General features: G+C 45.0%; 3 protein-coding genes, 1 long non-coding RNA gene and 1 pseudogene across 7 annotated transcripts in view; 2 read left to right on the forward strand and 3 right to left on the reverse strand.

Annotated features, from left to right (window-relative positions):
- Window positions 1–22,938: 22,938 nt before the first annotated feature.
- LOC133927037 (zinc finger CCCH domain-containing protein 44-like) lies at window positions 22,939–25,596 on the reverse strand. Its single transcript, XM_062373287.1, has 3 exons — window positions 25,350–25,596; window positions 24,781–24,841; window positions 22,939–24,069 (listed from the first exon to the last, which is right to left on the reverse strand). The coding sequence occupies exons 1-3, from the start codon at window positions 25,417–25,419 to the stop codon at window positions 23,298–23,300; spliced, it is 903 nt and encodes a 300-aa protein (XP_062229271.1). The 5' UTR covers window positions 25,420–25,596; the 3' UTR covers window positions 22,939–23,297.
- Window positions 25,597–27,723: 2,127 nt separating this feature from the next.
- Window positions 27,724–38,222, reverse strand: LOC133927733 (protein N-terminal asparagine amidohydrolase-like; annotated as a pseudogene).
- Window positions 38,223–48,195: 9,973 nt separating this feature from the next.
- LOC133927038 (uncharacterized) lies at window positions 48,196–51,296 on the forward strand. Its single transcript, XR_009911238.1, has 2 exons — window positions 48,196–49,259; window positions 50,277–51,296. It is a non-coding gene; the product is annotated as an uncharacterized LOC133927038 (long non-coding RNA).
- Window positions 51,297–54,079: 2,783 nt separating this feature from the next.
- Window positions 54,080–55,127, reverse strand: LOC133927039 (uncharacterized). Its single transcript, XM_062373288.1, has one exon. The coding sequence runs from the start codon at window positions 55,068–55,070 to the stop codon at window positions 54,285–54,287; it is 786 nt and encodes a 261-aa protein (XP_062229272.1). The 5' UTR covers window positions 55,071–55,127; the 3' UTR covers window positions 54,080–54,284.
- Window positions 55,128–71,273: 16,146 nt separating this feature from the next.
- LOC133927040 (disease resistance protein RGA2-like) overlaps window positions 71,274–72,089 on the forward strand; it is a 4,619-nt gene continuing 3,803 nt past the window's right edge. For 2 of the 4 annotated variants that reach the window (XR_009911239.1, XM_062373289.1), the window contains exons 1-2: window positions 71,274–71,389; window positions 71,473–72,089. The exon at window positions 71,473–72,089 is cut by the window's right edge and continues 2,876 nt beyond it. Coding sequence is in view for 3 of the 4 variants with exons in the window: in XM_062373289.1 (XP_062229273.1) it covers window positions 71,304–71,389; window positions 71,473–72,089 (703 nt within the window). In the remaining variant the exon portion in view is untranslated. Of the gene's footprint in view, window positions 71,390–71,472 lie in introns of those variants that run through there. The other 2 variants (XM_062373290.1, XM_062373291.1) reach the window with 2 other exon arrangements.

Below are 72,089 nucleotides of genomic sequence, written 5' to 3' on the forward strand. Positions count from 1 at the left end.
GGGCCTTTCCGGGTCGTCGGGGCACCGAGCGCTCGGGGGTACTGTTCACCTCCCCGAGCACTCTCTCCCGAGAATGCTTATCCTTGTCCTCGGGGCACCGGGTGCTCGGGGGTACTGTTTACCTCCCTGAGCACTTTCTCCCGAGCACTCTTGTACGAACCTTCGGGGAATCGAGAGCCCGGGGGCTGCCACGCGCAACCCCGAGCACTCTCTCCCGAGCACTTTTGCACAGATCTTTCGGGGAACCGAGAGCCCGGGGGCTGCCACATGCAGCCCCGAGCACTCTCTCCCGAGCACTTTCACACTGATCCTCGGGGAACCGTGCGCTCGGGGACTACTGCGCGCAGCCCCCGAGCACTCTCTCCTGGAACTTAGGACCTGTTTGGTTGCCCGCATGCGCTCAGCTTGACTCGTATGAGTCATACAGGCTGAGTTGAGACAGGCTGGAGAGATGCAGTAGGGTCTGTTTGGTTGGTTGTATGTGGTCAGTCTGGCTGAGAAGAGATTGTGTTTGGTTGCCCGCATGAGTATATGTTGCGTTACAAAGGAACTCACTTTTTAACCAAATAACATAGGGTTGAAAATATTTTTATAAATTAGTACATCACAGCATAAGAATATTAGTGAATTTTTTATAATTTTTGGAGAATTTTAATTAAATATTAACTTAGGATTTTTAATCAAACTAATTAAAATGGGTTGCTAGTGAGCTCTAGTTTGCTCACGAAAATATTTAGAATTTTTGGATCACTCTTGTACCCCTAAATAAAATCTAAAGTTAAATAAAAAAATAGTGTTTTTGCACGGGCGAGCAGGGCCCGGCGCGTACGCCCGATTCCGACGTACGCGCGGAGCCAGGTTGAGCGGATGCGCGTGCATGGACGGATGCAATCTCGAGCGGCAGTACCGGCAACCAAACACGGAGCGAACGGACGGCGCCTGCACGCGCGGAGCCAGACCAACGGGCGTGCAGGCATCCAAACACGCCCTTAGCTCTTCTGATCGTCGGGGGACTAGGGTGCTCAGGGGTGACCGGGCACCTCCCCGAGCACTTTCTTCCCGGTACTTAGACTCTGCGGGTCATCGGGGAACTGGGGTGCTCGGGGACCAGGGACTGTGGCCCCGAGCACCTTCTCCCGGAACTTAAACTTTCCTCACCTCGCAGGAGGGACCTCGCGGGATGGTGACACGTGGCGGACGGCTGGCCTGGCCTCGGGACTCAGGGACCCTCGGTTCCTGATACACCGACACGATCCGTGCAAAAAATGCACTTTTTGAGGTTACCGAACAAACGTGTATCTCTCAAATAATTAAAAACAGCACGTAGATGATCAAAATGTGACTCATGTGACTTGCTATAAATCAAGATATCATCAAAGTATACCACCACAAATCTTCTAATGAAAGTACTATGTGCATTAGTTAACCGAAAACTAATTACTAACCACTCATACAAGCTAAACTTAGTTTTAAACGCAGTTTCCTGTGAGTTCTGTTCGGGAAGTATTAGGCAAACCCCAGAGCAGCAAGGTAAGCATCTAAGCATACTGCACCCTTTGTTCAAATTAAATGGAGTCTAAAATTAATAAATTATGCTTTATACATGTTTGCATGTGTTGAGTCCAGTGTCGGGTTGATATGGGTAGAACCTATATTGATGCATTGTCTCTACCTTGACTTATTGATGAATCCTTATCCTTGTAGCCTTGATGATATAGTTGGTGTCTAGCTTCAAGGATTATTGGAAGTGCTTAGCAATGCTTAGGTCCTCGGTAGAAGTTGAGCGACAGTGCTGCCGTTGTTCGCGAACCTAGGACTTAATCACTGATCACAAATACAAATATGAGGTTGAGATGGATGGTTGAGATATGAGATTGAGGTGATATGTGGGCGCTGTTAGGGGTATCTTCTTCCCAGGAGGAGTCCTCTTGGCAGTTTGGGAGAGGAGCCCAAGTGCCATAGACCGCTTGCATCGTTTCAGGCCATCTGTCGGTACGGTTGGCTCTAGCACTTTTCGTACTCACCACATGCTGATCTAATGGTAAGGTAAGCCGATTATCATATACCGTGCCGACACTTGCCTTGCAGATCTATGACGCGTAAGAGAAAAAGAAAAGGAGAAGCAAGGTGACGGGCAGTCAGAGGTGTCCAAGACACGCTCGCGGTAACCCCAGTGCCATAAGGGCATTGCAAGTGGGTGGTTCCGGGTATGAGAAAGGTTGACACGAGTACCCCTTGTGTGTACTTTCGCGAGTAGCACAAGCCGAATGGTCTTCGAGTCGTGTGGGTAAAGTTGTACCCCCTGTAGGGTGTAAAAACATTTCGAAATGTTGCGCTCTCGGTCATGAGTATGCTATTGTTTCATTTGTATCGGTCATAAAGTTTACGAATGTGGGATAAGGTTATGGTATAATGGAATTGGTTGGTAGATTGTTGATAAGATACTATGGTTCCTATACATACATGTTCAAGTTGTGGTTTACAGGGTAGAAAGGTAGTTATTTTTGAGTTAAGTATAGATGCTCACACATATGTGTCTAGGTTGCTTACCATATATGTTTTACTTTAACCTTGTGGCCTACTCTTGCTAACAGCTCAATGCATAATCCTTGGAGTCGAGCTATGTATATGTTCTCTATATGGTTTAAGTCTTGTGAGTATCTTTGTACTCATGCCTGGGCTTGCAGGTTCTGCTGGTGAGGGTGATGCGGTGTTTGGCTATTTCGTGCCCGCCGATGCAGGTGGTGAGCAAAAGTAGTGCATTCTACTATGGTGAGGCATAGCTTTTGGGGTGGAGCCTAAGGGCATATGACTCCACTCTCCTTTTGTTGTTGTTAAGGTTTTAATCTTCCGCTATGTAGTTTCACTTTGTGTAAACTGTTGTAAATGGTTGCATGCTTAAAAACTTGCAATATAACTTTAATTACTCACTCTTTCTTAAGCTATGTTGTGATGTACATGCTGGAAAGGCATGTGTTCCGATCTTGAGCACAAAACACGTACCGGGACTACTAGGATGGTATTCTGGTTAATCATTGAGGTTGTATTTATGAATAATGATCCTTCTAATGATTAATTAGAATATTATTTGGATGGTTCCTCACAGTGTAGTATCAGAGCTTGGTTTAATGAAGTAGGCTAAAAACACTTAAGACGTTGTTTAGTAAGTATGTCAACCTCACTAAGCAACTCACTAAAGTTTACTTGTGCCTCTTCCTACAAATATGTATGAACCTGCTATATTATGCCCCTAAGTATAAACCGTGGACACAAGCGACGCTTGAGTTGTTTGTTTTTGCATTATGATGCATTTATGATTTATGTTGCATCGGCGAAAAGAGAAGGAACGCATCCTGGTGTCGGTAAATATCGGGGGCTCAACCAGTGCAAGACGATAGTACGGGAAGTGCATACGTTGGCAGCAACGTATGAATTGTCGCTTGTGCAGGCAAGATGCACCAGCACCGTTCATGCTACTTGTTCTTTCTAGCACAAAGGGTGCTGATTGGTTATATAAATGCATGTGATCTTGATGTTTGTTGCGGAGAGATGCGCTCGAGAAAGAAACGGTAGATAGGAATCGAGCTTGCATTCATGTTTCCCTATTGGTCATATGCATACGTGTTTCCATATATACGGTAGTAAGGGTCCAAGCAAACGATATCTGGCAAATGCTTTTAGGCTGTGTCGCAGTTTGACTTTCCCCTCTTCATCTTATCATTGCAACAGGATGAGAACCCGCCATAGTCTCAGAGATCTTCCTGAGGGTTCTAGTGAGAACAACCCTCCATCGCCGAGCATGGCGGAGATGCTTATGTAAATTGAACAAAACCGTCAAGCTCAGATGGCGCTCCTCGAAGCTCTTGTGCGTAACACAGCCCCTCAAGGAGGAGGTGGAGCCGGACGCTGGGACGACTTCTCGGATTTTCTTAGGACTCCGCCACCCACCTTCACATGTGCTGAGGATCCTTTCGATGTAGACCATTAGCTTAGGACTATCGAGCAGAAGCTCACTCTCCTCAGACGTGAAGACCACGAGAAGGCGCTTTTCGCCGCCCATCAACTTCAGGGTGTGATGGGCGCGTGGTGGTCCAACTATTTGGCCATGCACCCGGCCAACTGGCGGCCCGTACTACAACTGTGGGCATGTCGTACACTATGCACGTAATTGCCCTTACCCCAAGCCGGGAGCCATGGCGACTGCTCCAAGGCCACCACCCGCTCAATCTACTCCACAAGCCTCCCAGGCTACGCACGTCCCCAAGTGTGGCCAGGTACGCCACATCACCAACAAGGGGGCTCAGGAGGACGACAGCATGCTCGTTGGTACGCTACTTGTGAATTCTCATCCCGTAGTTGTTCTTTTCGATTCTGGTGCATCTCATTCATTCATCAAGGAGGGTTATGCTTTGAGATGCAATATAGTTATCGAGACCCTGCCTTCTGCCTACCATATCGATACACCCGAGACTAAGTTAATAACCAATCGGGTTGTTCCTAAGGCCAAGATTCTCATTAAGAGAGTTCAGTTTTCTGCAAATTTGATCTTGTTGGATACTAGAGGAATGGACGTAATTTTAGGAATGAATTGGTTAGCCCAATATAGTGCTCAACTCGATTGTGCCAAGAGAGTCATTTCTCTCAAAAGTCCAAGGGGTGAACGGGTTTCTCTTCACCTTGGAGAAGGAGGTCTCCAGTTATATGTTCCGAAGGTTGCCACAACCACAGATCTTCTGAATATTCATGTGGTTTGTGAATTTCCTGATGTCTTCCCAGAAGAACTGCCAGGAATGCCACCTGACAAGGCAGTAGAATTCTATATTAATCTTGTGTTACACCCAGTTTTAACGGACAAAACCAAATACGGTTTATGTGTGCTCAGGAAGTTTAACACACATAAGGACGTTATAGGTGAAGTAACAAAAGCAATACTTTAACTTATAATTGTTCACTTCTTACAATAAAGACTTCACCTAAACAACTTCAACAGCTAAACGACAGCATCTAAACGACGGCAGCGGGACGAACGCATCGGCGAACAAGCACTCCACAGGCACCGATCAGAAGACACGCTCCTAGAACGCCAGGTCGTCGTTTTGGAAATCTCCAAAGTCTTCCACTGAGCAGCATATGTTTTGTAGGAGATAGCAAGGGTGAGCACATAGAGTACTCAGCAAGTATGGAAAAGTAATGATATGCAGGCTTATATCAAGAATATGCTAATACATGGTATATTTGCGAAAATAAGAGTAATGAAAACATATTTGAACTCAAAAAACATTAAACAATTATTAAGTAAATGTAACTCAAATAGTCCATCACCGAGCATACAAGGCTCCCCACCTTGCATACCACAACCGTCTAGTACTCCCTATACTAACTAAAACTATGACCAAATTCGTAACCACAACCCACTAATCATGTGAGGATCCAAGTCTCTCATAACCGTGAGCACAGCTGTTACAACAGTTTTACACTCTGCAGAGGTTGTTCAGCTTTCCCCACGAGTCAGTGAATTCCATGTTGCCGTGTTCCCGAAACACTTAACACACGCCAGTGGTGTGCCACCAAGATATCACTGAATGACATTTTTCACTAACCAGAGACTAATCCAATATGCGTCTGCCCACTAGGTTTCACCGCTAGGATTTACGCGAGTTAAACTCCTACCCAGAAGCCCTCTTTTGTGCTAACACAACACACACTAGATAGACTCTAACTAGTATGTCACGTCTTACCCATATCAGCCTCGTGGTGGGTACGTTACTTCTTGGGTTGTCGCTCCACGAATAGGTCCTTACTTAGGTTACTTGAGCAAACACTAAACCAACATCATAACCATGACCACTATCACCAGCATCTCTATGCTCAAGGCCTAAGGTTCTATGTTGCTAGATCATTAACAAATTAACCACTAATGTTGCATATGTTCATTAGTTAAGATTATGACACTTCCCAGTATCTAAAAAGTATGGCTAAGCAATCTACACACAAAGATACCTAACCATAAACCATCTATGTTCCAAAGGATGATAAGGGAAGAATCTAGGGAAAACCCTAACATAGGTTACTACTCATCATATTGATAGATACTGCATGCAATTTGTAAAACAAAACATTTAAAAATATAGGTTCAAGATAATCAAGGACACTTGCCTTCTTCTTGCTGCTGCTCAGTGTATTCTTGCTCCTGTTCTTAATGTTCCTCAAATTGATCCGAGGTGTTGTCGACTAATCGCATAATAACCAGCAAAGCACACAAACAAAATACACTAAGAACAGAGCACAAAACAAAAGAACAATAAGATAAAACCTATCTAGAAAGAAAGAGCACTGAAAAATGAATCTAACGGCGCAAGAATCGCTTAAAACGGAGCTACGACGAAAAAGATATGCTAAAAACAAGATTAGGGCTTATTTTAATTAAGAAAAGGACTTAATTGTAATTAACAGAAAGTCTAAGGACTTTTTTATAAAATAAAAGGACCTATATGTAATTTTAGTAAAGTTCAGGGACCTAAGTGTAAAAAGATAGGGCTCTTTTTGTAATTATAGAAAAGTTCAGGGGCTAGACTACAAAGTTATCAATTTTTAGGAATTCTGGAATTATATTTATACTGAAAAACCTTGAGTTAATGCGTAGGCGCTGACTGGGCTTGACTAGGCATGACACATCAGCAATGAGGGCTAGGTGGCAGCTGAGGTGGCTAGGTGAGGTGGCATGGCTGCTGAGTGGTTTAAGGCAGACACGTGGCAACTCGCTATTAGCTGTTGAAGGGGTATCCTCTAATCTAATCTGGGCCACTGGTTTCGGATTCGACGACTCAGAGGAGATCGGGCGGCCGGAGGGGAACAAGTCAGCGGCGCCTGGGGGAAACACGACGGCGCACGACCGGAGAACACGCCGGACGGCGTTCCAGCTAGTCGGCGGCGACGGTGAGCGGCGGATCTCGAAGAGGGGAGCACGGCGAATCCGATTTGGGGCTTACCGTGAACAGGGCGGCACTAGAAGGGGCTCGATGATGGAAGGGGCGGCGGTGGACTCGGGATTTCATCAGGAAAGGGTCTCCGGCGGCCGGGGAACCAAGGCGATGACGGGAGGAGCTTCGGCGGGTGGTGGCGGTTCTATTAGGCAGCTCGGGCGAAGCTCGGCAGCTCTAGAGCGGCGGAACGACGAGCACGACCGAGGCGGCGAGCTTGAATCCGGCGAATTGGGCTCGATCTCGGTGACTTCTTGGATTGGATCTGCTCGGGGAGAGGCGGCCTATATTTATAGGGGCTCAGGAGGACACGGGATGACCTGGGACTCGAGATTGGCGGCGGACTTGGACTCGGACGCTGCGGCGGTGACTTTTTTGACTCGGAGACAAAGGTACTGACAAGCATGCCCCACTGGTCAGTGGCAGACGGCGAAGGCGGAGACCAGGCGGGCGTCTTCGGCGGAGCGCAGGGAAGCGGGGGCGAGCGGGCTGGCGTTGGAGGTGGGCCGGAAAGAGGAGGAGGTGGCCCGAGGTGAGGTTCAATCTTTTTCCTTTTTGATTTGATTTTCTAAATTCATTTGAAGTTTAAAATTTGAAGAAAATTCAAGTCAAACAAAGACTACACCACACAAAGAAAAACCCTACATGCCTAAGGACAACATGGATGCACATTATTCGAATATTTCCTATGTCAAATTAGAGTTTCTTTTTAGAAAATAGGTTTAACCTTTATAAAAAAATTGGTTTAGCTCAAAGTAAAATCTAGCAAATTTTTATGAATTGCCAAAAATGAAAATTAGGGTGTTACATCTTGTTCCCGGTACGGCCCCAATTTTGAAGAGGTCAGATAAGATGTTGCCAAATGAGTTAGCGGAATTGAAGAAGCAAATTCAGGAGTTGCTTGCGAAGGGCTTCATTCGTCCGAGCTCCTCACCCTGGGGATTCCCGGTGCTCTTTGTTAAGAAGAAGGATGGCAATCAGCGGATGTGTGTTGATTACCGTCCTCTGAATGAGGTCAGTATCAAGAATAAGTATCCGCTTCCCAGGATCGATATTCTATTTGATCAGTTGACCGATGTCCGGGTCTTCTCTAAGATTGACTTGAGATTGGGCTACCATCAAATCAAGGTCCAACTAGAGGATATTCCAAAGACAGCTTTCTCTACCCGTTACGGTCTTTATGAGTTCACCGTCATGTCTTTCGGCTTGACTAACGCATCGACGTTCTTCATATACTTGATGAACACAGTCTTCATGAAGGAACTCGACAAGTTTGCCGTAGTTTTCATCGATGACATTCTTATCTACTCCAAGACTGAAGAGGAAGATTTTGAGCACCTCTGTGTTGTCCTTGGCCGACTTCGAGATCACCAACTCTATACCAAGTTCAGTAAATGTGAGTTCTGGCTCAAACAGGTCACCTTTTTAGGGCATGTTCTATCCGAGAATGATGTTGTCGTTGACCCGAGCAAGGTGCAAGATGTACTCAATTGGGTTCAGCCTAAGAATGTCACCGACATCCGGAGTTTTCTCTGACTCGCGGGCTATTACCGTCGGTTCATCGAGAATTTCTCCAAGATTACCAAGCCTATGACTGAGCTGTTGAAGCAAGGCAGCGTGTTCGAGTGATCCAGTGAATGTGAGTCAGTTTTCCAAACCTTGAAGAAACTGCTCACGATTGCTCCCATTCTCGCTCAGCCAGAAGTGGATAAGGGTTTCGACATCTATTGTGATGCTTGTGTCCTCATGCAAGAGGGCTGACTTGTTGCTTATGCCTCACGTCAGTTGAAGCTCCATGAGGAGAACTACCCGACCCATGATTTAGAGCTCACTGTAGTTATCCATGCCTTGAAGATCTGGCGCCATTATCTATTGGGAAATCTCTGTCGTATCTATACGGATCACAAAAGTCTCAAGTACATTTTTACTCAGGCCGATCTGAATATGAGGTAGAGAAGATAGCTCGAGCTGATCAAGGATTATGAGCTGGAAGTACATTATCATCCCGGCAAAGTGAATGTGGTCGCCGATGTCGTAAGCCAAAAGGCTCATTGTCATTGTCTTAGCGTCTCGCCCAAGGATTCCACCCTCTGTGATGATTTTCGAAGACTTGGTCTCGAGATGGTTTCGAACGTTACCTTTCCAACTCGGAGGTGAAATCCATTCTCATCGACCAAATTAAGAAAGCTCAGAAGAAGGACAAGGGCATGGAAAGGATTCGTAACAAGATCAAGGAGGGGCAAGCCAAGTGCTTTACCCTGGACGACGAGGGTGTCTTGTGGTTTAAGAAGAGGTTAGTGGTCCCTAAAGTTCTGTAGTCGAGAAAGAAGATCCTAGATGAAGCTCATGATTCCCTGCTATCCATTCATCTAGGGAGTACCAAGATGTACCAGGATCTCAAGCCCAGATTTTGGTGGACTCGCATGAAGCGAGAGATCGCTCGATATGTAGTTGAGTGTGACGTATGCCGAAGAGTGAAGGCCGAGCATCTTAAGCCAGCTGGTACACTTAAGCCCTTGCCCATTCCATCCTGGAAGTGGGAGGAGATCGGTATGAATTTCATTACCGGATTGCCGAAGACCTCTCATGGGTATGACTCAATTTGGGTCATTGTGGACCGGTTGATGAAGTTCGCTCATTTCTTGCCCGTCAAGACCACTTTTTCGGTCAAGCAGTACGCAGAGATGTACCTCACTTGGATTGTTTGCCTACATGGGATTCTGAAGAAAATCATTTCTGATCGAGACACTCAATTCACTTCCCATTTTTGGAAGGGCCTTCATAAAGCTATGGGGACCGAGCTCTTCCATAGTACTGCATATCATCCTTAGACTGACGGTCAAATTGAGAGGGTGAATCAAATCTTAAAAGACATGTTGAGGGCTTGTGTCCTCACATATGGGAAGAAGTGAGAAATCTACTTGCCATTTGCGGAATTCTCCTACAACAATAGTTACCAAGCGAGCATTGAGATGTCGCCATTTGAAACTTTGTGTGGCCGACGTTGCCGAACGCTGTTGAATTGGTCCGAATCCGGCGAAAGGGCTTTCTCGGCCCATATTTGGTCAAGGAGGCAGAAGAACATGTTCTGATGATTCACAAGAGTCTCCTCACGGCTCAGTCCCGACAAAAGAGCTATGTGAATTGCCGCAGACGAGATGTTGTGTTTGAGATTGGGGATTTTGTCTATCTTAAGGTGTCGTCTCTCAAAGGGGTTCGACACTTTCAAGTCAGAGGTAAGCTAGCAGCCCACTATGTTGGTCCATTTCAAATCGTTGCTTAGCGTGGTGAGGTGGCCTATCAGTTGGACTTGCCTCCGTCCCTCTCCACCGTGCACAACATCTTCCATGTCTCTCAATTGAAGAAATATGCTCGAGTTCCAACCGAAGTCATTGAAGTTGCAAACCAAGAATTGCAGCCGCATCTCTCCTATTGCGAACACCCGATTCGTATTCTTGAGGAAACCGAACGGAATACACAGCGTAAGTCAATTAGGTTTCTCAAGATTCAGTGGAGTAATCACTCCGAAGGCGAAGCAACGTGGGAACGTGAGGATCAGCTTCGTGCCGATTATCCCAAGTTTTTCTCCAAATTGTGAGTGTTGCATTAGTTTCTATTCCCCACAGCGTGTAAATGGTGCTATAGTAATGTAGACGTCATGAAACACCATGTATGATGTTGAGATGCATTCACTTTTGAGTAGATGAAAGTTCCGTTGTTCCGCCCACACCACCCGTCGGTTAGTAGGAATCTTGTATTCATGTTTTTCTTATATATGTACACAATCACCATCAAGTCACCAAGGAGACCACCCTCACATTTGTTCTCTCATGAATAATAGAAGTTGTAACTTTGTCATGTTAGTGAACTGAGATGGGAAAAGATGATGGCACCACCGTCACTCACCTAACACCTACCTTGTTATCTTGTGATATCCATGCAACACTGCCGTATCATCTAGTGATGCCATTATCATTCCAGTCCTAGAAAGTCCTTTTCCTCGCTCGCTTCCCCGCACTTCACCCGAATCTCGGGACGAGATTCTTTTAAGGTGGGAGTTTTGTGACAGCCCAAAGTTGTTAGTCAGGTCATTAAGAATCATAAACATTATTATCATCATGTTTAATTGTTTTGAGCAATTATTAACATGCAATTTCAATTAAATATAAATTGTGAAAATTAATGTTAAGTGGTGCCTTGTGAAGCAACTCACAATATTGCTATGCAACATAAGGTTGAAAATAATTTTAGAAATTAGTCCATGTTAAATTAGGAATATTAGTGATTTTTCACAAATTTTTGGGAATGATTTTGAAGGCATAAAAATTACCAAAAGTTAGAAAAGCTTGCATTTTTGGAGAATTTTAATTGGAAATTGGCTTAGCCTATTGGGGTAAAATAAGTTAAAATGGATTGCACGTAAATTATAATTCACATAAAATTTTTCTCATAATTTTTGTGTCACGGGAAGGTATTCTTTTGGATAGAAGAAGTGGTGGGAGTATTTTTACTCGTCTGTTTACTGTTTACGAAGCCCCACTCATCATCCCCTCGCCCTCGCTGCCTCTGCCGCCGCTTTCTGTGACTATAGCTAAGAAGTTAGATATTAAAAATCTATTAAGAGAGAATCTTATTATAAAAACTCTCTATATGAGGTTTTTAGAGTAACTTTTTAGAAGTCTGTTAGCGTCGCCCTAAGTCGTAGCACTTGCAAAATGAGTCTTGTAACCAGATGCCAAATTTTTAGACAAGAGAATACCTCGAAACTGTTTCTAACAGTCACTCAAGAAAGCCGATAACACAAAAGCAAGATTCATTGGAGCTAATCATTCTGCCATTGCCATCTTGTCGAGACGACATGAACACCCGAATCGCTCATCCCACAATATCCAAATAATTATGTGCGAGCGACATGGGTCATACTACTTTATACTACAAATGAACCTCTGCGTCAAGATGCAGGTCAGGAGATCACCCCGTACATGTATGCTGGGTGTCACCTCGGCAGTATCGCCTTATTTAATCTTGCCGCCAAAATTGACTGCCTACGAAAATGGCACAGGCACCCTTCTCTATACAGCACAAATGTAAAGAACAAGCGATGCGTTGCCGCTATTAGAAGATGCTACTCACGGAGCCATCACGATGAACATGCCAGATTATTTCAGCTACAAGGTTTGCCATTGAAAGCACCGTCAGCTGCGGGAAGAATGTTGAAATATGTGTCGAATATGTGTACATGGTAGGTTACAGATAGACTTGAGTTGTAATTGGGTGGGACTAGGATTAGAGTTGTAGTCGAACTCCTAATTCTGGGCCTTTAAATAAAAGGCACCACCGTTATAACCATGGTAAGACGACACAGTTGGGGAGGAGCGCCCGTAGTCATGCCCCGAGGATGTAGGCAACTTGGCCGAACCTCGTTAAAAAATATCGTGTCTTGTGTGTTGATCTTGTGCTTGGCTTGATAATCCTGGTGATACTTCCGCTAAAATCCTAACAAGTGGTACCAGAGCTATGAAGAAAGATCAAGGGAAGGCACGAGGATATGTTCCACACGGCGCAAGGCTTGCATGGGTCCGGGGAAGGACGGCGCAAGGTGGAGCATGACGGCAATCGACGACTCGATCAGTGGATTCGGACACTTCAAGCGTGGCGGCTTGAACCGTCCGATGGGCTGCATCAATGGGATCCATCCAGACGTGGAGATCGGGTTGATGACGGCTGGGGCTGCTGTTCGATAGTGGTCGGTCAGACGTGATGGCCAGTTTCGACGGTACGGCTGGAAGACGTTGCGGACAAGACAACGGCTTTGACTCACGGTCTGATTGACGGACGGTCAATCTAGATCAGAGTGGCTGTTATTTGCTTAAGGTGGAGTAGCGACAGCGGTGACAAAAATCACGGTGGACTTTGGAGGTTGCGAAGGCGTTCGGGAGGCGCAACGTGATCGGAGGCAGCCGAGCGCACGCACGGGATGTCCAGACGCGTGAACATGCCGCACGTGGTGGCTGTCCGTGCGCATGGAGATTGAGAAGATCAGGGGATGGCTCGGTTTCCTACTGGAGCACGGCTTGATGAGATTGCTCGGTGCAAAGCACGATGAGTCCGACTCCCACACGGCACCATGCGTAGTATATGGACCTGCTAATATGCTTGCATGCATGTGCGGCTGATATACTTGATGCATATGCGACTGGTCAATAAAGAAAGAAAATAAACTTGCATGCATGTGCGGCTGGTCAACAAAGAAAGAAAATAAAGAATCTTGCATGCATGCATACATGTAGGGTGCATGGGAGACATGCACACTACTTGGATTAAAAAAATCCACATGCACGCGTGATTGGCTTTGGAGGGCACACGTGCATGGTTTTGTGTTTTTTTCTTTCTACAGCCGTGACACGTGCTTGATTTGGAGACGGGCAGGAGACTGAGTTGGTTCTTTGCACGTGGACTATTCGGTCGGCGAGTGTGCAGGAGAACAAAACGTGAGTAAGCTAGGCTTATGAGGACATGTTTGGCCGGGAGAGGTGCTCTCGGTTTGGAGTAGGAGTCGGTCAAGGCTCCTGTGACGTGAGGAATCGGTTTTGGAGTACTGCGCCAACGTGTCAGACACGGAGTCGAGTTCAGGACTAGACCGTGCAGCCGGCCGGGAAATAAATAGTAGAGGCGCACGCGCAACAGAACCAAGGGCGCAGAGCTGAGGCAACCGGAAAAAGGAGTTCACGGGATTACGGGAGAACTGTAATCGTGCTGTTCGTGAACCGTTGCTTGTGGCGGTTGACGGTGAACAACGGGCGGCGATCGAGCGGGTCGACTTCGTCGTGTGCAAGCGGCGTGGTTGTCGACAGGGCTTGAGAGCGGCGGATCGTGCACGGGCGGTGTACGAGGCGGGCGAACGCGCGGTTCGGAGTGTGCGTGGCGGTGCGTCCAGGCGGGACGTGGGTACGAGCGTGCGAAGGCGCGTTCAGCACACGTGAGGTACACGTGAGCGGGATTCGGCGGTCTGCGGCAACAGGCAGATGGCGTCGATGGCATCCAAATTCGAGGTGATGAGATTTGACGGGACTGGCAACTTCGGGCTTTGGCAGACAAGAGTCAAGGACTTGCTGGCGCAGCAGGGGATCTTGAAGGCTCTTAGCGACAAGAAGCCAGTCACTGTAGATGATGACAAGTGGGAAGAGATGCAAGCACAAGCGGCGGCGACAATAAGGTTGTGTCTCTCCGATCAGATCATGTACCATATCATGGATGAAACATCACCTAAGAAGATTTGGGATAAATTAGATGATCAATTCATGTCCAAGACATTGACTCGGAAGCTGTATCTGAAGCAAAAACTGTATGGGCTGAAGATACAGGAGGGGTCAGATCTTGCTGAGCACGTAAACGTCTTTAATCAAGTTTGTCGCTGATCTTATGAAGGTGGAGGTGACAATTGATGATGAAGACAAAGTGATTATTCTTCTGTGTTCCTTGCCAAGGTCTTATGAGCACTTGGTCACAACATTGACGTATAGTAAAGAGGCAGTCAAAGTGGATGATATTCTTGCAGCGTTGTTTGCTCATGAACAAAGGAGGAAGAACAATGCTGATGAGAGTTCATCTGGAGATACTTTTTTCGTCAAAGGTGATCGAGGTAAGGAGACTAACAAGAAAAAGAAGAAGAAGGGGCCACAGTGCTATAAATGCAAGGATTGGGGACAAGTAAGGAAAGATTGTCCAGAACTGAAGAAGGACGTGGCAAATATTGTGGTTTCCAAAAAAGATGACTCGGATAGCGATGGTGATTTTCTCGTACTATCAAGTGAAAAGTCTTGTGGTGAAGCATGGCTGTTAGATTCGGCGAGTTCATATCATGCAACATCAAACAAGGAGTGGTTCTCTTCATACTCTGAAGGTGATTTTGGTCTTGTTCGCTTGGGAGATGACACGGGTTACCGTGTTATGGGAGTCGGCAATATCAAATTGAAGATGTATGATGGACAAGAAGTGCGATTTGAGGGTGTGCGGCATGTGCCGGGACTTACGAAAAATCTAATATCGCTTGGATTTCTGCATGGAGAAGGTTGGCTATATCAGGCGATGTCAGATAAGAAGACCTTGAATGTGATGCAGGATGGCAAGACTGTGATGATAGGTGAGAAGATAGGAGGTCATCAGTACAAGCTGAAAGGTGAAGTCATGGAGGTGGGAGCTGCAAATTTTGCGGAATATGTTCCTAGCGGCGAGGCATTCTCGTCGGACTGTTCAGGATGAGCAGCAGAAATAGACAGCTCAAGTCTAGGTACACGGAGGTTCACACATGGCAGACTCAAGTTGACGTGCATATTCGTCAAGGTGGAGTTTGTTGGAATATGTGTCGAATATGTGTACATGGTAGGTTACAGATAGACTTGAGTTGTAATTGGGTGGGACTAGGATTAGAGTTGTAGTCGAACTCTTAATTCTGGGCCTTTAAATAAAAGGCACCACCGTTATAACTATGGTAAGACGACACAGTTGGGGAGGAGCGCCCGTAGTCATGCCCCGAGGATGTAGGCAACTTGGCCGAACCTCGTTAAAAAATATCGTGTCTTGTGTGTTGATCTTGTGCTTAGCTTGATGATCCTGGTGATACTTCCGCTAAAATCCTAACAAAGAATTTGTCGTCCGGCAGCAGAATGGAGTTTGTTACTATAACTTCCTCAAAGATGCCTCCAGAAAGCCTTTCGATTGCAGGAGGACTGCAAGTCAACCATGTTAATACGAAAATTATTTTAAAGCATGAATCATGTGAGAATATAAAGACAGCAATTGTCCGAACTGAGATAACTTGAGGCATCCTGCTACCTTCTGAAATCAGGTTACTGTAGGTTCCCAAGCATAATGAGCATCAGACAAGTAAATTTTACTAATAACAGTCAAATTTAGTCGAGCACCTATACAGACAAAGAATATCAATTTACCTCAGGCACCTCCCTACAGCAAAATACCCAGGACAATGTATAGATGCCTTCATATTCTTGATTGTGTTGTGGCAAATTGACACCGTTTGAGTGTGACCAAGATAAAACCTTGATTTAGGAGTGACCTACGGCAAATGCCACAATTTATAGTTACTGTTCAAGGCACGAAAAGGGGTAGAAGAAAGTACCACCATTCCCTAGGACATTATGTTTCAATCATGTGTACATGAGGTTATTTTGAGTCTTTCACCTCTTTTGCATGTGATGTGGTAATTAAAATACCATGATTGCTACAGTAACATCATAATACATTGTCCAAGTATCTTAAGGCTGGAGCGTGTTTCCCCGATAATAACCCATAATTCGCCAATTCCGAGATAGACCAGGAACAGCTTATGCCGCACCGATCTTTTCAGCCTGCATCTGGCATAGGAGGAAACGATCGTCTTGAGCCTGAGGTGCCCCCCTCCGCACAACGCACATGTTAGCAGCCAATATTAGAGAAGGGGTGGAGAGATCAGAGAGGGCGTAGGACGACGAATTGAATCGGCTTGTTCATAACAACTCGTCGCAGTTCATCTTGGAGAAGGGGGCAGAGCCGAGAAGGGGAAGGAAGGAGTCTATCATTATCTGTTACATCCTGCCTCCAACTCCAGCCGCGCGCCACACATATACGCGCCATTCTCACGGGCCACGCCCACACCTATCGTTAGCCCACTCCGGCCCATTGATCCTGACGTTGGTTCGCTTGGTCCGTTTGCCACGCCCCAGCTGTGCAGCTTCTTCGGAGGTTTGCTCATCAGCGCTTGGAGCAGCTTGACTGGGTGCAAGGACCCTGACATTCCCCCTCGCTTGAGTGCCTGCTTGTCCCCAAACAGGCGCGTACGGAAAGGCTTGGCGAAGAGCTTCAGTATCCTCCCATGACGCATGTGCCGCAGGCCTGGACGACCACTTGATCAAGGACTGAGCAACTGATTTGTCACCACGGCGTATGAGACGGCGTTGAAGAACAACCTCGGGTACCTGCAACTGCACAGCACTGTCAGGTAAGGAACGATGTACCTGATGATCGCCGATGACCTTCTTAAGTTGAGAGACATGGAAAATTGGATGAACTGAGCTGTGAGCAGGCAAGTCCAGCTTATAAGCTACTGTCCCAATCTTTTGTAAGACACGGAATGGGCCAAAGTATTTGTAAGACAGTTTCTGACAGGCTCTGTTAGCAAGTGATGACTGAATATATGGTTGTAGTTTAAGAAAAACCAGATCATCCACTTCAAAAGAGCGCTCGGATCTGTTTTTGTCAGCTTGTTTCTTCATCCTCTCTTGTGCTCTAATCAAATGTTGTTGAATGACATTCTGCATAAGTTTTCTGTCAGCCAACCAGTGGTCAATGTCTGAAACTGGAGTAGCACTAGAAGAATCAATTCCAAAATGTTTAGGACTGTGGCCATAAAGAACTTCAAATGGAGAGTGTTTGTGAGAAGAGTGGCAGCTAGTATTGTACCAATACTCTGTAAGAGGAATTCACCTACTCCATTGCTTGGGACATGTATGAACAAAGCACCTCAAAAATGTTTCAATGCACTGATTGACTCGCTCAGTCTGTCCATCGGACTGAGGATGATATGAAGAACTCATTTGTAACTTCACATCAGCTAACATGAATAAGGCTTGCCAAAACTTACTTGTGAAAATGCGGTCTCTATCTGAAATAATAGCACTAGGCATTCCATGCAATCTATAGACTTCATTGATGAAAACTTGAGCAACAGTAGCAACTGTAAAAGGGTGTAACAAAGTCAAGAAGTGACCATACTTAGAAAACTTATCTACCACAACGAGAATGCAATTTGCCGACCCAGATTTCGGGAGACCTTCAATGAAATCCATTGAAATTGTGTGCCATGAATTAGGAGGTACTGGGAGGGGCTCTAACAACCCAGGGTATTTGGCCCTGTCAGCCTTAGCTTGCTGACAAACAAGGCATGACTGCACAAAGAGATGAGTAGCACTCTTCATACCTTTCCAAGCAAAAAGTTGCTTAAGCTTTCTGTATGTGACAGGAAAACCTGAGTGTCCTCCAATTGCTGAATTGTGCAGTGCTGTTAGTAGCTGGTGTTGCAAAGGAATATTATTGCCAATCCAAATTCTGGACTTATATCTCAGTATTCCATCTTTGTAAGTGAAGTGAGGTACTGCTGAAGCATCAATTGAGAGAGAAGAAATCAATTGTTGTGCTTTGGGATCTTGAGCATAACCAGCACTAACTGCTTCAATCCAGGAAGGATGACTGATGGACATGTGGAGTAACTGATGTGGGGGATTTGGATGCCTAGATAGAGCATCAGCAACCCTATGGTCAGAACCTTTCTTATATACAATTTTGTACTGCAGTCCAATAAGTTTTGTGAAGACTTTGTGCTGCCAATGTGTGTAGAGCCTCTGATCAGATAGGTGAGTTAAGCTCTTTTGGTCTGTATAAATGATGAACTCAGCCAATTGAAGATAAGCTCTCCATTGTTCAATGGCTACTAGAATGGCTAGGTATTCTTTCTCATAAGTTGATAGCCCACCAGTTTTGGGACCTAAGGATTTGCTGATGAAAGCCACAGGGTGATTACTTTGCAATAAAATAGCTCCTACTCCTTTGTCACTGGCATCGGTTTCAATCTGAAATTGTTTAGAAAAGTCTGGTAGCAGCAGCACAGGAGCGTCAATCAACGCATGTTTAAGAGTCAAGAAAGCTGACTGATGACATGAAGTCCATTGAAATACAGAATTCTTCTTGAGAAGGTCAGTGAGTGGCCGGCTGATACTGGCAAAATGTTTCACAAACTTTCGATAATATCCGGCTAATCCTAAAAAGCTTCTTAGCTCTTTGACTGAATGAGGAGTAGGCCATTCCTTGATAGCAGCGATCTTGGCAGGATCTGTAGTAACACCTTGTTCAGAGATTACATGGCCTAAGTAAGCAATACTCCTCTGAGCAAATGTGCATTTGGACAATTTGACTTGCCATTGATCTTTAGCCAGTAACTGAAACACCTCTGAGATGGTGGAGATGATCCTCAAATGTTTTGCTATAAATAAGAATATCATCAAAAAAATACCAAAACACACTTCCTGAGTAAGGGAGCTAAGGTGTTGTTCATAGCTTTTTGAAATGTATTGGGTGCTCCTGAGAGACCAAAAGCCATGACTCTGAATTCAAAGTGGCCTGAGTGTGTTTGGAAAGCAGTTTTGTGCTCCTCACCTGGTGCCAATCTAATTTGGTGATAGCCAGCTCGAAGGTCCAACTTAGAAAACCAACTATACAGAGCTAGTTCATCCAAAAATTCATCAATGATTGGAATTGGGAATTCCCCTTTGACTGTCAGACCATTTAAGTGTCTATAGTCCACACAAAAACGCCATGTCATATCTTTTTTCTTGACCAACAACACAGGTGAGGAAAAAGCACTTGAACTTGGTTGAATTAACCCATTGGTCAGCATTTCAGAAACTTGTTTTTCGATTTCATCCTTTAAAGCAGGAGGGTATCGATATGGCCTAATGGTGACTGGTTGAGCTCCAGCAATCAGAGGAATATGATGATCACAGTTTCTTCTGGGTGGCAAGGTAGTCATGTTTGCAAAGATGGCAAAAAATTCAGTGAGCAGTAATTGTATCTCAGCTGGTATGGAGTCTGTAACTTGAGGGGACTGCTCTGCAATGATATGAAACAACTCAATGATGGTGCATTCAGGTACAGGAGGAACAAAACCTTGCAGAACAATTGAAGATCCTTGGTAAGGTATAGATAACCACTTGTGCTCCCAATGAACTTTCATGGGAGAAAATGCCTCAAGCCAATCCATGCCTAAGATAAGATCATAGGAGTGCAGTGAAATGATCTTGAGGGTGGACTAAAACAAATAGTCTTGAATATACCAATCAGTATGATGGAGTTCAGTTGTGCACTCCATGAGGCCTCCATTGGCGGACTGAACTTTAACAGGCTGAAGAACAGAAGAAACTCCAACTAACTGGGCTGCTATGGAGGCACTTAGAAAGGAGTGAGAGCTGCCAGAGTCCACAAGAATAAGAATATCCAAATGCTAAATGTGACCCTGCAATTTCATTGTGCGGGGAGTTGGTGTGCCCAAAATAGCAGCATCAGAGATGGCCATTACCTGGTAATCCACTTTGTCAACTTGCTGAGAAATAACTGTGACAGCATCATCCGCATCAGGAAAGAGTTCCAGGATATCTTGGAGAGCATGGAGCTGAATTGTAGGGGCACAAGTATGGTCCCTGCTCCACTTTTCCCCACACTTGTGACATAATCCTTTGGCTTTGCGGTAGGCACGAAGATTTGCCATCTTCTCCTCCACTGACTGAGACTTAGGCGGATCAGTATGACGATGGGTGTCCAATTGCCTTGAACTATTGTAGCTGGTTGCACTGGGAGGTGGTGGTAGTGGATGAGGGCCTTTAGAAATTCCTTTGGGAGCAGAATAATCCGGCTTGCGGTACTCCCGTTTGCGTACTGTATCCGCCACCTCCTCCTGCAAAGATGCAAGAACACACACAGTATCGAAGTCTTGTGGACATTGCACTAACACCATGGACTTAATATCATCACGGAGACCATCTATAAACCTCATAGTGTAGTATCTGGGGTCAGTGACAGATTCATAGGCCACTAATTGATCTACTAAGGCAGAGAATTGGTCAATGTACTCATGCACAGAGCCAGATTGCTTGATGTGAAAGAGCTGGCGAATGAGAATGTCATGCTCATCTCTACCAAATCGGTCATGCAACATGATGCAGAACTGTGCCCAGCCCATATGGCGCACACGGTGATCCACTGACTGAAGCCAGCGGGCCGCTGCGCCTGTGAAGTGCATTGAGGCGACTTTGATCCAAATCTCAGGGGAAACCGCATAGAGATCAAAATAATCTTCGCACCGCGACTTCCACAAGCGAGGGCTACTACCATCAAATGGGGGGAAATTGATCTTCGGGATTTTTGTGGTGTGGTATGGGGAACTGGTGTGATGAGTGTGTGGTGATCGAGTTCCTAAGCGACCAGCAGAATGGGACGTGTCCATGAATTGCTTAGAAGAATTGTGATCGAACGTACCCTTGACCGGGAGGTGAGTGTAGGTCATCACGGACCCAAACTCATGCTCCTGGTGTGAAGTGTCGACGCGGTGCCCATCGGGGCCGTCGGCTGGTGATCCGGCAGGTGGGTGCGCGGTAGCCGACAAGGACTGTCTGAGGAGTCCCGCATTCCCCGCCACTGGATCGAGTGCGATTCGCTCGAGGTGCTTGTTGAGCTTGGAAACCTGGAGTTTGACGGTGTCGACGACGCCCTCGATTTGCGGCTTCCAGGACTCCAACGCCGCCGCCGTCGTCTCGAGCGCGGCGATGTGGTCCTCTCGCTGCAGATCCAGCTCTTGAAGCCGCTTCTCCCACTTGAGGTCGGACTCCTCGAACTTGAGGTCGAGCCTGTGGTCGAGATGCTGCTCCATCGCCTCGATGATCAACTTGGTCTGCGGATCCATGACACCTTGCTTCTTCTGGAGACGCGTGAAGTGATCGTGGCTCTCCAGCTTGCCGAGGATCGAACGTCTCTGATACCAGGATGTTAGCAGCCAATATTAGAGAAGGGGTGGAGAGATCAGAGAGGGCGTAGGACGATGAATTGAATCAGCTTGTTCATAACAACTCGTCGCAGTTCATCTTGGAGAAAGGGGCAGAGCCGAGAAGGGGAAGGAAGGAGTCTATCGTTATCTGTTACATCCTGCCTCCAACTCCAACCGCGCGCCACACATATACGCGCCATTCTCACGGGCCACGCCCACGCCTATCGTTAGCCCACTCCGGCCCATTGATCCTGACGTTGGTTCGCTTGGTCCGTTTGCCACGCCCCAGCTGTGCAGCTTCTTCGGAGGTTTGCTCATCAGCGCTTGGAGCAGCTTGACTGGGTGCAAGGACCCTGACAGCACACCGATCATGAAACTCTGCAGGAACCGGGGCCTGGTCTTGCAAGACGAGACGGTAGCCATGGGCACGCAGGAAGTAATGGAAGACAAGAAGATGGCAGCCACGGGCGCGCAGGAAGTCATGGTAGATAAGATGATCATGGACGTGAAGGAGATCAACCTGCCGTACAAGCGCAGACGCCTCTTCCAGGATCACTGATGACGTTATCGGCTGATCGTGATCGATGGTGTACATGCGTAGGTAGAGTTGTCACCCAGCTCACTTAGTTTAGCTTAGCTGGCTTTTGGTAAACAAGTCACTCGGTGACGTGGCATGGCCCGTGTCAGCTTTTGGAATCGTAGGGTGGGTCACACTGAATGTTAGAGCAAAGTAGCCGAGTGAAGATGTATGATTTGGATGCTCAAGTAGATTTGCAAAGCTGATGCTTAGTTTGATGGGGGCTGAACAAGGTTACTAGTCTGGTCCTCTTGTTCTGAAAATTTTGATGGGGGCTGAACAAGGTAACGTCTTTCTTTCGAAGTACGGCTTGTAAGACCTAGGATCCAATCGATTGGTGTGGCCTGCTCCAGTTGTAGATGGCTTTTGGTTTGCTAGATACTGGTGAAGTAGATCAGCAGAATTATAAGGTGTGGCTTGTCGACGGAATTAGCCACATCTACTGCTCAATGCCGAGATGTTGCTCTGCGAGGAAGGAACAGTGATGAGTTGCCTAACCATGGCGTGAACTTGGAACAGGGTGTTGTCATGCTATGGCCTGGCTCGTTCCGGTTTGTGCACTTGGTGACCACGGTTCTGCGGCGATCATGCCTAGTTGCCTTAACTCTTGATGGCATCCTAGATTTCCACCTGGAAAAGAGAAAGGAGGCCATCCATCCAAAACATGGGACATTTACCTTGCTCAGAAGTGTAAAAAATGCATAACACGAATTACAAACTACAAAGGATTATCAATCTCATAATAACCACAGAGCATCACACTAATGCCAACCGACTTTTCAATTAGACAGCCATCCACTTCAAACGAGCTATTATTAAGAATTCACAAACTGATTGTACCAAAGAGCATACATTCTCAAGTCAACAGGATCACAACAATCAGTCAGCAAAAAGTGCCTAAGGAACGGTACAAAATAGGATGCAAAACTGAGAAGAAAAGAGAGACACATACAGTAGTCCTATAAATCTCATGGCACGGTCATTGTGAATCTCTATCGCAGACTAATGCAGCATCAATACAAGCCACGAAAAGTATCTCCCAGGCAGCATCAGATTTGCACAAGTTTCATTTCCCCACAGGTGATTGTCCTCAATTCCAGTGTTATTCAGCCATACAGGCAGAGAAACCACCACAGGCTACAACAAGCACCCATCAAGCAGCAGCAGGTTTGCGCAGCTCACTTTCACCATGGGCGAAGTGGCACCTGTCTCCAAACGTGCAGGAGCCTTTGTTGAAGTTCTCACACAGCTTGGTCTTGAAGTTGCTTCCAGGCCCCCCAGCATGAGATCCCCTGCCAGGGTTCTTGGCTTGTGGAGGGGCCTGACCACCAATGCGGACAATTAGATCCGTGACCATTGCACTAGCATGCTTGATCTGGTCAAATGATCCCTCAAGCTCGATGTTTTTAAGGTTGGGATCAGCCTCATTGTCCCGGATAGCTAACTTGGCCCCAGTCATGCGGGATATATGCTTTGTGTTGGTACCACCCTTCCCAATGATGGCGCCAGCAAGGGATGCATCGACACTGATCTTGGCTGTGGCTGAAGCTCCGAATGTTGAGGGAGGAACCATGTCTGGGACAGGCATTGGTGGGGGTAGAAAGTGACCGTTGGGACCTGGCCCCATTGGAGGTCCTCCCATTGAGTTGTCCAGCTGCATGGGCTTTCCAAGCTCCCTCTCTCCATGAGCAAAGTGACATTTGCTCCCCCATTTACATCCTTCTGCAGTGTTGTACTTATTACACATGCGAGTTTTCAAAGTGGGTGTAGGTGGCCCATCAGGAACACCAGATCCCATAGGCATTCTTCCCTGAGGAGCCAGAACAGTCGGTCCACCCAAGTTGGTCATCCTTGCAACAGCCTGGTAACCACCTGGGAAGTTATGGAGAAAATGGCAACTTGTACCAAAGGGACAACCAGCAGTGCTGCACAATGGGAATGTCATATAAGCAACTGAACATGAAAAAAATATGTGACAACCTAAAAACTATCATATGAGAGGTTGATCTAAAAATGCAGGCAATGTTGATGAAAGAGATTATGCAATAGCTAGCTGAAGAATGCAACTTTATTAGATGACTGCTAACAGAGATATCCAGTGAATGAAAAAAAGGAGTAAATGATACTAACTAAATTCTTTTACAAATGATGTTTGATAAAAATGCCATTCATAATTAAGCTATTAAGGTGTCATATTGGTGGTCAAAACCACCCCTGCATCATATTAATATCAAATTATAATTGAATTTTAATGAACAAGCGGCACAATTTCAGAAGGGAATTGAGTTGCAGTTCCCATGTAGTATGTTCAATATAATCTTCTTATCTTGATTTCTTCAAGTGAACCTGTTCCATGGTGTTATCGACTGATTGTTCATCTGATATGAAGTTTCATGTCCTCATAACCGATGTCGCATCATTCAGATTTTCAATGACATACAACAGTAGGTTCCAATTTTTACTCCGTTGGATATTCTTTAGCATGGATTAGACAAAGAAGAACCTGTAGCAGAATCTTGGTTGACCCATTTGTTAGCCTCAATCACAACATTTAGCAACATATCAAAATTTTAATTGAAAAACATAGTAATGACAGATGTTACCAGATGGGAGTTCATTTTAGGTTAGATTAGAACCTGAAAAATTTGGTGCACGGCTTCGATTTGCTTCCTACGCCCATTTGAGATGTCTCCAGTTCTGTTAAATCAAATTTATTACTTCCGCCGATTAATAATGTGCTAATTACTAAATCTTGCCACTAGGTAAAATAACACGAATAAACCATTTATTCAAATGGGGCTTCACTTCTCAGGCAAGGTAAAAACATGTTGCAGCAATTATGTCCAGTACGCAAGCAATGCCCTAATGACCTATCTAAACATAAAAGCAGCGACTACAATTTGGCACGAACCGCACATCTAAAAATTCCAAATCAAAACTCTCTGCAAAAGACCTAAACTACACAGGTTGCTTCGCCCCGAAAAAAATCGTGAAAAAAAATTGACAGGAGGTTAGGCAGCTACAAGCCCTTATCACCCCAGATCTCCCTCCGGAAACACCAGCCAAAACTACGGACCTCGACAAGCAGCGAGCCACGGAGCCACGGCTTCGCAGATCCGACCAGTGAGCAGCTAGAAACCTCTACCGAAACATCCAACACAGCTGTAACGAAACCGAGAGATGAGAGGACCGCGAAGCTGCGCACCTCTCGCGCGCTTGGCGCCGCCGGAGCCGTTGGCGCCCTCTGGCGCGGCCCGCTTGCGGCCGGGGTCCATGGCGGGCGAGCTCGGGGAAGGCGGCCGACGCTGGATCGACGGCGGCGGCGGGCAAAGCAAAACCCTAGCCAGCTAGGGTTTCGGCTCCGCGAGGGAGAGGCGGGTGGAGGGGAGAGATGGGAAGGTGGCTCCCGCACGCACCGGAGAGGCGGAGACGCGTGGGCGGGTGGGTCTCGGTGGGAGATGATTGGTACGGAAGTAGGGTTCGGCTGGGCAGGCTGCGATGAATCGGGCTGGGCTGGGGCCGGGTCTGATACGAGCTGCCGTGGCGGCTGTGGATCAGTGCGCGGCTGGCTAGGGACTTAGAGTACGGACATTCTGTTTTAAAAGATTCTCGTGAGACTATATATTTTTAAATCTAACAGTAGAATTGAGAAGAAAAAAATAAGAATAAATATATATTATCACAAGAGAAAAGTTTTTTTAAATCGGATCTTATAAATTTTACTTCTTAGAAGTATGTGTCTAAGATTCGCCTCGAGATTAGGATTCTAACACAACGCCTCTTTGTAATCATGGTATGACTTCTCTCTAAATCTGTTCAATCTATAACAAAGGTCTATAACTGAATATCAATTTTAATTGAAGTCCAATGTTTTTTAATTAGTTATGTAACAAATTTTAGTTAATTATGTAATATTTTCTAATTTAAAATGGAATCACGGTGACTTGAAAGTAGCGAAATGCGAGGATCCTGATCTAATATTTTTATGGTTTCCTTTTCCTTTTCGCGAGCAGTATTTTTTTTGGTTTCTGTGCTTCGCATTTGCAATGGTGATCGGCGGCATTTTTTTGTTTCTGTACACACATATATGCAGCCTCCACAAACACAACGTCATCGTTCGTATGAACAGCAAAGCTTAACACATGAAGTTCAGATAATCAGAGTTCTCATCGTGTTCCAACATGTTTGGGGAAAATTCACACATTCCCTCAATCTCCTACCGCGACGACGCATGAGGACAATGGCGCAAACAAATGGAGAAATGGACAGCAATGGCGGAGTTGCTGGTCTCGGTGTGAAGAAAACTTGAACATAATCCGTGGCTGTTTCTTGATGAAACAATTCAACACTTATTTTTTATTGTTATGTTGCTAAATTAATCTGGCGTGTAGTATAAATTTCTTTTGGTATTAATATTCTGTCTAGGTTTTCAAATATTTTTGGTAATTAGTTTTATGGGTTTAATCAAAAACTTAAATACCAATTATTGGTTAGAGCTAGCGCTATTTGTTGGTAATAGGGCTTAGCGGTAATGATGTTATTTTTAACAGAGCACAAGTGACTACTCCTTTGCAGATCTTTTTTAAGAAGATTTATTGGACTCGGTTCTAAGCTTTACTACAGAGGATGAAGGATCGGCATTTCATAAAGGATGCTCTGCTCGAGACTACTTTGATGGAAGTCTTCGCTAAAAATGGGTGACGTCTTAGTCATCGAATTTTGTGCTCGAATAATGTCTCTTTTGGATTGGTTTTGGAGATTTTTTATCTTTCTATCCGGATTGTTGGAGTTCTTTTGATCTTTATAATGGTGGACAACCATATACATCTTGCTATACAGAGGCTGAAATAATTTAGTCTTTTATTAAAAAAAAATCCGTGGCTGTTCCTGATGAAGGGAGAGGGAGGCTTCTCTTCTTGTTCCATGTGCGTAATAGTAGAACGATGGATGGAAGACCTTGGCTTGTGCTATGAGTACCTTAACTAGAGATGTAAACAGACGGTAACTTTTGGAAAAATCCCCTAATTATTTTTATTTTTACATTTTCCCTTGAAAAACGAAAAAGTCGGACACATGTACAAACTTGGGAATATCGAGATATAAAAAAAGAACTAATCCGAACATAAATATACCAGTATTGGTCAAAAACCAATATTCAAACCGAGAACACCGATCCATAAAACTATGACTTCAAATATCAACGTGACATATAATTAATTTACACCAACAAAAATAATCCATACTATACACAGATATACCATGTACGACATAAGTCTCAACTGAAAAACAACTATCATATCATAACTTGAGTATTCAACATAACATAAAATCACAAAGATTAAGATTGGAAACGGCGTAGAAGCTTGAACAACATCGGTAGATCGGCAGCCGACGAAGATTGGACCACTGGAGTCTAGTGAAGTTTGGGATAGGAATAATATTTGAGCTGGTCGGCTCGACTTGGTATATAGGCTATATTGTGATTTGTAAAGCTTGATTTTAATTAAAAAAAATGAAAAATATCTGATTAGAAACGGAAAATCTAAAAACAGTCAGAGAAACCCTAATTGTTTTCAATTTCATATTTTCTCTAAAAATAGATAAGAAAATGTAGAAAATGATCGGAACGGAATGGGATTTATCCCTTCCGTTTTCATCCAGCTTCCGTCGCTGGTCCTACGGAAGACCCGGGGCTTGTATTTGGGGAACGATTCTTCCCAGTCTGGGTTATCGATCAAGTATTTCCATATCCTACATCAAGAAAACATACGGGAAATTCTGAGACTGAAGATACTGCATGGCTTCATCCATGAAATTCTGAGACTGAAGATATTGTAGGTCATAAACTAGTTAAATGGTAAACAGAAGGGTTACAACTTAAAAATATCATATTTATGATCTCCGGAAGGAGAGGTAAATCTAGTTTGCAGAGAGACATAAGCCTTCTTTCATTTTCCACGAAATGAGGTGGTTCTGCAGCTGGAGAGGTGCAGCATTCCAGTAGGACTTCAGAGTCTGAAAGCTGGTTAAGTGAGGATGCTATATCGGCCCAATCTGGCATCCTATATGACAACAACGAGAGACGGATATAAGGTAAGGAAAAAATGTTACTTAACAAATGAGGTACGAAGTTGCAGTACTTCCAGTTGTGATAACATAGGCCATTTCCCACAATTTTTATCACTTGCAATTTATATACTTGATAACAAGAACTAACATGAGACAGAACAGAAAAAATGTATTTTTCTTGTAGTTCTGCACGGAATTCAATATATTGATGAACAACAAGAACACGAACAAAGTTGCAACTTTGCATGTGAAGAGGCATTAAACAAAGGGAGGTTACCATCATTCGAACAACCATTTAGAACTGACCTATGGCACTATGTCTTTTTCTTTTCAAATAGTACTCATATATTTATACTATTTCACTTATGGAATTTTGGAATATTAAACTGGACGAAAAACAACTATTTATGTTACTACTAAAACAATAGCTCAAAGTTCAGGGACACTGAGTCTTAAATACTAAGAGTATGAAACATCTAGCCAAAGACATCAGTGTTTTCTCTATGTATATAATGTAACGGATGGAAGGATTTAAGATACTCACCAGCAGGCAGGTGCAATTTGGAAAACATCACGCTGAGTATCATAAGTTTCTAGTAACCTTCCTTTCCAAACTGGATCATAAGAAGAAACACTCACACGAATTCTCCTGACAACTTCATCTGGACATCTTGAATTCATCTCAAAGCTTGCTGGTGTGACTACTCCAGATGAGGTTTCAACCTGAAGACAGCAGATGGGCTTATGAGAACAATTAATCTCAAGTGGAGTATTTTAAATTCCATGGTTCGAAATCACTATTATATGCCTGAATACTTCCTCTGTCCACACCAAATACAGAAACAATATGTAGGGAGGAATGGAGACAACCGTGGAGATTGCAGAACATACAAATGTAAGTTGGCAGTTCCTAACTTCAATATTACTCCAGAGTTCCAGCGTTGAAGGATATATGCAAATCATGAATCAAAACAACATCACTTTGGATTAACCTTCAAAAGATCCCTTGTGCAAAAAGCATGAAGCCCGTTATGTTCTCTTTTGAACTAGTGTGGTGTGAATTTTTTTTCTCGAATACGCAGGAGAGCTGCGTATTTTTGTATTAGTAGAAGAACAATGTACTTTTACAATGACCGTGATTACATCGTTTAGGAACTATTACATGAAAGAAACAACAATAGATGGAACAAAGCAACGGCGCTAATTAGAGGACCGATCCATGCGTGCGTAACCTCTCCATGAGGGCGGCCAGATTCTTGGCCCCCGAACCGCACCAATGGGTAGCCTCGTCCTTGATCAGAGCCACCAAGATGTCGGAGGAGACACGATGGCCGTTGAAGATGATGTCGTTACGCGACAACCAAATGCGCCAAGAGGTGAGCATGAGCAGTGAGTACATGCCTTTTCGGAGATCCCTGGCCATCCTTCCCTAACAAACATCCACCAATCGAGAAAGGAAAGCCCTCCCACATGGACTTGGGTACCTAGCACAACCAATAAATTTCCCTAGCTAGGACGCAATGAAGGAGTAAATGATCAATTGTCTCCGATTCTTGAGAGCAGTGTGCGCAAAGATCGCCCGGTTGCAAACCATGTTTTTTCCTTCGAACCGCCATCCACAAACAGCCATGGAGGCCTAGCCAGGCCAAGAACTTTACTTTGTAAGGTGCCCAGGTTTTCCACATTAGTGTAGCACCCGCAAAGCAGATGGAGCCTTGGAGCATTACTTGGTATGCAGACCTAGTCGAGTAGACGCCATCAGAGCTCCATCTCTAGACTACTCGGTCTTGTTTGGCGTTTAGGTGGGTGTGTTGGAGCCACGACCAGAGCTGCAAGTAATGGATGATGGCAGCAACGGAAAGTGGGCCAGTGATGTCCCTGGTCCAATGACGATTTAGCAAAGCCTGGTTGATAGGTCTGTTGTTCAAGCATGAAGGAGCGACACACACAATGAGGTCTGGTGCAATGGATGGGATGGAACAACCGTCCATCCAAGTGTCTTTCCAGAACAACGTGGAATGCCTATCGCTGACTTCAAATGTGATAGAAGCATCAAAAAGGGCGACGGCCTCGTGCCCGTGACTTAAGTGAAGGGCAGCCCACGATTTGGAAGGCGTGCATCGCTGCCACCAAAGCCATCTCAACCGTAGAGCAATACTGACAAGGCGGAGGTCCTGGATCCCCAGGTTGCCATAGTCAGTTGGGTGACAAATCCTCTGCCAAGCAATGGCACTTCAGCCCCCGGACATGACTTGATCACCGATCCATAAGAAAGCCTTGCGAGTCATGTAAATCTCCTTGATTACCCATGATGGGATGATGATGGACATGCGTGTATGCAGCAGGGTCGAGGAGATCACCGTTTTCACCAGGGTGACGTGACTGTCTCTAGAAATAAGCTTTGCCTGCCATGCCTGAAGCTTGGAAGCCATGTTGTCCACCAATGGTTGGAGGTGATGTTTGCGAAGCCATCCGTCCGTGAGAGGAACCCTGAGATATTGGATGGGGAAGGATGATAGTCCGCAAGGTAGGTGCTCGCTGATTGTTGTGATCTCAGCATCAAACCAACAAATGGGGACGGTGAAAATGCATCAAGATAAATGAGCTCTAGGTTATTTCATAGAAGATGCATAAGTGATGAATCATGGATTTACTGAGAAATGCTATGAAAACAAAAGAAATGCATCATTGTCATTGAGCTCTTAGTGATGCCCGTAAGGAGAATAAAAAGCTCAATAAGATTGGCAATAAACTCGAAGACTAAGTTACTTGTGGAGATCAAGTAACTAAAGGTATGATATTGTCAATAGAGTTTTATGAACTAACCCGTGTGCTATATGCTTAAGAATGAGTGGGGTTAGGTTCTATATGAAGATTGACAATATGCATGAAGGCTAATAAGTTACGTGTGGAGATCAAGTAACTTAAGGTATAAAAGTTATCAATTAGGTTTTATGGACTAACCTATGTGTTTTGTGCTTGAGAGTGAGTTAGGGTTAGGATCTATATGAAGGCATAAGTTGAATTGAAATCATATATGCCAAAAGTAAAGAACAAGAGTGAACTCCATATTTAATAAAATGAATTCCTTGAAGATGTTGAATACAAAGTGGTTTTCTATGGCAAGACGGTGAAGGGCAAGTAAGCTCGGCTGCGATGGACCATCTATGGTGAAAGGCAAGCAAATAGCTTGGCGCCAAAGGACCAAGGTGGTGGTGAAGAGGGAGTGAAGGCTTTGCGCCAATAGACCATGTGAGGACATGGGAAGTTATGAGTAATTCGCATCAATCATATGAAGAATCAAGAAAAGATGGAGTGAAGAATATAAGAAAGTTGGCAACCCTTAAGGTTTGAATGAAAGAAGTGGTACTTGAAAGTATTCAAATACTCAAAGTAATTCAAATGAGTTTTATCTTTGAATTTGAGTATAGGTATGCTTCACTATTAAGAGGGATGCAACATGAGCTAATTGTCGTGTCTTAGTGCTAGGGCCTTATTAAGCGGCAGACTCAAGATGGCCTGCAAGATCTCCTCTTCGTAGAAAGTGGCATCCAAAGATCGTAAGTCGAGGGAAGAGATGCCAAGGCCGAGCAAATCAATGGAGTGATATCTTAATTGTGTGGTGCTGAGCGTAAAGGTGAAGTGATCAAGCAGTGTCGCTTCCATCTATGTGTGCAAGGACACAGGGCCATCAGCCGAAGATAAGGAGGAGATGGTGTTCTTTTGCCCCCAAAATTTGGTAAAGGAATGGAAGAGCCTGGTGTTAGCGTCCCCATCCTTGATCCAAGCCAACCTTGAGCAGTATCATGCGATTGTGCCCTGTAGGGATGCAAGTCCCAAACATAGGAACTTGAGATGTTTCCGCAACTTGGCCTCCACAGTAGAAAGGGATCTGCACTCCTACGCACAGTTGAACATGGAGATCACCTCCCTGGAGATTAATGACTGCTCATTGATATTGCCAACTCGCAAACTGCTCCACCGCTGAAGGGTCTTGGCAGTGCGTCTGAGCAAAATGTCAAGCCGAATGAGGGGCTGTTTATTGATTTCATCTAGCAACAACGCCCAACCCTTCTTGACTGCATCAAGGGAACCCAGTATCTTGGTCTAGAGGGCTTCAAAATGGAAAATGGAAACACTGACACAGTTGGGAAGGGATCGAACATGAGAGCAAAAGAGGGCAATGATCAAAGCAATCGGTAGATAAGGCCTGAAGCATGCAGTCTGGGAAAGCAGCATCCTAATAAGAAGACACTAGAGCTCTATCGAGCCTAACAAGAGTGGACGATGACCGTTCATTGGACCAAGTATACCACCGGCCCAATAGGTGGAGGTCCTTGAGCTCATGGTCTGTGATGAAACATCGAAACCTTGCAATGTCACGCCTGTTAAGGTTGGCGTTGCTTTTATCTCTCGCAGTCAAGATCATGTTGAAGTCACCGATGATCAACCAAGGTCCTGGTGAAAGCGTCGTGGCATTTGCTAGCTCCAAGAGGAAGGAATCCTTGAGGCTATCATCAGTGGGGCCGTAAACAACCGACATGTGAAAACTAGCATCTGCTGGTGAAGAAATTCTGATGTTAACTGAGAATTGGAGAACTTGGATATCTATTAGTGAGAAAGGATGATGACAAGCCACAATCATGCCTCCTCTGGTACTGTTTGCAGGTAGGTAAGAGAAACCGGTAAAGCCCGGGCCACAAAGCTCGTTAATAAGGAAAGGAGTAACAACGCCAAGCTTCGTCTCAAGAAAGCACACAATTGAAGCATTGGAATCAGAAACCATGGAGTGAACGACGTCCCTATGGGCCTTGTAGTTAAGCTTGCAAGCATTCCAACTGAGTATATTGAAGCTATCCATTAACCAGCGACAATAATGAATAGACACCTAGCAGGCCAATGAGCCCGTGGATTGCACATTGTCCACAACCAGCAAACCATGACCTAGGAAGATGTCCCTTATCACCTGCATGTGTTGCTCAGAAAGGGGCGTTCGAAGAGTTGAAGGTACGCATGATGCAACACTTGAGAGATGGTCTCATTATCCTTGAGCAAGCCAAGCTGGTGCATGAGTAGAGCCTCTCCCCTCTTGGAAGGCCGGACCCGAGAGAGTGCAGACTGCTTGGCTAACTGAGAACTTCTCCGGGGGACTGAGTCCGAGAGCCGCACTAATGCAAGGTTGCAGGGAGACGACACCAAAGGAGTTGGTATCTCACACGTAATGCCGTGAAGTAAGGCACATGCTATTGAGACACTCACATAGCCTATCATAGCAACCGGGATGAGTGAATGGTCCTCCTCACCTCACAAAACGATGCAGTTAGGCAGGCGACATGTCCCCATGGTACTGCAGGGCATCCAGAAATACAACCATTGTCGACGGTGGTTAGCGAGCTGAAGCAGGGCCACGTCGGCTAGAGTACGAAGCGGATCAGCCTCCGCAGCTCTCGGAGGATGGGCCATTAGGGGAGCGGGCCGTGGACGGTGGGGTGGCCAAATAGTAGCCCATGTTTACTGAACTCTCGAGGGTGTACAACGGTCTTCACATGGCGTCTCCTCCTCTTGTAGACCAGCATCACGTGACGGGACGTCGTATGTGGTGCCGGGGCTCAGGAGACAGACCTGACGAAGGGGTGGAGCTCATTAGACATAGGGTCGAAGACGCGCGGAATGGTGAAGTCACGGGATGGGGAGTGTAGAGCAATAGGGTCATGCACCTAGGTCCGTGACTTGTCGAAAGCTAACGACGCATGGTTAGAGGCCACAGGTAGAGACGTGAGAGCAGGCTTGTTCTCGAGCGGCACGCCATGGAATGATTAGTGTAGGAATTGAGGACAAAGGAAGGATCTCGGCTGCCCAATGGACACCAAGAGCTCGGCAGTGAACCGGCGGCTCACCACCCCAGTTGTCGATGATGGCAGGGGACGAAACACTAATTGCAGTTCCGACGGAAGACCTGAATGCCCCATGCTCTAGCGAGAACCCCGTCGACACCGCCACCCCCATCACCGGAGGAAGCAGCGCCATTGTTGCTGGAGGAGAAAGGAACACATAATTCCGCTAGAGAATAGAGTCGGATGGAGATGTTGTACCGTAAACACCTTGTCTCCATGATGTGAGGCGGAACATCACCCAAGAGGTGTTGCATTTTGGGGTCGTCGTAATGAATGACATCACCAGGCTCCGTAACCTCCATGGTCACACTTCCGGGGATGCTTTCCGGCGAGTCGCACCAAGCCACAACGTGAAAGTCAATGAGGTTGGTGCGCTCTGCTAAGACAGACTTGTCCTCAAGCCGCTCCACCCAACAGTGGTGCCCGAGGAGGTGCTGGGCTGTTGAGGTGGACTACGTGTGAGGGGGTACGCCCTTGAGAGAGATGATGACTCTGTAGGACAGGGTAGCGCCAGTGGCGTGAACCAGCCTCGTCCAAGGTCTAAAGAACTAGAGAGTGTTTGATGACGCCAAATGACCACTAGCAGCGATAATGGCATCTCACACGGCCTGCAATCGGCAAACGACCAGGAAGTTAACGGGGAAGAAACATCTGACGCTGAAATCCTCCACTAAGATGCCAAGGTTGCCGGTGATGAAATTGGACAGCACAGTGGCTAGAATGCCCTGTCAAGCACGATCGGCGTAGGCGAGGAGCGCCCAGCAAAGATGGTGCTCCTTAGCAGCAAAAGTATCAGACCAAGGGATGATGCAACATTGAGGCGTCGAAGCTAGCCGGGGGACAACAACCTCCTAGGTGGCGGTGGACAGCAAGACAACGACCGCAGACGCCAGTGGGGAACCCGACGGGGTGGGTTCAAGAGCCGACGAACCTGAGGGTGTGGAGCCCATCCGAGAGCGATGACCGAAGGGCCCAGAGGGGAAGTACGGCATGCCGGAGTGGTGTGAGCAGAAGTGACGCATCAGATTTGGCAGTGGCGGCCTATCATCTCCAAGCTCGAGGGGGAAGACCACGACTGCTTGCAATCTTTGGCGTGATGTCGAAACCCTTTGCACCAAAAGCACCTAGGAGGCAGATGACAATCCACCCATCGATGAGTCTAGGAGAGGCAGTTGAAACAACACCCATCAAGGGTCGTCGGCAAGCTATGCTTGGGTAGCCGATGACGGAGAGCAGCAGGTTGGTGGCGAGGTTTGGATGGGCGCATGCGTTGGCAGTCGGTAACCAAGGTCAAGACGTCCTCGTTGTCCAGAGGAAGCGTGGGCTGCACCGACGACGGATGAGGTGGAGAGCGACCAAGGGAGCCCATTGTGGGTGAAGCTTGCCTGACCGCAGCCATGAAATTGGACAGAGCGGCCTGGGGCGAAAGGGTGGCTCATCCCTGCAAAGGATGGATTTACCTTTTTTTTAAGTAGGTGTGAGCCTCTCGGACAGTGACGGAGGCAACATCAGTGACAACTCAGCCAAAGTAATGGAAAGCGGAGAGTCATGCAACCACCGGTGCACCTAGGAACGGCCCGCAGAGGAGGTGCCAGGGCAAAAGGGTGGCGCGAGAGCGAAAAGAGGGGAGGAGGAGATCGTCGGGCCTGGGTTCGCAGAGATGGTGTGTGGGGAAACCGGTGACGGACGGTGGGTGGACGCTGGGCTCGAGGTGAGGAGGGGAAGGGGGTTCCATCGTCTCCAAATTGGAACTTCTGTGGTATAATGGAGCTGTATACGAAACAAGGCTTGAGATGGGAGTGTCTGTGGTGTGAATTGGTACCAGAAACTGCGTAACTAATGCTATAACAGATGCAGAGGAGAGGAAATCACTAACCACAAATCCACCAATTATTGGCCGCACATTCCCAACGGAATCAGTGGTTGTGTTGTTCTCGAGGACACAAAATGACCGAAGATGGAATTGTTGCTGGGAATTATGCAGCACTTCAACTATTTTGCAACATAGTGGATATGAATACCCTTCCTGTTTGACGTGCTTCTTTCCAGACGAATGGACTACCTGTGGAGTGAGTAATGGTAAATGGTTTCATACTTTATTTTATGAAAGATAGAGAAAAAAAATACTCAACAAAATGGTGAACAGTACGTTCTGAATTTAACCTTTGTGGAAGCATCATCAAAGCCACCAATAAGGTGAACCTGCAGTTAAATGCTAGTGAGAATGCCCTCAAAGGTGTGTATGTACATTCCATTGAGAAATTACGGTTAAAGATACAAACATCAAATGGTGCGTTGTCATCACCAAGCAATTCTAACATCTACTTAAGCCCTCCCTCCACAATTCTTGGAAAATCCATATGGTTAATTGAGGTCCAAGAATTAATTCATGGAAGATCAGAAAGCGTCATCAAATGTCTTTATTTTCTGTTAGTTCCGGAAAAAGAAGTGTTATGAATAACGCAAGAAACGGAAGTCTTACAGGGCTGATAAATGCTCACTTCTTCACATTCCGGTCTTATTGTTGCGAACTACAACACCGATGCATGTAGTCACCTCATCTGTGCCCACTAACTACGGATGCAAAGAACGGATTAGCTCATGCATTATTGGAATTTGAGTGACATATGGATAACAACGTAACTTCAAATCACATTAGAAATAAGACCTAATAATCAAAACAAATTCTGAGAAGATGTCAACTCTGCTGCAACACAAAATAAAATAAAGGAAAATTTGCCTAGGGGACACTATTTTTTCGTGAATTTATCTGTAGAATACTGTTAAAAAAATTATGATTGTAGGGCACGTGTTTTTTATCTGTAGGACACTACAAATAAAAAAAATAGTGTCTTACAGATCGAGCCACATTTTATTAGTGTCATGTAGATAAATTGCCCTAAAATCAAATAGCCAACAGCAACTGCTCAAGAACAAGGTCTAAACTAAATGCAACTGCACAGGAATATTGGAATCCACATATTGGCATTTCTAATCCAAGGCAGCTTATATCCTTATTCGTGAAACATTTACAATTAAAGACGCCATGATACTATCCGATAGTCACATTTTAGAATGAATCAAGTCAGACTAAATCAGGCAGGCAAAAAGAATAAACATGAGACCAACCTGATGGCTCAGAGGTCCAATTCAGATAATAGTAGAACATTGCAATCCACTAGATTGGTCAAAATAAACATCAAAACCGCCAAAACAGAAAGTGAAAAAAAACGTCCTACTATAACTGCAAAATCAAAATATTACCACAAAGCAACAGTAACAACTGACAATGTCCCCAAAACTCCCAGCACAAAAATCCCCACTTTATCCTTCGCCCCCAAAAGATCTCACCTTTGTCACAAAGCAATCCCCAAATCGTGTGAAACTACCGAGAACTCCCCCTCCACCACTCCAGAACCTCACACCTTTCTCCCGACAGCAACGCACATGATTTGGCCCAAGAAAACAAAATTCACCTTTACGGCAGCTCATCATCGAACGGCTCATATTATCAGCTACACAAGAACTACCTGCATGGCCTCACAAGATCCCATTTCTATCATTATTATTTTTAAATAATAATATTTTATTAAAAAATTACAAAAATATATTATTTCAAATGAAAATTTTGATGAAATAGGTGACAGTCGGCACTCCATTTGCCGACTAGCCACCTATGAATAATCGAAGTGTTGACATATCATTTGATACACATGGAAACTTGTTAGGACTTCAATTACCGATATGTCCCTAAGGAATTATATGTTAGCTATTCGATCGTCGATAAGGGACTAGTCGGCACTACGATTATCGGGATAAATGGGTAGTCGGTAATTGGAATGCAACTGGCACTTATTTTTGCAACTTTCTTATTTTAATATTATTTTTTATTTTTTAATAAAATAATATTATTTTAAAAATTCTTTATATCATCACCCAAAAGGTCGGGAAAAAAAACAGACCACGAATTCCACGAGTCTACCCGATCGAAATGCGAAAGCCTGAAGAAAGAGACCATCTTCACGCACCTCGACGCGCGCCGGATCCACCGTGGCGTACTCCCGCTAGAACACGTACACGTGCCTCCTCGCCCCCTCCTACTCCGTCGAGATCCGCCTCTGCTCTCCAAATGGGCCAGATGCTGGACGGGTCGAGGATCGATTGGTCCGGATCGATCGGCGCGAAAGCGGATCGCGGACCGGCGCCAGACCAGTATGGGAAACACCACCCCGGCCCCGGCCCCGGCCCACCTCGTCCTCGATCTCGGCCCGACGCATCTGCCGCCCGTCTCCCCGATCTCCCCACCTTCTCCTAGTTTCCCCTAAAATAAAAATAAAAAACCTCCTCCTGGTCCCGGCGGCGGCAGGTTGGTGACTGGTGAGCGATGGCGCCGCCGGGGTCGAGGCGGTGGGCGTACGTGCGAGTGATGGCCGGCACCATCCTCGGCGGCGTTCTTGGCTTCTACGTCATGCACCGCGTCGAGACCTCCTACAAGGCACGCCCAAACCCCGCCCCGCCCTGCCCTGCCCGATCCTGTGTCTCGCGCCGCTGCTAGATTCCACGCGGGCTCACTCCGCTTCTCTTGCAGGCGAGGATGGAGGAGAGGCTGCGGAGGTACGAGGCGCAGATGCTCGCGAAGGCGAAGGAGGCGCGGCAGCGGGAGGACGAGGCGCAACTCCTGCCGGACTCGTGACATCGTTCTCCTGTGCTTTCTCGCTCTCTTCAGCTGTTAGGTACGAGCTGTTACTACTAGCTTGCCTCTCTGAGTTCTATGTTTTGGAAATTGTGGAATTTGATCGGCGAATTTGACCGTTTTGATCTACATTTAGCTTGCATTTTCCTTGTATAATCTCACTGGGATGTGATCCGGTACCGTTTCCACTGCTTTAGTATATAAAGTATTCTGAAGCGCGCATAGTCATCTGATGCGGCCAATAGTCCAATGTTAGTGCATTCATGCCTTGCTAATATCCAAATATGCCGGTAGAATTGTCCATGCTGTAACGGGGTATAGTGCTTTGGTTCTTTTGGATTGAAGTATTAACAACTAAACATAGATTGTAGAACGAGGTATCCTTTTTCAGGCTAGTCAATAAGTGTGGCTTAATCTAGTACTCGAGTAGTATTGGCACTGGCAGGTGTGTTTGGTCTCTGCCCAAATGAGCGCAGACAAAAAAATTTAGCCCAAACTACTGGAAGATGTGCATTGAACCTGCCAATATCTGTTAAGCCCGGTAATGCCTATGGCCTTGGTATTACTGAACTAACAAATTATTTTTTTGGGTTGTCATGTGGAAGTGCTAGAATTAGGTTAAACATTTTGCTTAATCTTGGTAGTGCTGCTTCATATTGGCACTCAAGAACAGAACTCTGCTTTTGTTTTTCCTTGATCATTGAAGAACGGAACACCTCTAGAAAGAGTGGATATGGTAGTAACGTAAAAGGTTAATAAACTTTCAGGCCTCAATCTGTTGACAAGAAATAACACAAATAGAATAGTATCAAATTACAGAAGATCTTCCACGATGAACGAGAAACCTGTCATGACTAGGTGCTTAAAACTAAAAGGATAAATAGTTTGTCTTTCATGCCACTTGTGGCCCTATGTGAGGTTGAACTATTGAAGAGAATTCAACACTCCAACTTGTGCACTTTATATGGCCAATACTAGTCGATACATTCTGCAGACAGAAGAACACAGCTGAAGAGATAGTTGAGGTCGACAATGCTATTATTCTCCAGCAACATGTATCAGTTGCCCAACCTCTGAATTGACTAATCTTGCAAAAATGACAGGTAGTTAAATTCCTAACTTATTACTCTTATATATGCTCGCAAGTAAGATGTAATGAAAAGCTAAAAGCTTGTAATAAGACTTGAATTATCAACTATTTACCTACAAGAGCAACAGCACACCTCCAAATTTATGATCTGCCAAATTAAGACCATGGTTTGTTACTGTTGAAGTTCTAAAAGGGCATCTTTCTATTTGAGGTATTCTGATGGGATAAGTCCTTGTGCAGCACATGGTCTTTGTGGGGCTGCTGCATGGTCTTTGTGGGGCTGCCACATGGTGGTGGTCTTGCTGGACAGCATCTAGGACACTAGGACAGCATCTAGGACAGCATCTTAGACTAGAGGACAGCATCTAGGACAGCATCTTAGACTAGAGGACAGCATCTAGGACAGCATCTTAGACTAGCATCTTAGACTAGCATCTTAGACTAGCATCTTGGCATATGCTTGGCTGGCCATGGGCCTATAAATATGTATCCCCAACCCCTCAGGTTGGCATGGCATTTGTGTGAGAAATAAAAATTGCCCCAACTCCTAGTGTCATCCTCTCTCGATGAGAGTAAGAATTCAGCTACTACCAAGAGTAAGAATTCAGCGACTAACAAGTGGTATCAGAGCCTGTTTATCCTGTAGCCTGAGCATCTCCTGCTCATCTCCCCCCTCAGCCTCGCAGCAGCCCCAGCTAAGAGCAGCAGCAGCCCCGGTTGCTCCTGCTCACCCCTCTCCCTCTGCGCAGAGCAGCAGTAGCTCGTCTGAAGCAGCCCTCTCCCCACGCAGCAGCCCTCCCCCGGTAGCGCGTCATGTCCGCAGGGCAGTCTCAGCCCTCGGTCGCCTCGAGCACGCGGCGTCGGCAGGAGGCCGAACTTGCCGCGGCAGAGGAACGCGAGCGAGCGGCGGCAGAGACCGCTGCGGCGGCGGCAAGGGCGTCGAGGCTGGCAGCGGCGGAGCTAGCAGCAGCCAGAGCGGAGGCAGAAGCAGCGGCGGCGGCGGTTGCAGCGCGTGCGGCGGCAGCGGAGGTCGAGGCTCTGCGCGGCAGCATCGGCAGCTCCATTTCTGCTGACGACAGCGCCGACGCGGACCTCGAGCTGCCGGAGGCAGAGGCAGCGCGAGAGCGGGCGGCACAGTGGGCAGCGGCGCACGCCCACGAGCGGGGCGGCAGCCCAGACAGGCGCGGACGCGCCGGCGGCGCTCCTGGAGGAGGCGCGCACGCCGGCGGCGCTCCTGGAGGAGGCGCGCACGGCAACGGTGGCGGACGGGTCGATGGAGAGCGCGGCCTTTACAGGCGGCGTGGCTCTCTCTCCCCGGATCGGTACCGTGGTCACCACGGGTTCCAGGCTGTTGTCAGGGACGTCGGCCCCGGCGGTGGGTGGCCTACCCTCACTAAGACCAACTACGTCGAGTGGGCTGCGGTGATGAGGGTAAAGCTCCAGGTGCGGCACATGTGGGAGGCAGTCCGGTACGGCGACGTCGACTACGACCAGGATCGACGGGCGCTGGATGCCCTCATCGCAGCAGTCCCGTCCGAGATGCAGTTCTCGCTTACCAATAAGCGGACTGCCAAGGAGGCTTGGGACGCCATCGCTGCGGCACGCATCGGCAGCGACCGCGCCCGCAAGTCCACACTGCAGGCACTTCGTAAGGAGTGGGAGAACCTGGCCTTCAAGCCAGGTGAGGACGTTGATGACTTTGCTCTCCGTCTCAACACTCTGTTGCAGAAGATGGGGTAGTTCGGCGATGACACCTACGGCGAGGAGAGAGCTGTCGAAAAGCTCTTCCGTTGCGTCCCCGAGAAGTACAAGCAGATGGCTCGCTCGATCGAGTCTCTGCTGGATCTCTCCACGATGTCGATCGAGGAGGCGATAGGTCGCCTCAAGGTCGTCGACAGCGATGAGCCACAATCTCTCTCGGGGCCCATCACCACTGGCGGGAAGCTCCTTCTCACTCGGGAGCAGTGGGATGCCTGCCAGGGTGACCGGAGGAAGGGGGAGCCTTCTTCCACGACAGGCGGCCGCAAGCGTGGCAAGCCGCGCAAGGCGCGCAGAGACGCCCAGGCCGGGGCGCGAGGACGTGCCGAGGGTGATGCCCGCGGAGGCACCCAGGGCGGCGCCGCCGGCAAGCACAAGCCAGCACGAGACGACACCTGCCGCAACTGCGGCCGGCTTGGCCATTGGGCCAAGGACTGTCGTCAGCCACGACGCGGCCAGGCCCACGTCGCACAGGCGGAGGAGGAGGAGCCGGCTCTGTTCATGGCTCATGCGAGCATACAGCTACCTCCAGCGGCACCGGCCGCAGCGGCTCTCCTCCACCTTGACGAGCCAAAAGCACACGCCCTCCTCGGCGACGGCTCCGACAACGACAAGACTGACGGGTGGTGCCTCGACACCGGCGCCACCCATCACATGACCGGTCGACGGGAGTTCTTCACCGAGCTTGACTCTAGCGTCCGAGGCTCCGTCAAATTTGGGGATGCCTCCGGCGTGGAGATCAAGGGCGTCGGTTCCGTCATCTTCACCGCCGTGTCTGGTGAGCACAGGCTGCTCACCGGAGTCTACTACATTCCCGCGTTGAGGAACTCTATCATCAGCTTGGGACAGCTGGATGAGAACGGTTCGCGCGTGGTTGTTGAGGATGGAGTCATGAGGATTTGGGATCGCCGTCGTCGCCTTCTTGCCAAGGTAACCAGAGGCACAAATCGACTCTACGTCCTTAACGTGCAGGTGGCACAACCCCTCTGTCTCGCCGCTCGTCGGGACGACGAGGCGTGGCAGTGGCACGAGCGCTTCGGGCACCTTCACTTCGAGGCCCTGAAGCGGCTCAGTGCCGCAGAGATGGTGCGAGGCCTGCCGTGCCTCGACCATGTGGAGCAGCTCTGCGACGTCTGCGTGTTGATGAAGCAGAGGCGACTCCCCTTTCCCCAGCGGGCGAGCTTCCGAGCCAAGGAGAGGCTCGAGCTTGTGCACGGGGACTTGTGTGGCCCGGTGACACCGGCCACACCGGGAGGACGACGCTACTTCCTGCTGCTCGTCGACGACCTCTCCCGCTACATGTGGGTGATGGTCCTCGGCAGCAAGGGAGAGGCTGCGGACGCCATCAGGCGCGCACAGGCTGCTGCGGAGGCGGAGTGCGGCCGCAAGTTGCGCGTGCTGCGCACCGACAACGGCGGCGAATTCACGGAGGCTGAATTCGCGTCGTACTGCGCTGATAAGGGCATTCAGCGCCACTACTCCGCGCCGTACAGCCCGCAGCAGAACGGCGTCGTCGAGCGGCGCAACCAGACGGTTGTGGGGATGGCTCGGGCCCTCCTCAAGCAGAGGGGGATGCTGGCTGTCTTCTGGGGAGAGGCGGTGGTGATGGCCGTCTACATCCTCAACCGCTCGCCTACCAAGGCGCTCGACGGCAGGACGCCGTACGAGGCTTGGCATGGGCGCAAGCCGGCGGTCTCCCACTTACGGGTCTTCGGCTGCCTCGCGTTCGCCAAGGAGCTTGGCCACATCAGCAAGCTCGACGACAGGAGCACTCCGGGAATGTTCATCGGCTACGCGGAGGGCTCGAAGGCCTACCGCATCGTCGACCCGAAGACACAGCGTGTGCACACGGCGCGCGACGTTGTGTTCAACGAAGGGCGAGGATGGGCGTGGGACAAGGCGATGGACGACAGATCGGCTCCGACGTACGACGACTTCACTATCGAGTACGTCCACTTCGAGGGAGCTGGGGGAGTAGGCAGCTCTTCTTCGACGAGCGTGTCTACCCCAGTCCCCGAGCCTCCACCGACCCCGGCGCCTGCTACTTCGACAGCACCACGTTCTCCAGCCAGGACCTCGGCTGCGATGAGTTCTTCGCCGGCTCCACCACAGCCGGCAACGCCACGCACTTCAGCACCGACAGGCACCTCTCCGGGCACGTCTACTCCAACACCAGCTCGTGTCGAGCACAGCCCGGTTAAGCTCGCTACTCCGCTCTCTCACGACGAGGAGCGCATCGACGCGTACCACGACGGCGAGCCGTTGCGGTACCGTACGATGGAGAACCTTCTCGGCGACCAGTCGGTGCCGGGACTGGTGCCTCACGATCTGGAGGCGCAGTTGCACCTTGCGTGTGACGACGGCGAGCCTCGGTCGTTTGCAGAGGCCGAGAGACACGCGGCATGGCGCGCCGCGATGCAGTTGGAGATGGATGCGGTTGAGAAGAACCGCACCTGTGAGCTTGCTGACCTCCCTCGTGGTCACCGAGCGATCACCCTTAAGTGGGTGTTCAAGCTGAAGAGGGATGAAGCCGGCGCCATCGTCAAGCACAAGGCTCGCTTGGTGGCACGAGGTTTCGTGCAGCAGGAGGGGGTCGACTTCGACGACGCCTTCGCTCCCGTGGCACGGATGGAGTCCGTGCGACTCCTCCTTGCGCTAGCTGCCCAGGAGGGCTGGCGTGTTCATTACATGGACGTCAAGTCGGCGTTCCTTAACGGCTACTTGAAGGAGGAGGTCTACGTGCACCAGCCGCCGGGATTTACGATCCCCGGCAAGGAGGGCAAGGTGCTCCGCCTGCGCAAGGCCCTCTATGGCTTGCGGCAGGCATCGAGGGCGTGGAATGCCAAGTTGGATTCCACGCTAAAAGGGATGGGCTTCGAGCAAAGCCCGCACGAGGCGGCCATCTACCGACGGGGCAGTGGAGGAACTGCTCTGCTGGTGGGTGTCTACGTCGACGACTTGGTGATCACCGGCACCAAGGATGCGGAGGTGGCGGCATTCAAGGAAGAGATGAAGGCCACCTTCCAGATGAGTGACCTGGGACCTCTCTCCTTCTACCTGGGGATCGAGGTGCACCAGGATGACTTCGGGATCACGCTTCGACAGACCGCCTACGCCAAGCGCGTCGTTGAGCTAGCTGGGCTCACCGACTGCAACCCAGCTCTCACTCCGATGGAGGAGAGGCTGAAGCTGAGCCGCGACAGCACGACGGAGGAGGTGGACGCTACGCAGTACCGGCGTCTTGTGGGGAGCCTTCGCTACCTCGCCCACACACGGCCGGACTTGGCATTCTCCGTCGGCTACGTTAGTCGGTTCATGCAGCGACCGACGACGGAGCACCAGCAGGCTGTGAAGAGGATCATCCGCTACGTTGCGGGGACTCTCGACCACGGCCTCTACTACCCTAGGTGCCCTGGGGCGGCACACTTCGTCGGGTATAGCGACAGCGACCACGCCGGCGACATCGATACCAGCAAGAGCACGAGCGGGATCCTCTTCTTCCTCGGCAAGTGCCTCGTTAGCTGGCAGTCGGTCAAGCAGCAGGTGGTGGCCCTGTCCAGCTGCGAGGCCGAGTACATAGCGGCCTCCACCGCTTCGACTCAGGCGCTCTGGCTCGCTCGACTGCTTGGTGATCTCCTCGGCAGAGACACTAGAGCGGTGGAGCTCAGGGTGGACAGCAAGTCCGCTCTAGCCCTGGCAAAGAACTCCGTTTTCCATGAACGGAGCAAGCACATCCGGGTGAGGTACCACTTCATCCGAGGCTGTTTGGAGGAAGGGAGCATCAAGGCGAGCTACATCAACACCAAGGATCAGCTTGCGGACCTGCTCACCAAGCCTCTTGGGAGGCTCAAGTTCCTTGAGCTCTGCTCCAGGACCGGGATGGTTCAATCTTCCCACAAGATGACGCACAAGACTTAGGGGGAGAATGATGGGATAAGTCCTTGTGCAGCACATGGTCTTTGTGGGGCTGCTGCATGGTCTTTGTGGGGTTGCCACATGGTGGTGGTCTTGCTGGACAGCATCTAGGACACTAGGACAGCATCTAGGACAGCATCTTAGACTAGAGGACAGCATCTAGGACAGCATCTTAGACTAGCATCTTAGACTAGAGGACAGCATCTAGGACAGCATCTTAGACTAGCATCTTGGCATATGCTTGGTTGGCCATGGGCCTATAAATATGTATTCCCAACCCCTCAGGTTGGCATGGCATTTGTGTGAGAAATAAAGGAAAAATTGTCCCAACTCCTAGTGTCATCCTCTCTCGATGAGAGTAAGAATTCAGCTACTACCAAGAGTAAGAATTCAGCGACTAACATATTCGTCCTGTTGCAGCCCATTCCAAATCGTTGCAGCAACAGCCTTTCTGATTATATCTGCATCCTAATAGGTTTATACTATGATTTGTGACTTTTAAAGTTCTCAAGGATTTTCTCTAGGAGACTATGATACTTGAAAAGTCTTAACAAAAGGAACACTAGATGGCCATTACATATTGTGCCTCTTTCTATTTGAGCAGTTCTTCCTGTTGTGCTAGCAATAGGTTTTTGTCACATTGTGGTTCATCCCGAATTTCCCCCAATAATCTCTCATTACATCCTGAACATGCACCGGTTTAACTTATTCAGCTGGATTTGAACCAAATATTATGCATACCCTTTTGCAGAATAACATAAGCCAGTGGGGCACAGGTGTCTGTCTACTCCCTTTCTTCAGAAGTAGAGACATAAGATCGACATGTAGTTTTGGCTTGTGGTCTTTGTTGTGAACAAGAAAACTGCACCATTCGAGTGTAAGGTCCAGGTCAATCGTATAAAAGTCAAATATGGATATGCTTCGATGTCTATCTTCACCTACTGCTATAGACATTTTAATATCACCAACGTTATCTGTGCAGCAAGGAAGGATCCAACAATTGATAGTTTTTTTTGGGACCCACAATCTTCGTGTGATCTTTTTATCGCCTACAGTTTCCATTATTTTGATCTCAGGCTGAAGCAAGCAAGGCTTTAACTTAGCTCCTCCTCATACGGCGCCATCTGAAGTAGCAAGTGGGTGCAGAAGTAAGGCCCTGTTCGATAGGGCCTTAACTCCTAGTTACACCTCAGATTTGTAGTTTGTAAACCAAAATAAAGTGGTTTAAACATCTATTTTTAGTTCAAAATAAAAACAAGATGGTTCACTCGTACATCCTAGGTCTCCTCGAACTCCAGCTCAATGAATTTTTAGAGCAACTTTAAGAATTTTTTTTAGAGCTGGAGCTCTACTAAACTGACTCTAAAATATCTCATGGAACCTATATGGAGTAGCTATGGATCTTCGAACGTATAAGCCACTGTTTGAGGACTGGCCGCGTGAGAAATTTTTTCCTCAACTTTTCCATGAACTTAATCGTGTCTTGTGAAATTTCTACGCTGTCTCCCTCCACATACTCCCTGACAGTGATCAATAAAAATGTGTAAGACGTCAAATTCAGCCATGTCAAGGTCTGCAGTGCTATACTCCAGGCATTAGCTTTTCAATGTCTTTTTTTTGCCTCTCATCTGGGCACAACTTGTAGTACTAGAACATACACGCAATCACGTACCTAACCCTCACACATGCACACTTACTCACACACCCTATACTCACACACCCTATACAATAGCTTTTCAATGTCTTGTTCAGTCACTTCTGCTGGAAAAGCATGGCTCTATTTTAACAACAAATAGTGTTCTCAGACAACCTATTCTGCTATCAAGTGAGCATCTGCCTTGGCACATCTCCACATGTGGCATCAAATGGGCCAAGCATTAACCAGCCATTAATACACTTCAGCTGCAGCAAGCAGTTTTGTCTTTCCATTGCAGTGAAATCCCAGTTTTTTCTTTGCTGAGGGAACTAGGGAAGCCAATCCCATTCCCTGGCTGCCAATCTCAAGACCAGAAACCACTGGTGGTTTTCTGGCTCTGCTCAAGGATAATATGCTAGAAACGTTAGGCGTATAAGCCACGTGCTATAGTAACAATTATTGCCTGCACCTAGTACACCTTACTGTGTTAGCCGCGCTGTCAGCTTGCCACACTGATCACTGATCCTTTAGGACTTCTGATTTCTTTCTTTTTTGGGGACAAGTTGGTTTGCTTCTCTGATTGGGGCCGGAGATACCGAAACAGGCGTTGCCGCTCTCGTCGGCGCTGCCAGCCGCTGACACGAGCCTACTTGAAAGTGGTTTAGAGAGGTGGCCTGCACCTGCCTGTGTGGACTGGTAGGAAACCAAGGGGAAGGATCAGAATTCAGGTGGGTTGCATCTATCACTGTCTAGTGCAACCAACTTGCTATTTAGTACTTCTCATATTTAAATGTCACCTTTAATTATGAGTTGACAATTGGGTCAAGCACATTGGCATCAAAAAACAATTCAGCATATAAGGCACTTCTTTTCTTTATTGAGAAAATTTTCTTTAATAATCTTCTTTTCTTCAAGAAATGTTTATTTGTTTTGGTGGACAGAAATTCTAAGCATCAGAAGGGGATGAAGCAAACACAAGGTTTTACTGGTTGGCACTTATTCCTGTTTTTAGTTATAACTATTGTTTTCAGGGAACAACCTACAGATCCAACTGACAACATTTTTTGTGTAGCATTCCTTCTACAAGCATTCCAGTGCATACCATTGCTGCATAGAAAAGAACAAGAAAAATTATCATTCACACGAATTTAAAAGATTACTCTCCACTGGATGTCTAAGTATACTGTATTGCCTTCGCTGATGTCCACTGCATGACATCACATCTTGAGAGCACAATGGTTGAATAATTATTGTTCTCTTTTAAAATTTCCCGTTCTTGGGTTCAGATCCAACCAATAGGAAAATGGTAGTTTATTAGCGCATCTCTTTTGACACCATATTTTATTAGGAAATTATGCAGTGGTTGGCCGCCTGTTGGTACAGCCTCAAAGGACAGCAACTTGGGGTTCTCCAACTAGTAGTTTTCAGTAGTTAATAGATGGTTTTAAAATATCATCCTTTTAGTTGACTGATTTTTCTATTTTTAATTCTTATCCTGCCTTAATTAGTCATGTAATTGTTGCCTAGTTTTCACAAAACATATCTATATCCCATTCTTCATACACAAAAGCAAAATAACTGGACAATCTAAATTGTTACTAAGTTCTAAGGGGGCAAGGCCTACATATGCTTCATACAATCGCAAGGAAACAACTGCACATATAATGTTTGAAAACCGTCTACAAAATTCTCCTTTTCTGAGTAAGGATAACTGGTTTGGTAAGCGTCCTGTGTATTTGACTTCTGAAATTAACAAAAATAAACCCACCTGTACAATTTTGTAAGTCCAAACCTCACCAACCCAAAAGTTCTTTTTTGGACACATAGTTGATACTTGCATTTGACATTTGTAGTTTCTGAATGGTTGGATTGTGATGGATACCCAACATCTTGGATGGATATGGATGATGGAGAGGATGCAAAAGTAATTCTCCAGTCAAGGATCAATAGAAATTGAGGGAGATGAATCTAACATTTCATTGATTTAAACCATGAAAACGGCAGTTAGTCGACTAGGTAACATATTATGCTGACAAAGGTGGTGAATGCGAGACTGAGAGGTATGGTGGGCCATGGATTTAGTTAATGCAGAGGCAATTTTCCATGCAATTAAAAGCAGAAAGTGAGATCTGAAATTGGTCACTACACATGGCATCTTAGGATCTTTTTCTAGGGATAAGATGCTTCATAAAGGAATTGAGTTTTTTGTGAATCTTTCTCTATTGTCTGACATTTAGCTGAATGGAAACTAAATGTTTGTTCATCCATAACTTTCTTTTATTAGTGAATTTATATGTTACCCTTCGGCATGCCCTATCTATCTAGCTGTCTGTTCCCTGAAGCGCATGTTAGATTAAATAAATTTCTTCCTTATCGAGGACACAATAAAAGAGCACCATTGGATCTTGTTTAAGATATCAGAACATAGAATACTGATTAAACAGGCAACCTTAGGCATAGGGGCGCATTTAGCTTATGTAAGTGTCGCTTTCAGCCAGCTTACATACACATCTGCATATTGTTAACAACACACTCATCCAAACTAACATTAAAAAAGCACCTGTTTAATCACAACATTAAAATAACAAAGACGTGACATTGAAGATTGAAATAAAATTTGGGGTTATTCCCGTCAAGGAAATTACCATTTCTGCATACATTTATAAGCACCTGTTTGTTCACATCTTTTGTAATAAGTGAGCTTTAAAGAAGAAACACTTAGGGTCTATTTGGTAGTGTTCCGGATTCTCCAGAAATATTTTGGTTGTAGTTTCTCCCTGAAAATGTTTCTATGGTGAATCATAATCACTTTGTGTAATTATTTGGCTAGTTGAATGAATTATGATTCTCGAGAGAGGATGTCAGTTGTAAATGAGAAGGAAGTGAATTGGAAATGAGAAAAAACACATTTTGCGTGTTTTTCCCTGGTAGTGTAAAAAGGAGAAACATTTTTCCCATTTTAGATTCGAACCACTTGCAAAAACACCATTTGGTAGAGATTTCTCGGATTTTGACTAGAATCCGAAATGTTTCTTTCTACCAAACACACCCTTAATTAGAGTATTCTTTGGCTGCAGGTCCAGTGAAAGGAACACACAACTAAATGGGTGCTCACAGAGGGAACACATCTGTGCATTCTGTGGTGCGAGATTGGTGTCCAAATCAACGGAATCGTTGAGGTCGATCTTGTGTGTAGGGCAAACCAGCTTTTCGATTGTAATCAAGGGTAGATTGACCACCAAGAGTGCAGCTCCAAGGTGTAAACAATGGTTCAATCATCTTGATCCAATTGCAAAGATCATTATTCTGGATTTCTTCAGTTGACACATAACTTGGGCACTTGGTATTCTCAGGACAGAACTAGAGCAATAATTTACATTGGGGCTGGGAAGCAAATTTACGCACCGAAGTTGATCTCCTTTTATTATGATCCCATCAGTGACCCTTACACATCATTATTTGCATCACTGTTCTGAATTTCTCCAGTCACATACTTACAACTTGGTGTGGGGTACTACTACGGGCATGTGGTTGGCAAAGACATTATTAGTTTGATGTATATTATTTATATTTTCTGTTTTGATATCCTATGTTGGTTGTATCTTATTAATGAGAGTTCGTATGAATTTATTTTTGGGAATATAGCACATAGAGATGTTCATGGGAGGAGTACCTTAATAAAGATGAGGTGGATTATGAGATCGTATGGAGGAGTAAGCGTCATCCGACGGTGCTGTCAAGCTATCTAGATAATCATAAAAAGGCAATTCGTGATTTTTACCGTGCTATGTATCCCCAGCACAAGAGGAGAGCTATAGATGTTGAAGAGGTAGCGGCTAATGGGGTGCAAATGGAGATAATGAAGGTTTTTATTGCTAATTTGCCTATGGTTGTCTCAAACGACGATGACGATGATAATGATGATGCGTTGCTCTATGAAGGATCGGACAATTAGCATGTAGGGTCAGTTCGATGAGTATATTGTTAGTGTCCTATATTAACGTACTATGTTAGAAACTATTTGTGAATTTTATTTGTAATCGTCGTCTAATGTACTATATGAACCATATATATTGTTTTATTTGTGTCTTTGCTAAGTTTATTCGTGTACTGTTATGGTAATTATGTGTATCGTCTATGGATGGTTTATGAAAATAAAATATGCCTCGACAGTCTAGACCAAGCATATTGGTCTTCGATAAAATAAATTCTTCTTACCATCTGAGATAAGACACAACCATGGTACGATACATATCAGCAATAGAGTAAATATATCGATCTACCAAATAGAAAAATAAAGAGTGGTGAATATTGTGTCGCGCTAGGTTCTTTGGCGTGACTCACTGGTTGTGTCACGCCAGGTCCATTGGCGTGACACATTTGAGCTCTTACACCAGAGGCGCCCCAATTGCAAGGGCTTACTAGTATCGATTGGGGGGGGGGGGGAGGAGGGTCGGCGTGACACCATTTTGGGTCACGCCAGAGACGTTGGTGTGACCAAAGTTGGAGCCGCGCCAGCTTGTTTCTATTTTCAGGGGGCACCACGAGCCGTCATTTGAGGGGACCTATGGTGTGGCGCCATGTTGGGTCACACGATAGGTCTTGGCGTGACCTCTTCCTCTGTCACGCCAATAGGATATATTTAATTCGCCAAGCCTATATGCGTGATTTTGTTACTAGTCACACCATATTTAGTGGGACTAACCTGTACAGGCTTCGACAACCATGGTTAAGCTGAGTAGAAGCATTCCTGTAGCAAAACAAATTTTCAATCTCGCAGATACATTTAATTCGCCAAGGGTTGTAGTAATTGTTGAAAATGCAATTGATATCCATTCTCAAACAATCGAAACACAATTGATATCCTTTCGCAAACAAGAGAGATGCTATTGATAGCATTTCACAAACAATCAAAATGCAATTGATATCCAAATGCAAACAATCAAAATGCAAAGTGATAATGTGACGACAAAGTGTTACATGGTTCGAAACATCATAAAATCCACATAAAAGTATCACACGACAAAGTTTTACATGATTCGAAACAACACTAGTGCTTAATTACATAGAATCCACATAAAAGCATCACATGCATGACATTGTCTCAAATATTCTTCACAACTCAGCCCCTAGATGTGTACGGCATCTTCCTCCGTTCACGCCCTGGATTGGTAGCAAAGACGTTGGCACTCGCAATGTCAGTCCTGTCACGTGCACGCTTTGGTTGCTGTGAAGGTTGTGTCGGCAGAGGAGCATCTACGAGCTGCAAGTAGTGCTGGATAACGAGCCAGCTCGGCTCATTTGAGCTCGACTCATTTGGCTCATTTAATATAACGAGCAGAAAAGCTAGCTCAACTTGGCTCGTTTGGCTTGCGAGCCAACTCGTTTGGTTCGCGAGAAGCCCGTTACTTTTTTTTTAAGGGAGCAGCTCGTTACTAGGATAAAAAGAATATAACCATCTACTGAAAAATGCATCGATAAAATCATATAACAATAGCAATGACATCTACAAGTATAGTACTTCTTTGCATGGTTTAATCAGATGTATAATTGTTGTAAGCTAAATTTCTTCTGAAAGTTTTTCAAACCCACATGTAGCACAACAGTAGACAAATCCACCTATATATGTTCTGCTACTAAGACAAAACATTCCTAAAAAAATGAAACAACATTCCCCACATATCCATCTATACATGCAAAGCCAGAAGTAATGATCGATGGGAGAAGAAAAAAGATAAGAGCTACATCATAATGAGGAGCTGACCAATAGAAAGCCAAGTAGACTGGCGAGGAGCCTTTCCATCGAAGATAAAGATGACCAATGAGCAAACTGGTGACCACAGTAAAAGAGAGCGATATGATGCAGACGATGGCTTGGATTATTTGGCTCGCGAGCTGGCTCGTTATCCAAAAGCACTAAAACTCTGGCTTATCTCGTTAGATTTTGGAACGAGCCGAGCTGAGCCGAGACGAGCCAGACACGAGTTGAGCTAGCTCGCGAGCTTCGAGCTTTTCGTCCAGCCCTAGCTGCGAGCTCCCAATCTCATCGGGCCCGTAAGAAGGGTCGCCACCCTCTGAGCTGTCTTCATCACTCTCAAAGGGTTCCTCACGTCGAGCCTTATAATCAATTTCAATCCCAACGACTCATCATTTTATCACAATAATTCAAAATTACTCATATATATAGAAGAACATGCATTGCTCACATATATGGAGTCTAACCATATATGCCTTAATTACCTACGCTCAAATGATTGTATACAACAAATTCCACACGATAAAAATACGTAACTATACATCCATAGCACAATATTTAACCTCCGATCTAACCCAAAACGTATAAATTTCATATATCATATATCATCACCAAAATATTGAACCCTACCTACCATTCACCTAAGAATGCAAGCCAAAAAAACCAAAAATAGATGGATAGAATGGACGAGCTATCTTACTAGGACACTTCCCTGCGAAATCGGCTTCGAACCAAGCCCGAATGGTGGAGGATTGGCCGAGGAGAGTCTCGTCGACGTAATCAGTCTAGGGAGATGGGAGGAGGAAGAACAACATGCGAGAGGGAAGGACCAGTGCGACCCTCTGTATACACCTCAGTCACGCCAAGGATCTTGGCGTGATAGCCGGTCACATCAATACTACTAGTGTGACATCCGGCCACGTTGGCACAGCGCTGCGACAGCCAACCAACGTGGCAGGCCTTGAGCTGCGCCAGAAGTCTTGGCGCCTTAGTCACGTTAAAGAGGTTGGCGTGACACGAGTGGGAGATCACGCCAATACCTTTAGTGTGATCAAAAGGGTTAGTTTCTGAAAATTTAGTTTCGCACGTGCTGTTAATAAAATATTAGTTTTAAATAGGCTAAAATAAAAAATTCCCCCAACTTGTCCAGTTTTTCTATGATCCCACCAGTAACTCTTGCATACACACCGTAATTTGCATCCAAGGGTGCAAGAATTTCCACCATTTATATGTTCATCTAGAAAGAGAAAAGAAATCAATCGGCCCAACTCTCAACCAAAGTGCAAAAAATCCTCACGACACAAAGGAAATCAATCTCTAGCCCTACTGATTAAGATGCGTACATTTCGCCAACCAAATCCATCCTCGACGAGCTGACGAGAGGCTGCAAGAAGTCATCAGTAGCCATCCCTTGGAAGACGTCCGCCTCCTCCAAGAAGCTCAAGAAGCCTCCCGGGTTCAGATCCATCCACAGCTCGTTACGATCAAGGTCGTAGTCGCCGAAACCTCCTTCCTCCACCTTCACCTCGCACTTGATCTTCCTCTTCTTGCTCGGCTCTTGTTGCACCGTGAAATCGCTCCTATAAGCCACAGCAGCCGGCGCCAGCCTCTTCTTGGTCATCTCCTTCTCCTCTTCTACCGGCGGTGCCATGTCCACCGTGCTGGCACCGTCAGGTTTCCCGGTGAGCCGCTGCACGAGCTCCCGGAAGTTGGCGACGTCGGTCTTGATGATCTCTGGCGCAATGATGTGGATGATCTTTATCTTGGGCCGCGTCGTCGTCGACGTCGTGTGTGAGTCCCTGTGCGCGCGCATGGTCGATGGGCTCATGCCGTGCTGCTCCCTCATCGATGTGTGCACCGAGAGAGGTTGAGCTAGAACGATGAGGAGGAGATATAGGGAGAGGAAGGGAAAAGTGATGTAGAGATCAAGAAAGGCTAGACGATGTTGTTGTTTTGGGGGGTTGTAGGACAGGGGTTGGCCGGCCGGTGAGGTTGTTATATATGGTGGAATTGAAGAGGAGAGGGGTGACATGGCATGCCAGACGAAGACGAAAACCAATTTACAAGTTTTGAAAGGGAGAGGATGAGCATCATCAACACAAGTGTGCCACCACATACAAAAATCATATGCCCATAGAGAAATGGTTGATACTTTTAGAGGAAGGGATGTCACGAACTCGCGGTAGAAAGGAAAGATAGTTTCATATATAGGAAGAAGGGGAGACGTGTGTGTTAGAATATGTACATGTCTAGAAAGGGCAGCATGTGTGGCTGTATTTTTTCTAGAATTGAAGTGGAGAATAGTATAAGAAGATGTTCTACCTTTGCAGTACTAGCATGCATGTATTCAGTTGGTAGGTAGCTCCTGATTGCCATGTGGATTCTAGTTGTTCTAAGTGATTGATTGACTTGTAACACATGCTAACTAACATACGCATGCATATATATAGGAACTAAAATACTGATGCAAACGCATGAGGCCTTCCTGTGTATCACTGCATGCACAATTGATGCGGCCAGTGTGTACGTGCTAACATAGCGTATGGAAAGCACAGAGATATCTCCCACCGAACACTCTACGCTCCACCGGTACACTACGGGCCGGCACGCAGGTAGGTACGTAGCTCTCGCACGAAAACGCCAAGTCCCGTGCAAGGATTAGTTTCCGAGGAGCTCGCGTGCGCGAGAATTTCCATGGACACGCACGCACGTACGCCACCTCTCAGCTGTTGATCGCATCCGCCGCGTCTGCGTCGCCGCGGATCGGTCATTCCACAGTACGTCCGCGCGCGCGCGCGCGGGTGCGGCAGGCAGCAACGCGGCCGTGGCTCGGGCGCGAGATTTCGTGGCCGTGGCTCGGGTTGATTCGGCTTGGTTTTTTGGGCTGGGTGGATTCCACGCGCGCCTCTGCGCCCCCGCCGGCCGGCCACGCGGTTGGGGCCGGCCTGCGCGGCTGGCTCGCGTCACGCCCACCCACTCGCCGCCGGTATGCTGCCGCGCGCCAACGACACAACACGACGTGGCCGGCGGTTGCGATGGGACCCATCGCACGCGCTTCCATCTGCTTGTGCTCGTCAGAATTCAACACAACGTGAAAAAAAAAACACAAGTGATGCGTGATAATCATTTTATAATTAAAAAATCATTTTTTTATTTGCGTGATTCCACGTAGGGATGATCATCATTTGTCATGAGTTACATGCTATTTTTCATATTATCTCATGCCAAATTTGTACAAATATTTTATGAATTTCAGAATATTTTATGCCAACTATCGTAATTTGATAGGTGATCTAGAGTGACTTCGATAAAATAGGCATAATTATTATATACAGACTCAGGTTTTAACGTTTTTTCACTCTACATATATCTAAAAAAAAGTTACATCTATTTTTTCTAATTTTATCGGGTTTGGTGAATTTTTTGAGGTCAAAAATGGCTTGTAAGATTGAGTTCTCGCCTCTGAAATTTCTGCACTGTTTTCAAAACGCGCGTTTGTGTCCATACACGTCACCCCTTACACCAAAATTGAGTAAAAATGTAATAGTTCCCATTCTATGTTGCTGAGTGAGAAAAATAAAAAGATTATATCTACTACGTCATCGTACCCTACACTACTTATAAGTTTAGTGTTTATATTTGTGCTTTTATACGTAAATACTCAACTATAGCATGGTTGTAACATTTCTGTATAATATTTTTTTGATCGGTATAATACTTTTAGTTTTTAGTTGAACAAATTAAGTAAGAAAATACAGTATCTTGTTAGCTCTAATAATAGAGCTGAGTTATCAGTGACTCATGATTGGTCTAGTGAGATCCGTCATCGATAACTAGTTTATGACGATCCGTCACTGATAAGTTAGTCATTAGTGACGAGTCGTAATTTTATCCGTTCACTAATATCATAAGTGATAGATAACTTTATTATTAATCACTACCAACCTATTATAAATAATGGGTCATAGTCTAATCCTAATTATATAAATAACCATTCTTACCTAAGTGACAAGTCACCGGACTTATACAATGTCTTCTTTACGTATTTTTCACTGCAAGTTGAAAAGTACCCTGGTTATTTAATGAGTGGTTGGTCCTAGTTCTCGGTCCTACAGCTCGAGTCCTCTCCGATCGAAGCGCGCGCGATGGGTCCCACGCACACTTAGCATAGATCAAGCAGGTACATACACTACAGGGAGATCCGATGGTTCACGTACGTGAGATCTTCACGAAGACGAGCTATCGCATGAACTGTGGCGTGTGCGGAATTTTCACTACTCTAGCGGAGCGATCAGACCACCGAGGCACTCCATTTTTCTAAGCCGTGATACAGAGGTGAAAGCGAGGTAAGAACGATCCGATCCGGACGTGACGAGAGAGAAATATAATCAATCCATTCTGCCCGAGCAAATCATCCATTCTGATTTCTGACCTTGCATACATACATCATCGCTTCAATCCGGCCCCTCCGCTATTCTCTGCCGTTTCTACCTGCTTCCCGCGATTGACCAATGGAGGATGGCCAATTGCATCCACGTTCCCGGCAAGCTGGGCTTTTCTTTTTGCCATAATCAAGTCAACATCCAGAAAACGAAAGCTTATCGCGATGATCCTAACTTATCATCCAGCTCTAAAAAGCTGCACGTCGATTCTTAAGTACTACCAAATAAATTGCCATCTACAGACACAAGCTAGCACCCGTCCGTACACTGTAGCACACCTGGTATTTACCTTGCAGCACACAGGCACGGCCTCCATGTGTCAGCTGGGCGTTTGTTACTGCTTCTGATGGATGTTTTTTTTTTTTTGAGGGAACTGCTTCTGATGGATGTTCACTAGTCAGTACTGACCAGCAGCGCTTTGTCATTTTCTTTTACCTAATCCCAAGATGATTAAATCTTTTTATTGCTATTGCTCAGTGACGGAGCTAAAACGACCCAATAGAAACTCTTTCTTCCTCCTCTCTTTTTCTTTCTTTTCTATACCAAAATTTGAAGAGGGGCATGGGCTCCGGCCAGGTAAGCAGGGGACGTGTAAGGAGACATGAGCCCTCTCCGAGGTGACTAATGATTATTTATTAGTAACAAGTCTATATTGTATTTCGATTAGATGTCATATTAGTGGTGGGTTGTAGTAGGACATGTCATTAATAAGTTTTTATGATAGATCACACTGACTTATTACTAATTTTGTATCTTTTTTTTCACGTAGTGGCTCAGGGGCGGACCTCACTTGATCCAAGGGCATTCAGCTGAATACTAAAAAAATTATCAAATAATTAAGTATATGTATGTGTATTTGTCATATATATATATAGGTATACAATCAATTTGTTGCGTATGACTCGGATCACTTGTTTAAACTTATTGGTTTTACCCTATGAACTTCTCAAACAAGTATTTGATGCCTCTTAGTTATACACTCAAACTCTTTATTAAAGATATACGTATAGATAAAAGGTTTAGAAATGTAAAATCTTAAGAGCTTTCAGTCATACTTGTTAAAAGAGATAAAAGTCTCATGTACCCTATTATCGATAAGTTTCTCAAGTTGATGTAAGAAGCTTTACAAGTTGGTGTTAGTTTTCCTGTAGCAAATGCTAGTATTAGGCGGGTATTTTTAGTAATTAATTATGCAAAGAATAAGCTAAGAAAGAGAATAGATGACTAATTGTTGAATAATTATCTGGTTATATTCATTGAGCGCTAGTTTTTCAGGTAAGTCATGGACGAGATCCTGATATTGTGCATTCAATCTATGAAGAAATATATAGTTAAATCATACTAATTATTATGTAATTTGTATAACTATTTGAGTTTGTCTCTAATAAGAATAATTTATATTATATTATGGAATTTAATATTATGAATCTTTTCTTTTCCATTGAATATTTTATGACTACCATCGAAGTTTAAATGACCAACCTAAAAATCTGAGGTCCGCCATCGAATGGCTCCTGCTACTGGTTAAAGTTTGGAGGGCAAAACTGGTCAAACCCGGTTGGTTGGTTGAGAGCGTGAGATATTTGGAATAAGACATGCGCACACAGAATGTAGGCGGCACTTGAGGCAGTTTTGAAAATCTTTTCTTTATCGCGCCACTTGAGCTTATCATTGCCATTGTTCAGGGTTGGGCTCGTCCTTCTTACCGCCCCCTCGTTGCTTCGTGAGTTGTTGGAAATGCTTCGATGGCTCGGAAATGGGAACAATGATGATGTGAGACAGATTCTCGCAAAAAAAAAAGAGAGAAACAAAGAAACAAAGAAAATGATCAAATTCAGCCGGCAGATTGTACCAATATGTTACACATCCGATAGAAAAAAAAAATGGTTACACAGTCCCCTTCTGGGCTGGAGGAAAAGAGCCAGATTGATATTGTGGGCCAAAAAGAGCCCATACGTTGTTAAGAGACAAAATTTTTTACTTTTATTTTTTAATATTTGTAAAAATACTCATCCATTAATAATGTGATATCAAGTTGTCACCTATCCAACGGATGATATCTTGTAGGATTCATGTCGCAATGATAAGAAATTAAATATCCTAACCAACACAGTATCCACACCAACATATCACATAACCAATGAATAACATCTTTGCTATAGTTCAACCACCAGACGACACCTTTACTATCACAGTTGGAAAGGCAACCAGAGCAACTGCACTCCGTTGTACCTATTGAAAAAGGTATCACATGTTTTCCTACATATACATGGTCGTAGGTGCTCTCACATTATGATGACCGTAGTGTGAGGTCTCAGGTCTGTTAATTCCATGCTGACTTATTTCAAGCTTTTATGTTGGATAAGTTGAAACAGACAATGAGATGCAAATATAGTCAAGTGCAGTTAGTTTTTGTTTGCGAATGAACTTGTTTAAGTGATGGCCCTCTATTTTACATTAGCCATGTGCGATTACTATGATGCATGTACTTAAGTTAATTAAAAATTGTGAGAGCACGTACGGGGAAAAGGTATCCCCGTTCAGTTAATTAAAAATTGCAAGAGCATGTACGGGAAAAGGTGTGACATCTTTTTTCAGTGGGACTCAGCAGAATGCAAACGCTCATGTAGTTCTTTTAACATGTGACAACAAATATGTAGATGGTTAGTTAGATGATAAGTTAATATAGATGTTACGTTAATCAGGATATTTAATTTATGATTATTATATAGTTGGTTTTATAAGATGCTATATGTTGGATGGACGATACCCAACATGCGATACTTTACTGTTACTCTTTTAATGGACGACGATAATTTAGATATACAATATTTTAAAATAAATGTATAGTTTTGTAAATATTAAAAAATAGAATATACTTTATAAAAAAACTCGTTAATACACTCTTTTTTTCTACCAAGGCCCAATGCTCTTAGGCCCATCTGTAACTCTTCCCGTCTTGCGTGAGAACCGGAGGCGGAGAAGCCGGTTGCTTCGGTGATTATGCTACAGTGCTCCACCCGTCGCCGACCACATGGGGAGACAGAGATGACGAGTGCCTCATGCCCCTCCATTTCTTCGTCGTAAGTGTCACTTTTTGGTCTCGCCGCCGTCTGCAGGATGCGACCTTGCGTCGTGGGTGATCCACAATCTACCCCTTTTTTTTCTTAGGTTTCTAGTGTGGCTTGCGACACATTTGCAATTGTTTGGACTGTTGGTTAAATTTTTGGGTGGCTGCGTCAGGACGCGTCAACACTTGGTTACCTGACCTCGTTTTTTATGGCCATGGTGTGGGACACTTTAAGCTGTTTGTTTTGTGAATGGCGCAAGATCTCCAGTTCTAATTGTGAGAGCTGATTCCGGAACACCAGGTTTGCTCATCGATATTGTTGTTTTTTTGGCATAAATCAGCGCATTTCATGGATACGGAAGAGTCCAAAGTAGCTTGTACCATTTGATTCTTTATATTATGACATGCTTAATTCCTTCTCCCCGGTAATGTTATGTTGTGGATACTTGTTACTATTTCCTTTTCTATTGATGAAAGTAATAAAATAGGAGATACAAAAGAAATAGTGTGAGCTGTGGAAGTGTATGAACAGATGATTAGCTCACCTTTTGTGGCCTAACAATCCTTAATGATTGTATTGTTTTCCTTTACTATTTTTTAGAGACAATTTTCCTTTAGTACCTATGATCCCAAATATAAGTCTATTTAGTTTTGTCCTAAGTCAAACATTTTTAGTTTTGATCATCAACGGCTAAAAGGTCATATCAATTTACAATATAAGGTTGGCATTACAAGCATGAAAAGTACTTTCATAATATATCATTCTTTCTATTTAAAATAATATATTTTGATAGATATTATTAGTCAAAGTGCCATATTGTAGACCTTGTTGATATCCTAATAGACTTATATTTGGGATCAAAGAAAATACTATTTAATTCAAGTGCTTACCAGTAGTTGGGCATAAGGTGAACAAGATTCTGGCCATTATTGAGGCTATTGTTGACTGTATAGTTAGTTCCTTGGTAACGATATAGTTCTATATGTCAAATTGAACAGCTCCAGGTGAACCTTGGGCGTTGAAGAGTGTAATTTTCCTGTGTAATGAGAGCTTAAGTTACTTTGATTTTATCTTTGTCGCGCTTGAACTGTTGAGTGCCTCATTTGTTGTTTCTTAATTATAGGGTGGGCATTTAAAGGAAAGAGAGATGGGGGAGTGAGCAAAAACCAAATGATAGTTTTATGGATTGGAAAATTGCTACCATCAAGAAGACAATAAACTCTTTCTTGAATTAATAATTGAGCTAGTGGATTAAAGAAATCTGGATCCCAATGCATCAATAATGGAAGGCATCATCAGGTTGTAGTTAAGAGGTACCTGCTATTTTCGAGTGGTACTGGTTTTAAAAACTTGTTTACCTAATTACCTTCTAAATAACATTGATAGAAGAACAGTACAAACTAAGTAATGAACATAATGACATCATGTACGAATTACTTAGGCTCTTTTTTTTCATTTTTGCTAAGTCTAACTTGGTTAAAATATCAAAAACTATGTCTCCGCTGTTCAATTGGGGTTCTATGACCAACAAGCTTATTTTATTTTGTACCTTGTTTCTATGAACTTTAAGGTCTCCATGGAACTTAGGATTTTCAAAATGTAGGAATATGAAAAACACATGATTGAAGTGCCCTGACTCTGACAATTGGAATTCTACATGAATTTATAATGCAAGAAAGTTTCAAATGAAGCGTTTGTTGGATGTGGCACAAGAGAGATTTCCTCCAAAATTTCTATAAATTTGACCATCCTATAGAAATTTCATAAGATGCATTCCTTTGTTTCTATGGGACACATAGGAAATTTTCTGATAGGGTCGTAATCCTATAAAATTCCTTTACTTTTCCTTTGTTCCAAAAGGGACCGAGAATGAAAAGGCCCAAGATGGAAATATCATTGTGGACATGTATATACTGAATTGGTTATGGATGTTCTCTATTATCAAGTATCAACACAACTAAACTCAATGTGCATTGTTTTCTGATTTGAGGATTAACCATATGATCCATTGTTGACCCAATGTTGAATCATATTTCTTCAGGTCCTTAGTGGAATGAGAGGGATGATTGAATGCTCTAGAAAACATTGTTGCTTCATCCAAATGAGGTACTCTACCCTATTTGACACTACATATTGCCCGTTGTTAATCCAGATTTCAGAAGTACCTATCTGTGGTGAGTTGTGACTGATGATCCTTAGATCATTAGAGGTAGACTTCGTTAGGATGACTCGAGACATGAGACATAGATTGGGGTTAAAGAGCTTTGGAAGGGAGTAGATTTATTCATTCTTTCTTAATGATAACAACAACATTGGCCTCCTTATATAGATATAGAGGCGTTAGAGCCAAACAGATAGAAACGAACTAAAATGAAACATAAAAGGAAGAAGTCCATTTTACACTCCTAAACTATTAGCAGAGTATGAAAATCAACCCTAAACTACAAAACAAGACATTAGATACCCTTCAGCTCTTCAAACCGTTCACTTTACCTCTGCAAACCAAAAAACCACCTGTATCATTGATGTGGTATCTACGTGGTGGTGGTTTTAACATGAGCACAATTCAACTTATTTGGCATCCACGTTATCACCTTTTTCCTCTGATTTCTTCTTCTTCTTCTTCTTCTTCTCTCTCTCTCTCTCTCTCTCTCTCTCTGTCTCTCTCTCTCTCTCTCGCTCAGCTACCCGTTGAAAGGCACCAATTACCTCATCCTGTTCTCCTCCTCAAAATTCATAGGTGCAGAGTCTACAGCCACTGATTGATGGCAAAGGGCATTTGGGATTTGAAGGGAAGCTCCTTGTTTTGCCTCTCTCTAGCTTGTAGAAAGAGGTGCCGACTAGTCCTTGAGGTGGATCACGGGTTTCTTTGTCTCCGATTGGACACCCGCGTGCATGACCCGAAGACGGGTGGCAATGGCACCAAGTTTTTTAGCTCCTCAGTGGGGACTGGGTGTCACACCCGGTTTTAAGACCAAACTAAATGTAACTATATGTATGCCAGGATCAAGACATATATATATAGTGACATCATAAGTGAAATAATAGAACAATATCTTTTATTACAACGTTAAACTATTACATCAACGACCACAAGGGTCTAAAAGAAAAATACACAACAACGGTAGACTAACGCAGCGCCCAACTCTCTACAAGCAATCGACCGAAAAGTTCGCACACCTAGAACACATCATCATCTTCGAGGTACTCCTCAAAATCTTCATTTTTTGAGCAGTAACATGTTGAGGGGAGAGAGCAAGCGTGAGTACATGGAATACTCAGCAAGTGTGGGAAAGTATGACATGTGGACCAATATAAAAGAATGGCTTAACTCAGGAATTTATTTGCATAAATGTTATTTTAGTAGTCAAACATAAAATCAACCTATTTACTATGTGAAAGATCTAAAACTCGAGCCAAAGTTCCAACCACATCGCTCCACAACTGAGGTTCCATCCACCTCTAACCAAAACCAACTTCGAATCACAGCTCCCACTACTTTGATCCACCAGAAACAAACCAAAACCACACAACTAATCATATGAGGGTCCATGTCGGTCATGACCTTGAGCATGACTGATATATCAGTTCACTCTACAAAGGTTGTGCACTTTACCCATGAGTCGTGATCAGCTCTTTTACCGATACTCATCAGTACCTTACACACGTCCGATGTGCGAGCTAAGAGATTACTACAAGGTATTTTCAAAGAGTCTCCCAGCATGTAATCGTCAACTAAGGTTTCACTATCATGGGAGTAACTCTACACTCCAGAAGCCCCCTCTTGTGTCTAGCAGCTCTGGGAAGTAACCCTTCCTTTCCTACGCACCCATTTGGCTCATACACTATTGGGAGAACATCTAGTTGTGCCAAGCCATACCTATATAAGCCTCGTGATTGTACTATTGTCATGAGTGATCGCTTCACGAACCGATCCTTAAATATAGTCTAGGCAAGACCACCGCTATCCAATCAACAGGGTAATCACCATTATCCAATCAAATCCCACAATATCTGAAACACATCCACAAGCCAACTATCATACCAACACCTGCCCATACCTTAAGTTCCATATATCTATGCAATTTTACCAAAGTTATCTTCATGTTCCATATTCCATCAGTCAAAGTTATTATTGCCTACACTACCCATGGGTAAGCACAACTAAGTATTTTTTACCCATACATGAAAATAGCATTAAGGCTATAAACAATATTGTGGAAAATACTTAGTAAACCCTTACATTAGGTTGACTACACATATTTGACAAACATGCAATTTATAAAACAAATTTTTTATAAAAGTAGGTGCAAAATTTTCACGGACACTTGCCTTCTCTGAGATGCTGTGTGGAATCCTTGAACTCTAGCTCTTGGAGATCCTCGAATGTCTCTAGGACGAACTCGTCTACACATGGAGAAAGCAAACAACACTATGAATAGTACACCAAACAAGGCTAACACAGATACAAACATTACGGTTGGCTAGGTTATGATTTTTGAAAAAATTGGGCGTAAGAATTGCCCAAATAGGAGTTACAACGCGAAAACTACGACTATTTGAATATTAAAAGGGCTGAAAAAGATAAATATTATTTTCTGCAACCATACTCAGCATAGTGACGTCAGCCGACACAGTAATTGGCAATTTCCTTTAGAACTAATTCATGAAAATCTGATAATCCAAAAAATAGGTTTTCTTTAGTAAAATAAATATTTATAATATGCTTTAATGCAAATAAAAATTATTTTTAATTCCTAAAAATATAAATAAAATCCTATAAAATTTCTAATAATCTTTTAATTATTTTATGTTATAAAATAATTCTGTAAAATTATAAATAAATGTTTTTGACCGATTATAAATTCAAATAAGCTAGTTTACATTCTAGAAAATAATATTTATCTTTTTTATCCCTTTGACACAATTGTTGATACCTCACATGCCTCAGCTATTGCTGGTATTTTGCCTCTTATGATTGGTCATCCTTCCACTATTGTTCTTTTATCTACATCAGTTATCCTCTAATTTAGAGGTAATTAATCAAGGGTCCTTCTAGATGTCTGTGATGTTGGTAGCCAAGGTTAGCATATGTTGATGTCAGTTATATGGAATTGCGGTTATTTTTCGTAGTATAAGATAGCTCCTTAGCCATGCAACCTATAAAAAATGTATCATTTATCAATTGCATCTTCTAGTGACCATGACATACAATTTGGTGCTTCATGAATACTCACATTTTTTGCGCTACTTTTTCGAGCCCATTCATACGATTCCGTACTTCATTGCATTATTTTACGCAATTGAAGTTATCATTATCTCCAAAAGTAAACAACCTTATTGTACAACATTAACTTGTATCCTATTTTAGGTACTTCTAGTTGCCTATAAAACATGTGTATTTTCTCTTTCTAGCCAGCTCTTCAGAAGAGAGAAAAGTTCTAGTTGCTCGATTATATGGCTGGTAGGGCAAGTTCAAACCATGGAGATGGCTATTGCTACACCTTACCCTCCCCTTATGCTGCGGTAAAGCCCAACATAATGCTTCCCATGCAGCCACAAAAGCATGTAGAAACACTCTACAAATGCTCATTTTGCACCAGGACTTTCAAAAGTCCACAGGCTCGTGGTGGGCACCAGAATGCACACAAGAAGGAAATTGCAGAGCTTAGGAGGAAGTTGAATGAGGAGATGGAAAACAAACAGGGAAAATAGGCTCATAGTGTTGCTATTGCGTCTCATGATATGGTGCAGCCCCTACTTGGTATTGATTCTTTTGATGCTGTCGCAAGTCCTGATGTTAACCTTAAGCTGTGATTTCTGATATCATTAAAAAATAAACCTTTGCTTAGAATGAACTATCATTCTATTGTCAAGGAAATTTGGGAAACGGTTGCACATGCTTCCCTTTAATGTTATTGTTTCTTTTTCTTATTTTATAATATTTCATGGTCTTATAAGGTGTTTGTGAGAAAAATGTCTTTTGTGGCTATTATTTAGTTTTTCATCTTGTGCTTGGTCTCTTGATGTTTGATGTTGTTCTGCTCCTTTAATTTGGCTCGTATCTCCCTGATATGGTTGGACGTTTTGGTACTGTTTATCAACGCAGATCAAATAACTTCAATTATTCGGCCTCTACAACAACTTGAGCTAAGTTTGAAATAAATTAGTAGTTTCAATAGTTATTAATTCTATGTTTAGTTGGAGAAAATTTCCTTAGTTATTTCCTTGTTTTGTTTGGAGGTTTCCTAAGCTGTGTCACTCCATAAATAAATGTACCCAACCTATATATAAAGGCTGCAAATGTCCTGTTCGGTTTAAGCAAGAATTATAAAGGAAAGTTTAATAACCCTCAAACAAGATCAGAACCAGCCAAACAGGAGTCCTATTGGCTGGGTGATCTTCTACCTTCTTTATCTTTGGTTGTTGCAACATTTGGTATCTAGAGACATTGATCATGCTAATCCACATCATCGCCGCTCTATCAGCCCTGCTCCACGCCACCGCCGCTCCATTAGCCCCTGCACAAACGTTGTCACAACGCTCCTGCCCTAGAACCGCCGCCTGCAAGCCTCGGTGCCGCCGCTCCACAATTTCTGCCCCATGCCATCGATGCCCTCTTGGGCCATGGGCGATCAGAAGGTTCTGGAAGACACCCTGTGCTAGCTCTCCACAGACATTGCTGCCATCAAGCTTCGTCAAGACACCTTCGAAGGCCATCTTTCCTTCGGGAAGTTCGGCATGGGTGAAGGTTCAAAGGCCGATGATGACAGCTACAAGGGCAACTCTGGCCTCATTTCCACATATCACAGTGAAGACAAATGGGGGGCTCCTCACTATCATAAGCTATCTTTCCCAACCTACGACAACGAAGATGATCCACTACCCTAGCTCAACCGATGTGAGAAATTCTTTCGGGGTCAACACACTCTAGAGGAATAGAAAGTTAGGCTCGTGTCTTACCACTTAACGGGTGATGCCCAACAGTGGTATATGCAACTGGAACGTAATGAAGGCACACTCTTTTGGTGCAAATTTTCTGATTTTATCAGCATGTGTTTTGGGCCACCTATCCGCACCAACTCCTTGGGCGAGTTATATCACCTTCCTCGAACCGGTTTTTGGTAGATTATCAGAAGCACTTCCTATCTCTCTTGAACCAGACCACGCCGCTCCTTCCAGAACAACATATTCTATTGTTCACTTCAGGCCTCGACAAACCCCTTAGCACTGATGTGTAACTCCAGTTTCCTTCCAATATGTAAACAACCATGGGTTTAGCACGTGCTTACGAACTATGTCTATTTGAAGAACCTGATGATTCTCTCCACAAGAGCTCTTCTTAGCTAGCAGCTCCTGCACAACTAGCTCCTGCTGCTAACTGTGGCACCTTGCAGGGATGTCAATCCACTCCAATCCCTACCCTCCCTTGACCAACCCCTGTTGTTGGCCAGCGTATGCGTCGCCTTACTACAAATGAGATGGTTGATTGCCACACGAAAGGACTCTGCTTCAACTGTCCCGAACCATTCTAAGGAGCATTTGCGCCATTGCTCAATGAAAGGGATTTACTTTATGGAACTTGATGATGATGATGATGGGGCGGTTGACCAATCAGGGGATGATGTTGAAATTTCCATCCAAGCACTCTTGAGCATCAGGAGGGGCGACACCATGCACTTGAATATCACACTCTGCAGTAAGCCTCTTGTCGCTTTAGTTGATTCCAGTTCTACTCATACATTTGTGGTAGCTGATGTAGCTCGACACGTTGGATTAGTGCTGGTTCCTCAAACTGGGATGACAGTGGAAGTGGCCAACGGTGACCTGGTTGCTAGCCAAGGTATTCGCCGTAATACCTCTATACAAATTAGTTCTGGAGCATTTTTGGTGGATTGTTACATCATCCGTTCGGAAGGCTTGATGTTGTGCTGGGTATTAAGTGGCTTGCGCTTTGGGGCCTATTCTCTGAGATTTCTCCAAGTTATCCATGACATTTTGGCGGGATGATATCGGGTAACCTTGCTGGGCAATCTAGGAACTTTGGGACAGCCATGCTCTCATAGTATGAACGGTCGTAAATTGCTCGCTGAATTTCGGGTCTACCCCCAGATCGCACCTACAACCATCACATTTCCCTTCTCCCAGGTACAATAGCGGTGGCTGTCCATCCCCATCACTATCCTCACTTGCTCAAATATGAAATTGAGAGGCAATGTGCAGCAATGCTGACTCAGGGCATTATTCGTAAGAGTACCTCGGAATTCTCATCGCCCGTCCTCCTTGTCAAAAAGGTGGATAATACATGGAGATTTTGTGTTGATTATAGGGCACTCAACAACAAAACCATCAAAGATAAATTTCCAATCCCAGTGGTGGATGAACTGTTCGAAGAGCTCTACAACAGCAACTTGAACTAAGTTTGGAATTGAATTAGTAGTTTCCTTAGTTATTATTTCTATGTTTAGTTGGAGAAGATTTCCTTAGTCATTTCCTAGTTTAGTTTGGAGGTTTCCTTAATCGTGTCATTCCATAAATAAATGTACCCAGCCTATATATAAAGGCTGCAGATGTCCTGTTCAGTTTAAGCAAGAATTATAAAAGGAAAGTTTAATTACCCTCAAACTATATCAGAACCAACTGAATAGGAGAGTCCTGTTGGCTGGGCGATCTTCTACCTTATTTATCTTTGGCTACCGCAACACCCCGCATAGTTATGTATTCGTTAGATGGATATGCCATAGTTCCACAATGGATTTTGGTGGAATGGTGTTGTCATGGTGTAGGTGTACCCCTTTACCTTGATAATGCCAACGATCCTACGCAACGATGGAACCCGTGTAATGTGGATCCTATACGACTGCGTTGGATCTCGAGTGATGTGATTCGTTGTGTCTGCATGGATCACAATGACAGAAGCGACGAGAAGCCCTTGACAATAATGTTGGCATGGCTCTGATAGCCTAGTTGATGTAGTTGCTCTTAGGCATAGAGAATTATATCTTGGTGTCATTGGGTGTGTGGTGCAGTATAGTCTTCCTGGTTGCATCGTGATGCAGTTGATGGTAGGACTTGGCATGTTATGCGTTTGGTCTTGAGGAATGTTTGTAGCTTCGGGTTTGGGCCAACATGAGAGTTTTGGGTTGGATCACCCATGGAGCATTGGATACTTGGGCCAGGGAGAACCATCAATGTATTTTTTTACTGTAGCCCATATTGCAAACATGTTTGTCCGTAAATGGTCGAAGCAGTACATGTAGGGGTGGAAAGTACCCATGTGGCCATGTCTATTCACCTCCGTGCAACACTTTGAGCTATGAACTTGCCCACATGTACAATAGTAAGAACGTCTTTGCCTCCATTTGGGATTTACCAACAAGTAATCATGTAAATGGGCAAGAGTGCGAGAGTGCCATCCCTATTCAGTTAACAAACCAGTACTTTAATATTTGTATTTCTTGTAATAGTTATTGCTATTCAATACAAGTAATCTTGTTTCAAACTAAGTACTTGACAAGTACTATGTGCAGTATTTTAAACTGCAGTCATCATAGACGATGATGAGAAAAAAGCTATTTCAGAGAGCGGGAGTTATTGTGGAGGCTATCCTACATCGTGGTTATTGTGCAGTATTTTAATTTAGTAGAAGATTAAAATTTCAAACAATAAAATTTAAATTTGCAATTTTTAAACAAAAAAAAATTCTTAGAAGTTAAATTATTTGTTGGAGGGATAGTTTTTATGTATACTTTTTGTGAGATATTTTATAACTAGGTCAAAAGGGGCCTTTTGTCGTGACCACATATAGTTGTGTATTTTTTGTGAGGAGGGATGTGAAGGTTGTAGGATACCAGCTTTTCAGATGTGTTTTTTTCTTCTTCTGAGTAGATTAGTTCTACTTGGATTTTTGTGTTAGGGGACTTATGCCAAGTCTTTGATGTTATGTGACTTATGCCTGTCTTATAAAACACATTAGAAATTTGGAACCATGACAAGAAAATGTTGGGTAGTTTCTAATGTTAGCGAGCAGTGGGCATGGATGGCCCATTCTCTTCCCTATGAAAATGATTGGAGTAGTGGTTACAGACCCAAAGCATCGGTCCTTTATTTGTATAGATAGGTAGATGATGCCTATCATTGCTAAATTGGATTTACATTTGACATGTTGTACATCTAATATGTTGTAAATGTACGCATGCGATTCATTAAAGTCTCAGTTCAATCAATCTCGTTGTTCAAATCTCAAGTTCAACATGAAGTCATTTTTGTCTTCATCACAAAAAAAAGGGTTTTAGGCTGATAAAAGAGAGTAAAATGCACAAGCAGTCGTTCATCTTGTCCCACGGTGTCATATGAATTCCTAAACTCTTAAAATGCAGATCTGAGTCTCTAAACTTGTTAATTGTGCCACCTGAGATCCCTACTCAGCATGTATTTGCTTATATGGCGTGGGGTTAGTTGGATCTGGACCACGCATTTATACTGATTAGGGATATTTAGATCTCGAGTGGCACTTAACAAGTTTAGGACCTGAATCTGTATTTTAAGAGTTTAGAGACCTAAATTATACCTAAATTATACCGTAGGACAAGTTTGAAGACCGCTGGTATATTTTACTCATAAAAAAACTGCCCACTGGTTTATACTTTATAGATGTATTTTCTCCTTTGATGATTGATGCATCTTTTTATCTCATCTGTACCCACTTGTCAGCAACTCAGCATTTCATATAATATTATCTCGGTTGGTGGCACCATTAGAGAATAAGAGTAGCAAGGACAGCAACAGCATTGACTTTTCAGACTATTAAATTCGATTCCTTCCCCATGTGCCACAATGGGTGTTGATTGGTACCTCTGTTCGTCTGCTGTCCTCTACTTTCCAGCAGCCTTCGTGCCCATTAGCCCTCTTGCTTCCGTCAGGTTTTTCCCTTCCCTTTCTGCATAATTTCTTTCTTGTTTAACTTCTTTTCATGATTTGGAATTGAACATCTTGTAATTCACAGGAATAATATCTCTTTTCTCAAAATGGGCGCCGAACTAACTGTTACGGGATGGTTCTTGTCACCAATCATACGGGAAATGCAAGACACAGCTTTGTCCTACATTAGGGGGCAATTTAGTTGGAAGAAGGATCAAGAGAAGGACCTCGAACGCCTCGACACTATCCTTACGGAGATCCTGAGTGTTGTGGATGTCATTGAGAAGCGGGAGATCAAGGATGGCAACCAGAAGAGGCTGCTAAGCATACTTAAAGACGCCATTTACAGTGCTGTTGATGTGCTGGACAGCTTCCAATACATGGTCCTGAAGTCCAAGATTGACAGCCAATCTATGGTGAGTTGTGTAAGCTCATCCTGTGTTAATTTGAGTAAACGTTTGCTGGGTACCGACAAGTTCCGGACGAAGCTAACTGATATTTTGGAGAAACTAGGTGAGGTCAAAACGACTGCAGATACCCTGTTCAAAGTAGTTACTTTTGACAATGCTACTGCAAAGCTATTGCCAGTAACACGGTTGCGCGTAACTTCCCCTTTGAAGGGAAATAATCATATATATGGTCGAAGAGATGAGCTTGATAACCTGAGAGATATGTTGCTGGAGGTGAGCGACAGTAATGAAC

This window comes from Phragmites australis, chromosome 8, assembly GCF_958298935.1.
Source record: "Phragmites australis chromosome 8, lpPhrAust1.1, whole genome shotgun sequence".
Lineage (NCBI taxonomy): Eukaryota > Viridiplantae > Streptophyta > Magnoliopsida > Poales > Poaceae > Phragmites > Phragmites australis.

Bases quoted from the DNA above. Each gene is read 5' to 3' on its own strand.
- LOC133927037 (XM_062373287.1), bottom strand. From the start codon at position 25,419: ATGGACCCCGGCCGCAAGCGGGCCGCGCCAGAGGGCGCCAACGGCTCC. The intron at 24,842-25,349 runs GTGCGCAGCTTC...TTGATTTAACAG, and splicing joins CGGCGCCAAGCGCGCGAGAG to AACTGGAGACATCTCAAATG. The intron at 24,070-24,780 runs GTTCTAATCTAA...CCCATTGTGCAG, and splicing joins CCGTGCACCAAATTTTTCAG to CACTGCTGGTTGTCCCTTTG.
- LOC133927039 (XM_062373288.1), bottom strand. From the start codon at position 55,070: ATGTGGTGGCACACTTGTGTTGATGATGCTCATCCTCTCCCTTTCAAA.